At 35.2% G+C, this 72,089-nt stretch overlaps 3 protein-coding genes, 2 long non-coding RNA genes and 2 pseudogenes across 5 annotated transcripts; 1 reads left to right on the top strand and 6 right to left on the bottom strand.

Annotated features, from left to right (window-relative positions):
- Nucleotides 1-10,293: 10,293 nt before the first annotated feature.
- On the top strand, nucleotides 10,294-11,797 carry LOC143564142 (zeatin O-xylosyltransferase-like; annotated as a pseudogene).
- A 3,718-nt stretch (nucleotides 11,798-15,515) lies between these two features.
- On the bottom strand, nucleotides 15,516-17,326 carry LOC143564143 (zeatin O-glucosyltransferase-like). Its single transcript, XM_077051508.1, has one exon. It carries the CDS (start codon nucleotides 17,119-17,121, stop codon nucleotides 15,724-15,726), a length of 1,398 nt encoding a protein of 465 aa, XP_076907623.1. The 5' UTR covers nucleotides 17,122-17,326; the 3' UTR covers nucleotides 15,516-15,723.
- Nucleotides 17,327-29,519: 12,193 nt separating this feature from the next.
- LOC143564146 (zeatin O-glucosyltransferase-like) lies at nucleotides 29,520-30,953 on the bottom strand (annotated as a pseudogene).
- Nucleotides 30,954-34,783: 3,830 nt separating this feature from the next.
- Nucleotides 34,784-36,263, bottom strand: LOC143564138 (uncharacterized). Its single transcript, XR_013140798.1, has 4 exons — nucleotides 36,085-36,263; nucleotides 35,543-35,990; nucleotides 35,385-35,452; nucleotides 34,784-34,926 (listed from the first exon to the last, which is right to left on the bottom strand). It is a non-coding gene; the product is annotated as an uncharacterized LOC143564138 (long non-coding RNA).
- A 573-nt stretch (nucleotides 36,264-36,836) lies between these two features.
- Nucleotides 36,837-38,236, bottom strand: LOC143564136 (uncharacterized). Its single transcript, XR_013140796.1, has 3 exons — nucleotides 38,147-38,236; nucleotides 37,383-37,912; nucleotides 36,837-37,296 (listed from the first exon to the last, which is right to left on the bottom strand). It is a non-coding gene; the product is annotated as an uncharacterized LOC143564136 (long non-coding RNA).
- Nucleotides 38,237-39,352: 1,116 nt separating this feature from the next.
- LOC143564137 (uncharacterized) lies at nucleotides 39,353-41,273 on the bottom strand. Its single transcript, XM_077051504.1, has 2 exons — nucleotides 40,820-41,273; nucleotides 39,353-40,780 (listed from the first exon to the last, which is right to left on the bottom strand). The coding sequence occupies exons 1-2, from the start codon at nucleotides 41,217-41,219 to the stop codon at nucleotides 39,888-39,890; spliced, it is 1,293 nt and encodes a 430-aa protein (XP_076907619.1). The 5' UTR covers nucleotides 41,220-41,273; the 3' UTR covers nucleotides 39,353-39,887.
- Nucleotides 41,274-64,465: 23,192 nt separating this feature from the next.
- LOC143564139 (zeatin O-xylosyltransferase-like) lies at nucleotides 64,466-65,912 on the bottom strand. The gene has a single exon (XM_077051505.1). The coding sequence runs from the start codon at nucleotides 65,875-65,877 to the stop codon at nucleotides 64,483-64,485; it is 1,395 nt and encodes a 464-aa protein (XP_076907620.1). The 5' UTR covers nucleotides 65,878-65,912; the 3' UTR covers nucleotides 64,466-64,482.
- Nucleotides 65,913-72,089: the final 6,177 nt, after the last annotated feature.

Below are 72,089 nucleotides of genomic sequence, written 5' to 3' on the forward strand. Positions count from 1 at the left end.
CAAGAAAGTTGAGATTCACTTTAAATTTGAACATAGCAGACGAGGTTATAATCTTTTTGAATCTCATCGCTCCAGTCCAAAGTCCTTGGTCCATTTTGGGAATATTGATGATTAGTGGGTCATTTCAATTTTCTCTCTTCAAATGGTCCATTTAGGGAATTTTCTCATTAAATAATACTTTTATATAATTTTATCATTATAATTTATCTCCTCTCTACTCACAACCATTTAAAAACATATTAAAAAATTTATAGGGTACTGTAAGAACTTTTTAAATATACAAAAAAATCAAAACAATTTTATATTAAAAAACTTATCCCCCCCCCTACTCACAACCATTTATCTCCACTCTACTCACAACACCCTAAACCACTCCATATATTATAAAAACTTACATCACATTTGATGGATTGGTTGAGAATGCTCTAGGGATTAAAGTCGGGATAAAAGAAAAGGGGCCCGCGAATTACTTATCAAGTTGGACCCTATGTAAATTTAGAAAAAAAATACATAGACAAACAACACAAAACCCAAAAGCCTTTAACTAGGGGTTAAAATAAAATTAGTACACCCGGAATAGTATTTGAGAATAGTTAACTTATGATAAAAAAAATATTTAAAATGAACCGTAACTAGTTAATAAATCCATGAAATTATTGTACAAATACATGAAATGATGGTATAATATAGGCCTATTGGTTTTTAATACTCTTAACTTTCTCTCATTGTAGATAACACTCCCAACTTTCATTTTGTCTCCCACCACTCCCAACTTGTAACCTATTTGTTTTTATCACTCTCTCGTTAACTTAAGGCTAACGTCGTTAGTGGAGACGCTGACGTGGCTTTCTATATAATATTTACTTTGTTTACTCAGCTTATGTGTCTTACCTACATGGAAATTGTTTTTTTTTTTTTTATCAAAAATCAATTAAACACATACTCTCTCTCTCTCTCTCTTCCTTCTCAAACCACACATCATTATTTCTTTCTCTCTCATCCAACACCACCAACACCTGCCATCACCTCCCACCACCATCTAACTCCGGCAACCCACCGTATGACCACCATCTAACCTCCGGTAACCCATCGTGTGACCACCATCTAACCTCCGACAACCCACTGTGTGAGCACCACCAACACCGTCTATCACCACTGCCACACCTATCACCACCAAATCTGGCAATAAAAAAACTTCCTTCCGGTAAAACACTACTATAAATCCGGCCATCCTCAACATCACCGTTAAGTCCCCAAACCATAACCACAACCATAGATTACGACCTAGATCTAGCCGAGGACAGTGTGGGGTAGTTAGTGGCGGCCATTCGGCGGTGGCAGAAGATTTCTAATCAGCTGATTTCTCGCCAATTTCTAGCGAACCATTGTACCAAAGTTTTACAGAAATTTCTTCCATCCTACCAAAACCTAAATCGAAACTTACCTCAATCGATTGGGGATAGAGAATTAGGGCTTGAATCTAGCTTGAATAGATGTGTGTTAGAGAATTTATGGTTCAATTGATATGTGTGTTAGAGAATTTAGGGATTTGAAGTGTTTGAAGTGTTAGAGAATCCAGATGATTTGTTTATATTTTGTTTTAATGTTTGAGATAATACAATAAGTGTTTAATTGATGGTTGATAAAAAGAAAGAAAAACACATCAGCTGAGAAAACTAAGTAAAATTATAAAGAAAGCCACGTCAGCATCTCCACTAACGTCGTTAGCCTTAAGTTAACGGGGGAGTGATAAAAACAAATAGGTTAAAAGTTGGAAGTGGTAGGAGACAAAGTGAAAGTTGAGAGTATTATCTACCAACGAGAGAAAGCTGAGAGTATTAAAAACCAATAGGCCCATAATATATGAACTAAATGTATAAAAGTTAGATACATGTGTAATCTACTTATTCTAATAAATTAAAATAATTGTAGACACATGTCAGTTTTTTGTTAATCCTCACAATTTTTTCCCTCCAATACTAATATATATCATAGATCAATAGTTATTCACTTTCCTTTTACACTCATTTTATATTATATCTATAATATGATTAATTATTCACTTTTTTTTAAACTCTATTTATATTATATATATATATACACTTATATAAAAATAAATTTTTTACATATTATACTACTATAGATTGTTAGAATATATTTCACAACATACTTTGTGAAATTAAAAAAATCAACAACAAACAGTGTTTGTAAAATATTGAAAAGAATATAATTTTAAATGTTATTATTAACATATTATACCATGTATATTGTTGAAGATTGTAAATAAAAAAAACTCTAATATGCTTTCAATTTACGAAGTAGTTTTTTTAATCATTAAATTATAAATATATGATTAAAAGTTGATATATTTTTTAAAAATAAATCCATTTATCTATTGGTTTTATGTACATTGTCATATAAATTTATAAATTATAAATATACGATTTAAATATATCTATTTATTTTTAGGTTAATTTAGTAAACTATATGTGTTAAATTGTAAGGATAACAATCATTTCAAATATAATAAAGTTTATCATATTTAGTTTCTTGGGTTTTCTTTATCAAGTATTGCTTCGGGTTTTTTGTAGAACTTAAATGTGATTGTTACGGGTTAAAAATTGGTAAATATATCGTTTAATACAAATTAACTACATTCGGCTCAAACTTGTTACGGGTAAAAATGGGGTAATATGAATATTTTTAAAATTTTGAGAATGCAAATAGATTTATCGTCAAAGTTGTTACGGGTTCAAAGTTTGTACTTGAAAATGTAAAACAAATTAAAGTTATAATTTCAAATATGATTTGGTTTCGAATTTATTTTTAATAACATTTTTGGAAATAGTTAATAGATTCAGAATTTTGCACATTGAGTATTTTCCATGACTATTAAAATTTAAGAAAAAACGATAAACACTTCCGACATGCCATATCCAGGCCAATAAACTTTTATCAAATTAGAAACATTTGTGTTAGCATTAACTTTTTCTTAAATAATGATCAAAATGTTGTATGTGAAGCATGTCGTACAAATTATGCTCAAATAAAGCAAAACATTCACAAATTTGAACGGGTTAACATGTTATTTTTTTATCAATTGACAAAGTCGAGAAGCCCCTCAAACTTATCAAAAACAAATTTAAAGGTGTAGCTCAAAACTATTATTATATGTGAAGAATTCTCCGAAATTGGTTCATAACTAAATTTCTTTCGATTATACATATATGATACTGAGAATAAATTTTCAATAGATGGAGTGTTCTTAGGTATGTTTTTACACGTGCATTATTTTTTTATTAAGTTCATATTTTTTTTTTGGATAAAACCATTTTGTGATATAAATAAAATCAATTTATTTATAATGATACAAACATAGATGTAATATATTTTCTATATATATACATTATGTATTGCTTTATTTGTAACTTAATTATTTAGATCATCCCGTATATTACACGGGCTCTAAATCTGGTATATGAAATATATGTGTTAATTTAAACTCAAATAATCTTATATATTTTATTAATTTATACCTTTTGGCTTATTGTGTTAATATAAAAGTTTAAGTCTTATATATTTTCTTAATTTTTACCTTTATTTTAGAAATATATGTGTTAGTTTAAACTCAAATAATCAATTTGTTATTTAATTCAAAGCGTTAAAATTCATATTTATTTTGTTAATTTCATATTTTTATAATAAATGCAAGAACAATTTTACAACTTTTGTATTTTTTTAAATGTCAAGTGTAACATTTATTAAAAATCCATAAAAAAAATCATTTAACTACGTTATTTTTTATATAATTATTAAAAATCCATATTTGTTAAAGTAATTGTTAGGTTCGTAACGTTAATCTCAATAAACCCAAAAAAGTAAGCACACAAAATATTATTGACACTCATATAGTTATGATAAAAAAACATATACAAAACCATATAAATGAGCTTTACAATTTGTAATAATGCAATGTTTTATTATTAACGTAAATTGACATACTTAATTTTAACATACTATATATGTGACACATCAGCTTTAGCCGGGATGGGGTATTACCTTCCTAAAGAAACTAAGAGGGTGTTTGGGATTCTTTTTCGAAGCCTTCTTTTGTAGGTCCCAAAACGACCATACGAACGATTTTGCACTTGATAATGTTTCGAGACGGGTGCGGTAAATCAAACGATCGAACACAAATATAAAGATAAGATATAAAGATAAGATATAAATGAACGGTCTGGTTGTTGATTAAAAGATAACATATGTTAATCAAAGAACCGACCCACCCAAGGTGAGCTTCCCTTGGGTGGATGATTTGCACCATGGGAAACACACACATATAAAAAACTACAAGTGACATGCATATAACCTAATACATATTCTATAAACTTTATCCCCATTGAAGCTAAACGCGCGTATCGAATCTCTTGTTTCGTGTCCGGTCTTCTCGTCGGTTTTAATTATTAACTTGACCATTAATATATAACGCGTTTCATAATTTGATATCGCAAGTCACAAATATCGGCCTTACAATCACCCCTTGACTTATGATATCAAAAACTTTGTTGAGACGTGTCACGCATATTCACAAATTAACTCGATAAAGCCGAACCTCTTCATTGACCTCGTAAAGGTATGATCCAACTAATTCATTCATGAAGGAGTTATAGATTCTTTATCCATCTCGGATTTTCAAGCAGTATAGGTTCAGAAGAAATATCGGGACAACGATCAAAAGACAGTTTATTATTTCCCTTTTAAGCGTCTTTAAAAAATAATATAGAAATAATACTCTTTGAACACGGTTCAACTACGATGAAAACCTGAGCAGATTTAACTTTCATCAGTTGGTCACCCCGAATAATAATTCTTTCATGGCCCCAAATTATCTAGCAAACAAATAGCTTGAATGTCCAACAACTAGAAGTCCAAGCCCCATATGAATGCCCATTGTTTAACTGAACCTATGTTAGCCCAAACAGTCCATAGGTGGCCCAAGCCCAAATCCAAGCCCAACACACTTAATAGGCCATATTAGGGCACAAAAAAAATAACTTGATGTATCATATATGGGCGGCAGCCATCACCAAAATCATCAGCGCCACCCTCGCCGGAAACGCAATTCCGGTGGTCGGCTAGCCGCCGAAAAACCTCACCGGAGTGTTCTACACCACCACCAGCAGATTGTGATGGCCGACCACCCATATTCACCATTAACGAACTTCCCTTGGGTGAATGATTTACACCATAAAAAACACACATATAAAAAACTACAAGTGACATGTATCTATATTACATTATAAGGCAACTTTTCACGTTACACTTTCTCTTAAGACGCCCGAATATTTATGACTTGTTTATGAATTCAGGCCAACTTTATTACATTTCTGCTGAGGCGACTTTCTTCAACTGTTGTCCGTTTCATGTTCAGTTCAGCCATGCCTTTAAACCCTATATATTAACTTACCCCTTCAATTGAACGCTCCCAACCCTATATTAAATTAACCATTCTCACCTTGCAACTAGAACTTCATATGTAGCAAATTTCATCTCTGATGTTCAGGTTCTAATTTCATTCTCTATTCAGGTTTCATTTTCATCTCTGATTATCGTTCTTTTTATTATGTTTTTCAAGGGTTCTTGTTTTTTTTTTTCATATTTGGGTCCGATTGGGGAAGAACTTTGTAGATTATTCAGGTATCAAGTTTCATCTCAATTAAGGTTATAATTTTTGTTCTTTAATTACAATATGACGATTGGTTAGTAATCTTGTAAGGCTAAGCACACCAGCCTTTGACTGGTAACACTTTTATGTGTCATTTGTGCATTAATTTTTGATATGTGGTTTAGGCTCAATATATTTGTTGGAGACTTATTAAAGTTCCCTCTTTATTGGCAAACAATGGGATTGCTTCAGTTTGCAAGGTTCAAAAGATGAAAGAATTAAGTACCCTATGTATGAGATATGAAATGCATAACTTTATATGTACATGTTGGTTGAATTAACAACATGATTTCTGCTTGTCTGACCTACATTTCATTCAGATAATCCAATTATAAAATGTAACAATTTGTCTGATCTGCTTGTTGAATTAACATCTTGCAATAGGAGTTACTTCAATTCTTAGTTTCATACGCCTTTTATGCATCTCTAACGAAAGGGTAATAAGGTAAAACAAGCCAACCGTTTCGTGAACCGTTCAGCGGGAAGTTTGCTCATTTATTAAACAAACGAACATGAAAACTACAAACTAATAAAACGTGTTTTATTGCTTTATTGACATTCGTGAAAGTTCGTTTATTTTCATGCATTTACGTTCAGTCATATATTTGTTCGTTTCATCCATTCATTTATGTTTGTTTGTTTCAATATTAGTTCAAGTATATTTATTGCTACTATTAATTTAAAATCAATTTAAATACTGTATTTGAACAGATCTTCAAACCTTCAGGTGTACCTGTCTGCATGGTGATCACTCAAGAATGAGATACAAATCTCAAGAACATACAACACCATCTAAAGAATTGGTGAGTTTATTATTTATTTTAAATTAAACAAAATGGACAAAGTGTATTTCCATGTCAAACCTAACCTAGACGCCAACCTGTTTTGATCATTACCACTCTCAATGCATGAAACAGAAAAAAACGACTTCTAACGGAAAAACCGAACCCTAGCAAAAATCGATGGGTGTTTGGTTTTATGTTTTTCTAAATGCCGAATTTTTGGTTCGGCCTGTAGTTAAAAATATGCAGAACCAAGTGTTTGAATTTTCATATATATTTATTGTAAGAGTTTAATGATTAGTGTAGCCCAAATTTTATTATCTTATAAATCAATAATAATCAATAAACAATTTGCTAAAAGGATTTAAGCCCAAGTTCATAATATTATGTCATTTTTTTTATATTTCTGAACAATTCCGAGTCAAAATCGTAACCGAAACCAAACAGGACCCAACCAAAAACGAACGGTTTAAAAGAAATTAAAAAACCGAATTTACGGGTTTATACCTCAAAAGAGAACCACGCGCATGCTGAAACTCCTGGCTTATTATATCCCGAAGCCTGAATAAACAACTCCGGAACGCCTTACAACCCGACGCGTGAAACCAAAACACAAAAACAAAAGTGAGTTTGTTTTTTCTTTTTCTATTCTAACTCGGGTGTCATTTTTTTAACCGTAATTGATTTCTTAAAGCACACCGAAACAACGTTACGAAACCCGATCTGAACCCACCAGAAACCTGAGTCTTGACTTATTTCAACCTGAAACCCAAGTAAGTAACATCTAAAACCCAAACAACCCTACTCGAAAACCAAAACACAGAATACAAAAATGATTTTTTTTATTTATTTTAACACTGTCAGGTAAAGACTAGTCTTTACAATAAAACCTCCGATTAGGTTGTCAAAATGGGTTTGAATTGTTGATAAATAAATAGGAAACTGTTGATATATATGTGGCTCATTTGATTACAGGGAACAGAACCAGCTGCAGGACCACATAAGTTCACTACAAAGTTAGTAGGGGACGTACAACAATTGTTTTATTTTATTTAGTAACATCTATTCTAATTTACATAGATAAAACTTTTTAAAGTAGTTTTGGTAACATCACTACACCTTGCATTCATATATTTAAGGGGTGGTAATTTCAACCCATTTACTTTTAAACGAGTAGAATCATATAACAAAAACATCACTACAACTTGCGGTCATATATTTTAGGGGTCGATTGGCTTATAATTCATCTCTTCGTTCAAATGAGTAGAATTATACAATGATAACATAAGTTGTCTTCCTTTGAAACAACTAACAAATGTCACGTGTGACTTATTATTATTATTATTAATATTATTTTTATTTAATATTATAATAATAATAGTAATAATCAAGAAAATAAGCACATTGATAAATTTAGTAATTTACCTCATGATTGCTTATTGGGTAACGAATGAATCCATAAATATGAATCTTTCTTTGAATTTTGTTAAGAATGTCATATGATAAGTTCACCTTATGAGTGCTTCTTTGGTGAGGGAATGTGCACTGAACTACAGTGTTTGTCTAGGACAAGAAAAGGAGGCATATCCAAGTGCTCCATATCTCACACTAATTTTTTTGGTCAAAGTTGGTTTCAGGCAACAGTTGACTTTTATGGTAGAAATAGACCAAATAGACATAACCTGATGGTGTAGCCCAAGCTTTTACAAACAGTTGGCGTTTATAGTTTTAGTATTAACATTTGTTGTTTATTTTTTATTTATATCTGTATGCATAAAGCCATAAATTTAAACAAGTTATAGTTCACTTTGTTTATTGTTTTGGTAATAGTTCCCACACCTGTCAAGAAGCGCGGACTATTTCCCGTTGCTTTCCCCGCCGTTCTTATACATACATACATACATACATACATACATACATACATGTATTGCAGATAAAGCCTCTTTAACTGTTAAAAGATTTGCATGGATATTCAAGAGGACTGTCTCATTATGTTGAGAAGGGGTACATTAAAGACATGCTTACACCTCATTGCTCCTTCCTCTGTCTGTGGTAAGTGTTTGCATTCTGCTTAATTATGTAATTAAATTATTATTGTTTTTTTTGTCCTTTCCTTGTTGGCTTTAATTTTATATGATACGAAATTAATTAAGCACATCAGGTTATGCCTGATTCTGGGCACCTGAAAACTTTTAAACTGTTACTTTTCTGCCATGTAGAAATTCAGCTGATGGACATATTAACTATGGTACACAGATCATCAATTGGCTGTAAGTTTTATCTCATGAAGTTTTTACAAATCCAAAAAACGTCCATACATATACCAAATTACCAATTATACGCTAAGGAGTGTAATGAGTGGTAATTTGGTTCATTACCAGTATTTGCTATAGGAAAATTTATATTTGGTACTTAGGCTTTATTTTGTTCACGTCTAACATGTGCTCAGTTATGTTCGTTTATCTTTGTTTAGTTATGTTTATATATGTTCGTTTATGTTTGTGAATTGTTTGTTTATGCTTTAAATGAACGAACATAAACAAACACGAACATGTTCATTTTTAAAACATACGAATGTAAACAATCGAATCTCCTTATCCAGCTCTTGAAAATAGTTTGGCTAATTCAAATGAACTAGCATTACATCGTCAGTGGATTCAATTAGGGTCACGTTCTCAACTGACCACACGGTAATCGAGTTAATAAGAAGCGATAGACCCAGAGTTAATAGGAAGCGATTGAACTGGGCTACTTTCTGAATTATTTGCGGTTCTCACATACTTAATAATAATGTATTCAATTGTGTGCTTTGGACCCACAACACGCGGCCCCACATCTGTGATGCAAGTGATCGATGAGTAATCTGTTTGGTGGGCTTTTCAAATCCTACATGATAGAATACTTTTAAGTTTTAGTTTATTAATTTACTAATATATATTTATATTTACATTTTTATATATTTTCAATCATAGGGTATTTTCGGTACACTCTCAAAACATGCCAAAATTTCGTGATTCGAATTTAAGTTAATGGTTTTACAAGCACCACATCATGAAAAACTAGGTTTCTATAATAACCGGACAAAAGCGAACGGAGCATGTTCATGTTCGCTCATGTAACTCAAACGACGAACAAACAATCGAAGACGTAAAACTAAATGAACAACAGTTTCTTGTTCGTGTTTGTTCGTTAAGAAGATGAATTAAATAATTCTCTTTTTGGCTGATATTTTTGTCTATAATTTCAATTCTTGGTATCGTAAACTATACGAAATCCAAATTCTACTATCACAAATGTCGGTAACAAAATGAGCCACCACTAACTGAATCACAATTGTGTTCCCGCCGCAACGCGCGGGCACTCTTACCAGTATAGCCTAATACATATTCTAGAAACTTTATCCCCATTGAAGCTAAACGCGTGTCCCGAAGCTCTTGTTTCGTGTCTAGTCTTCTCGTCGACTTTAATTATTAACTTAACCATTAATATATAACGGGTTTTGTAATTTGATATCGCAAATCACAAAAATTGGCCTTACACCTTTTACTTTTGGCAATTTTCACTATCAAAATCTTATTTTCCCCGCCAAAGTAGACTTAAAAGAAATCCAAAACACCCCGTGATATTTGTTTATCATAGCCCAACCCGTCTAATATTACCGTAGATGAAAAAAAATATATGAACCAAAAAATATCACATAATTTGGAACAAGACGATAAGATACAACCAAAGTAACGTTAGTTATTGGTCATCCCTATATTGATTGATCTACACACTCAAAACAATCCTATTCACTTAGACAAACTTTACAATGACATCCAATGTAGTTGTCGTGATGGTGCCCTTTGTCGCCCAAGGCCATCTAAACCGGCTACTCCACCTCTCTCGCCTCATCTCCGCCTACAACATCCCCATCCACTTCATTTCCACCACCACTCACAGCCGCCAAGCCCGCCTTCACCTTCACGGCTGGAACTCGAATAATATTATCCAATTTCACGACCTCCCCGATCCTATTCAAACAATCAACACACCAACAGTCCCAGACGCCAACAACCACTTCCCTACTCATCTCCAGTCGTTGTTTAACTCATCCCTTCTTCTTCGCCGTCCGGTTGCAGACCTAATCCGTTTGCTCTCACAAGCTGCTGCCCAAGTCGTTGTCATTCATGATGCACTCATGTCTTACGTTGTGCTTGATGTGGATTCGATACCCAACGTTGAGAAATACAGATTTCAACCTCTTATCTGTTTTCTACTACTTTTGTTTTAGTTGTGACAAGTTACCATTTGAGCAAGACAAGTTACGCCAGCTGCCGGCTTTGGGTGAAGGTATAAGCCAAGAATTTAAAGAGTTCATACAACTTCAGAACTCCCATCAAACAAATCACGTTGGTGAGATTTACGATTCATCGAGAATCATAGAAGGGACGTTTATTGAATACATCGAGAGCAAAGAGGACAAAGGAAAGCGACATTGGGCGTTGGGACCGTTTAATCTGGTAGAGATCGGTTATGATATTAATCATAACAACCGTCACACATGTTTGCAATGGCTAGACAAGCAACCTCCAAGTTCTGTCATTTATGTTTCTTTTGGCACCACGACTACGTTTACCTGTGATCAAATCACGGAGCTCGCCATTGGATTGGAGAAAAGCGAGCAAAGGTTTTTGTGGGTGTTGCGGGAAGCTGATAAGGGAGACAATTTGTCACACAAAAAGGTTGAAACATTGCCGGAAGGGTTTGAAGAGAGGGTAGCGGGGAGAGTGTTGGTTGTGAGAGAGTGGGCCCCACAGGTAGAGATTTTGGGTCATATGTCAACGGGTGGGTTTGTGAGTCATTGTGGATGGAACTCATGTATGGAAGCTATGACAGCAGGAGTTGCAGTTGCTTCGTGGCCGATACACACTGATCAACCATACAATGCTTTTTTATTGTCGAATGTTATAGGGGTTGCGGTGGTGATGAGGGATTGGGAGCGTAGAGATGAGTTGTTAACGTCGCTAATGGTTGAGAAGGTTGTAAAGAAGCTAATGGATACATACGAAGGGGCGGCTATAAGAAAGAGAGCGAGGGAATTGAGTGGCGAGCTGCAGAGATCGATGGCAAATGGTGGTGTTACTCGTGAAGAACTGAACTCGTTCATTTCAACTATCCGTAGCTAGAAAAATATTTGTAGAAGTGTGGTTTTTTTGTTTGTCCCAATTGTAACCGCGCCACAAACCCCGTCTATTTAAGGTAGTATTATGTCAAGTTGATTAATAATGAATTAAACAAGGTAACAAAACATGTACCACTGCTATGGCAACACACCGACACAAATTTGGTCGTTATTGGTTTGGTTTGTTACGGTAATGAAAATTGACCCAAAAAATAAAATTAATAAACGCCCACAATAGTATTCACAATTGTATAACGTATGATAAAACAAATATTTAAAATGATATGTAATTTGTTAATATAACCTGTGTAATGTGTATGCGAGTCGACGCTAATTCAGTTGGTATCAGTTTACTACACCTGTAACATCCGAAGTTATGAAATAATAATAAAAGATTATTATTATATTGGTGAAGTTGTTATTTATTCTTGTAGATAAACATTTAATTATAAGAATACTTAGTATAGGAGGAAGATCATGGACCTTGAGTGGGTTTAGAATGGTCGAGGGTATAAATACCCTAAACCCCACAATAAAACATAAGAACCCGCCCTATACCTTACACCTCAAGAAACAAACACATGCTCCTCTCCTTTGCTTATCCTGAAACTAAAGAAAAGAAAGTGGATCTTGTCTAGTGATTTCTATGTCAAAATGTAAAGAATAATCAAGACCTTAACCTCGTTCAAGGATCTAAGAACAAACTGAATTCTCTAGGTACGCTTAGTGTAAAAAAGGTTGTTCAAATTATCCTGCTTTGCTTTTAAACTTAATACTATTATAGATCAAACCCCAAGGATTGGTAACTCGGTTAGTGTAGTTAACTCAGTTAGTTCAATGTTAGTTGTTTAAGCTTAGTTAATTGACGATTAAATGTTCAACAGTTACTTGTGCCCAATTAAATAAAGGAATAACTATCAACTCAAAATGCAACATAATCCATGTGAGTTTCTAACCCCCCTGCTTCCTTTAATGTTTTGGGGTTATGCGCATACTCGTAAACGAAGAATATGATATACATGTCTTTAATTAGAATTGTTTGTTATGTGAATGTGTTTATATATTTATTTTATGTATTTGAATGTTAGAATGGTAAGAACTAGAGAGCAAGCCCTTATTATAATTGCGAAGAACTAGGGAGCAAACCCTTATGATACTTGCGAAGAACTAAGGAGTAGGCCATTAGAATATACTTATGAAGAACTTGGGCGCATGCCCTTCTAATGCATGCAAAGAATAGTGTAGAATAAGAAGTAATAGGGTGCAACTCTCTATAATACTTGTGTAGAATAAGGGGGCAAGCCCTTTTAGTACATGCGAAGAATTAGGGTGCAAGCCCTTATAATACTTGCGAAGAATGAAGAATGTAGAACGTGAGCAAGAGCGTAAGAATGTAAGGGGGTGTTTGGTACAGAGAAAAAGAATGGGAAGAAATGGAAATAGAAATGGGAGAGAAATGGAATTGGAGAGAAATAGAAATGGGTGGAGAATTGACAATCATTTCCTTTGTTTGGTACAATAGAGAAATGGGTGGAGAAACGGGAGCAGAGACGTGATTAGGGTTCCGCCTCGGCATCATCATGGTGGAGAAATGGTAGCTCAGAGACGCGTCGCAACACCGCGAACGGAGTAGAGCGTCATCATCATCGCCGCGCAACATCAACACCGCGATTTAGGGTTCCGCCTCGCAACACCGCCTCGCGATTTAGGGTTTCGTTTTGGCTCAGAGACGCGAACGGACGTGGCTGCGGCGTCGGCCGCCGTGCCGGACGTCGGCATCATCATCACCATCGCCGGTCGGAGCATCATCATCATCATACGCGAACGGAGTAGAGCAGAGACGCGATTTAGAAGCAGAGAGAATTCCATTTCTCTTCCAAATGGAGAGAATTGGATTTCTCTACTTTTTGCCTACACCCAATTCTCAGAGAAAACCAATTCTCCGCCCAATTCTCCGCCTAATTCTCCCAAACAAGAGAAACCTAATTCTCCACCCTCAAATCTCTCTACCAAACACCCCCTAAGTGCATATTATGTGCAGAATGGTATCTTCGGATATAAATGTACGTGTATATATGTGTATGCGTAACATGTGACTTGTTAAACTAGAATTCACTCAGCTTGTATGCACAGGTAAACAAGTATATACAGATGGTAGGAGAAGCACAAGTGGCTATAGAAGACTGGTGCAGAAGAAAGTTTAAGTTATGTTTAAATGTTAAATTAAGACCATATTTCATGTTTTGTTTAAATCATGAATTTATGTTGAAGATTTAAGTATGGTTATCTGAATATTTCGCAAAAGTTTTTTGTATCTCATATGTTTAGAACTGTGTTTATAAGTAAATCCGACCTTATGTAAGATGCGTTGTTTCGGAGCCTTACAACACCATATGCGCATATTACAAGTCAGCTTCAATAAGTAATATCTAGTTTTTGAAAAACTTTAGCAATTATTTTATAGCATCACAACACATAGCCTTTCATCATCCCAATACGTAAAGCGTGAAAACATGATTCATATCTACGTGTGTCAGTTATAGAACGCATTCCAATCATATATTATAATTCCGTTGATTACAAGGTCGGGGCATTGTACACCCCATTATACCATTCACATACCATGAGATAAACAAAATAAAATAAAACCCGGTGGGTGATGACTCCTCATCACTAATACTAAGATCGTCATCAATACATAAGTAATTGACTTGCAGTCACACCAAAACATGCCAACTTGTACAGCTGGTGGTAATCCACAAAGGCATTGCACATACCATATGATTTATTACTATTGGCTGCTTCTATCAAATCGGATTATCACCTAACATAATCATACACATATGGCAAGACTACAAAAAAAAAACTTTTATTTTGTAAAGTCATTCAATGTTTTGAAAAACATGTATTATATTCAAAACATTACGAAGTATACACAACACCCCAAAGCATACAAAAAGGGATATAGAAATCACCTTGAATTGTCTCATGAATCCTTAATCACTGGGTGATTCCTTCCTATATCGAACACTTGGACAAATGTACAATATTTATAAAAGAAACAGGTAATTACAATATTTGCAAGTACCCACAATTCTGCCAATAGTCCAAGTATTCGCACACGCTCTCCATTTTCATACACTACAACTTCCCACAATTCCCATTTTTAACTATGCACAGAGTACTTATGCTTTGCGAGAAATGGCATTTGCGCACACGAACCATGCGAGTACTCAAATTATACGCGAAGCACATGTGCGAATTAATACCGACAAAGAAATCTTCTAAATATATCAAGTTTCGAGTTTTATGAATCCTGATACCTTGAAATGGACGTGCACCATGCTACCATGTGCAAACACAAATAAAACATGATCTTTAACTTGGAAGCGTACCTTAAACCGAACCCGAACTCTTAGATCGATAATGGAGATGAATTAAAATTGTTGCTTGAAGTTAAAGGAATGTATGAGGTTTAGATAATTTAAATTTATAATCACATAATATAAAAATTTTATATAATCGGACAAAGAAAATAAACCAGGCATAGCTGCAAATGTAATGGTTGTAATATGAAATAAACATGTGTACGTTCCTTTCACATAAACAACCTGATTTCCACGCCAAAATACAAATTATCCAAATGTTGATCCAACCACGTAGGACAATTCAAGCGCATCATCAAAGCCATTTAGTTAGACCATAGATAGTTGTAAAAGTCCCAAACAGCCAGATAAAACCTCGACCTCGAACCGTAGCGAACCAAATTTTATAACAATTTTGTTCCATTAATCAGTAGGCCATTCAAGAATTACATCTGTTTACAATTTTGTTAAGAATTAATCAGTTGGAATAGAAGTAACAACACAACATTTTCAACTTTCCCACGCACAATCAAACACTCATTTTCCCAATTTTCACACATTGAATCATATCATGGAAGGGCATAATGAAATGAAGTATTTTCTTAGGTACTGTTAATTTCAAAAGTAAAAAACCCAATAATAATGAAGCAAAAGTGTTGGATTAAAACCACATAACATTATTACAAATCATTCTCTGTTAATGTAGGAGATAAATGAATGAGCCTCCTTACAACATTCACCACCCTCTCTCACTGATCTCCTCACAGCCTCGCCCAATTCGCTAGCCCTCTTCCGCACCTCTCCTCCCTCCCTCGAATCAATTAGCATCCTAATAACATCTTCCACCGCTACCGACAATACCAACTCGTCTCTATGTTCCCAGTCATTCACCACCACTCCGATTCCAAGAACATCACTGATCAAAAACGCATTTCGTGGTTGATCAGAATGCATAGGCCAAGTGGCCATTGGCACGCCCATTGATATACTCTCCGTAGTCGAGTTCCAACCACAGTGACTCATAAACCCACCTGTCGCAAAATGTCCTAATATCTCTAATTGCGGGGCCCACCCCCGCACCACCATCCCCCGGCCTTCCACCCGTTCTTCAAATCCCATCGGCAAATCCGTCATTTTAGCCTCATCTCCAGAAACATCGCCCATGTCCGCCGCTCGTACCACCAAAATAAACCGTTGTTGGCTTCTCTCTAGCCCAATAGCCAGCTCCTTAAACTGTCGGTCACTAAAGGTGGTGGTCGTCCCGAAAGACACATAAATGACTGAATTCGACGGCTGCAAGTCCAGCCACTGCAAACACTTGTGACGGTTTGTTGAAACCGTCACAACTGATTTGTCAACATGGCTGAACGGCCCCATTGCCCAAATTTTCTTTTTATCATTAAGTTCTTCCCTTTCTAAATATTTAATATATTCACCTTCAATAACTCTTGAAGAATCAAACAACTCTCCGACGTGGAAACCCACATGCGGGTACTGCAACTTCTCTAATTTGGCAAACTCCGGGTGGAAAGTATCGTCTTCCGACGGCAACCGGTTTAGAACGTCCGGGTCGACCGGGAAGGGCCGGCCGAATCTCTCCCACTTTCTCCAGAAGCTGTCGCATGCGGAGAGGGGGTTAAAGAGGTAAGTCTCGGCGTTTGGTATCGTTCTCACGTCTTGGGCGGCATACGACATCATAAAGTCATGAATAACAGCGACTCTCCGGGCAGTGGTGGAAAGAGAGGCTACGAGGTTGCCCACTGGATGGCGGAGATGAATGGATGATTTGAAAGCGGGTAGTAAGTGGGACGGGAAGTGGTTGGAAGGGTTTGGTGGTGGAGAGGTGAAGGGTGGAGTTGGGAACCCGTGGAAGTGGACGTTGTTGGAGTATTGGCAGTGGCGGGAACGAAGTTGGCGGAGGTGAGTGGTGGTGGTGACGAAGTGGACGGGGATGTTGTAAGCGGAGATGAGGCGGGAGAGGCGGAGGAGCTGGTTCAGATGGCCGTGAGCGACGAACGGTAACATGACCACCGTTACTTCGGTCGTCAAAGGGAGAGACTTGTTATTTCTGGTTTGGCTGCCCATGATTGGAGTTTCAAGGTTAAGAAGTGTACTGATTCAAATTGGTGTGCTGATTGACTTATATAATGCTTACAAACAATCAAACATGATTGATTTTGACTAGTATAATATTATTTTGATCAACTTAACTTTTCAAACGTGTTAAAAATTCCAAACTTTGGGTTGTTTGGTCAACGAAACGTTGCCCTCAAGGACAAGTCAAAGTTAGCTTTTAGCTTTTATCCAAAATATTTTAGAAAATATCTAATCAATACAAAGTTGAAATTTGAAGTGATTAGAAATTTCTTCATTAATAATTTCTTATAATCCTATTCAATCCCTCTTTAGTGCTGATCTTTCATCTTAGCATCTTTCCTTTCTAGATCCATCATTGTTTACCTTTCGTGTCTATAACCTCCGTTACAACATCTTTATCCGACCTACAGTAGAAACTCGATAAATTAATACTCGATTATTTAATAAACTTTCTAAGATAATATTTTTTGCCGGTCCCGACTCTGAGATAAGGTGCTAAATTAATAATTCGCTAAAACTATAATACAATACATTTTTGATAATTTCTTTAGACCCCATATAAAATATAAATTAATAATTCCTTATATATAGCATATTACATGAATGATTTATGAAGGTTTTTTGAAAAATGACTCAATTGTCTTTTGTTTTTTTTTAAATCAATTTCCCCTTGAATCTCGTCTCTAATTTTCCTTAGCATGGTAAGAACTTCTGGTGTTGTTTTCTCATAGCTCAACAAGAAATTGTTCAATGTAATTGCCGCTTTAATAGCTTCAAATTGGGTAAGAACACAAGAAGCATAATAAGGTAGGAGATTGAAGGTTTCTTTCAAATTGGGCCGTTCATTTGATATACATGCATTGTATACAATAATTAAGTGGAAGCTTGAAAGGTGTTTGTAAACTAAGTATTCTACAATAAATTAATAAAATATTAATTAATACATAAATTAATAATTATTAATTTATCGATTAATTAATAACTCTTTTAATTAATAAATTTTGGTGATCTCAAGTGTATTATTTTATAGAGTTTCTACTGTATATTAACGTTCTAGTCAACCTTCAAGCTATTGAGGTTGTAATTTGAAATTAATATTTTATTAAAGTATAACCCTGATTCGTTCAAATGTTCAATGAAAAACACAAAATATCCAACTTGACAAGACAAATCCGGGCCAAACACATTTGTTATGCCTACATGCCAAAGATAATACAACATGAGAAAATTTTTTTTTCATCCTCTCAAAAGAATTTGAGACGTCACTTTTAAATCGGTTATACTCAGGGGCGTAGTCAGTCTTAGGGGAATGGGTTCGGCCGAACCCGTACAAATTTTTTTTAATGTTATATATTAGTGTATTTTGACATCGAACCCGTAGAAATTTCAACATCGAACCCGTAGAAAACCCAAATATAAGTGGTAAACAGTCGGTCTTTTGTCCCTCAAAAATTTTCGAACCCGTAGGAAAAAATTTCTGGCTACGCCACTGGTTATACTTGAATAGGGACCATCCCATGCGAGGGTGACGCTAAACCCTAATTTTTTCTTATGCAAGTACATAGTGAAGGAGCCAAAAGTTTTTCGTATATGTTGCGGATTTAATGTTGCATCAATTTTTTCTGACATCAAAGTTTACAGTTTCGGTCAGATCAGACTTGATTTGTTCAAGCCAAATAATTAAGTGGCAAAGCCAGCAATCTTTTCATTTGGTTGAAAACTTTTTTACCAATTAAGGTTTTAAAAATGAAGGTACTTTTTATCGGGTCAGATCAATGAAGTGCTTTTTTTGTTGTGTCCGGACGGGGTCAATGAAAAAACTCACTTCATGTGACATGATTTGGTTTGTATTGGTTATGAAGATGAGTTCATGTGATTTAAATTTCAAAATGATCGATTCTCTAAAAAATGGATATTTGTCGGTATATAAATTATATGATTGTGTAATATAGCGCAATAGATTCTATAGTAAACCCCTAGCACTACAACAAACGGGGATTTAGCGAAGACAAATGTTGTCGAGATATGCCATGTTTGTCCTCGATATAGCCTTTCTCGACGACTTGTCGTCGATATATCTGTTGTCGCTACATAATTGTCGTAATAGCTGAAAATTGTCGCCGAGATATAATCGTCGATATAAAGTCACCTTTATCGACAACATGTCCTCAATTTAGGGTGATTAAAAAATGATTAATTGTTTGTTTAATTACCCTATTTTGAGGGCAATTCGTCGAGATACGGTTTAATTATTTTTTTTAATAAATCCTATCTCAATGACATGACCTCGAGATACGGTGACCAAAATTAAAAAAAAAAATAAAAAATTATTTACCGGGGTTTTCAACCAAATTATCAAAATTATTAAAACTAATAAAAGTAGAATAAGTATTAAAATAATAAAAAGACAAAAAGAGTATACATCTTATACAAACGTTCTCAAGATAATCAAAAGTATAGAGTTTTATACATACAAGAAGCTGACCACAATCCTCTCTTGATCACGAGTATCGACCTTCCATCTAATACAATAAAATAAATAAAGCCATATATGGTATGAACAAGCATATATACCTAATCATAAATATATAATGGTTTACAGGGTAAAACACTTACTTGATTTTTGATGGCGAGAAATTTAACGAATTGACCCTAGTTTAGACATAGAGATGATTAGAACATAAGTCTATATATAAAGTAAATTATGTACGTTAACGAGTCTAACACATACAAAGACATACATATAAATCAATGCCTAAATCCAAAAAATTAAGTACTAAAATCTTGATTTTAGTTTAAGCTTGCAATGATATAGGCGTTCATGTAAATTATTAATGAGGATGAGTTGATTATCTATCATGATCCACATAATGCATCAAAAAAGTTAGGTGTACGTTTCATCAACAATTAAAACAAAGAAAAATGTATGAAACCAAATTGATTTCTAACCAAGAATAAAGCTCAAAGAAAAGGTTACAATACAGAAGGATAGAATGTGACAATTACCTGCTAATGATTTGGCCATGCTTCCATTGTCATTAGCCATAGAAGACCAAGTATATGTATAATAAGATGATAAATTACAATAAAACTAAATGAGATGAAGTCAAACTAAAATGTTCAACAAAAAGTAAAATGTTCAGCAACTAGCAGGCTGAAGTAGGACCAAAACCAACCAAAAACCCAACTTGTTTAAACCCGACTCGCTTCACCCGAAACCCGAACAATCCATTCATAAACGGGTCGGTCTTTAGGTCAGATTTCTTGAAGCGCTAACTAGATTAACCCGACCCAAACATTTTACCCAGACAACCCCTAATACACATACCAATATAAGTAATTGAATAATATAAAAAATAATAAACGAGCCAAGCCCAATTTTATAAAGTTTAATGACATTTTCAGCCATATCTTAAATTTTTTACGAACATACCCTTGTGTTTATCCTCGGTGCACAGCTGCATAGCGCCAACCCCATTTCCTCTTTTTCAGCTGCTTGACATCTCCATAAGCAAATTGCCACCTCTAGAAAATGAGTATTAAGTTGTTATTAATGGCAATGTTAAGTTGTTTAATCTCTCATGTTGTTCATCACTTATAGCCTACGCCAACTAAAGTGACATTAAAACTTGTTAAAAACCGGTTGAAATGTAACAAACAATCAATTTGACCTCTAAATCAAATTTGCATCTTCTATTTCTTTACATTAAAATGTAGATTTGGAAGAATATGTACTGTAACAATCGTTACTTTTCAAATCCGAAACCCGACCCGTTTATTTTATTTTTCTTTCTTTTGCCTCATATATTATACGGACGCTCGTATTAATTCCCGCCTTCGTTTAAGTTTATATATATATATATATTATGTTTATTTATTTATTTATTTATTGATAATTACTATAATTTCTATGCAATAATACCCCCCCCCCCTAACTAACTTGATACCACTTTGAATCCACGACTAGAGATTAGGGACCAATTATGTCAAACTTACCAAACCTCTTTCCCTCATTCTCCCTTTTCCCGTCGACATGAGCAGCCACCCCCCCTTTGTTTTTGCTTCATGATCCATGGATTAAGGCGTAAATCACGGGATTTGGTCATATACATACACGTCAATCGTTAATTTACGCGTCCAAATAATACTTTAATTGTGTTAATTGACAACTAACTGACATCTATTCACACCCTAACGAACCGTGACCTAGACTCGTCCCTAATCTCTATATATACTTGTCTAAAATGCAATTAAATGGACACATACCATCCTCACTGTTAATTGGGTAATCGTGACCTGCAAGTTCCTCATCTAGATCCCGTTTTGGCCGCTAGTTGTGAAGCCGATTCGCACTCGTTTAATAATCAATTGAGGTAACTAATTATATGGTTCTTGTTGTCATGATCTGCTGCAAATTAACCCTATGGTTAATTGAGCGATTATCAACGGGTTTAATCAATTTGATTTATTAGGGTTCTTAGTTCATATGGTAGTGTTGTTCGTGTGTATAAAATATCTGGTTCTCATGGATTAAACAAGTTACTGAGTAGCTCAGTTGGTTCGTGCAGCTTGTTTAAGACTCGAGATGAGTTGGGGCGCAGGTTCAAGCCTCCCCATCCCGTTTTTAGTTTTATTTTTTTAAGTAATTAACCTTTTAAGCAAATTCATTTAATGTAATAATAATAATAATTAAATAAATTATTTTATTAAGAATCGATTATTTGAACTTGTGTTCTCTCGAGTCACTCGTCCGTATATGTACGTGTATGTGTAGTTAGTTATTCATATATGTATATGTACGTATATATAATATCATGTAAACTAATGTTAATGGTTTTATATATATATAAGGTAAACTTTATATATATTTAACAAACTTATAATTTTTTTAAGATATATAATATTTTTATACAATAAAGTATTATAGTGTACTTTTAAGCGAATTAATAAACTAACAATATTGTTAAAGATGTGTTTTGCTTATATAATATATCTATATTATAAGTTAATGATTTATGTTTTAATCAAGTAAAATTACAACTAATATTTATTGAGTTATGTTTTTCATAAATTAAAATATTTGTTTTATATAATGAAAATCCTTAAATATATATTATTATATTATATTGATATTCTTTAACTAGTGAATCTTGACTTAAGCGTACTCGTTACTCTCGTTTCTCTTAGGCTTTAACATTCGCGCGTGACTTCTCTCATCTTCTCATTATCTAAATCATTGTTGTTCGTCTATCGAGGTGAGTTTACATATCCCCCTTTTTCATCTTTTAAATTTTAGGGGTGACATGTATACCCTATTTAAATTACACATGTTTATTTCCACATCTACTCAAAACACAATTCAATATATGTTTATGTGTGATTATTGCATGCTCTATGATAATGCTCTATGTACTTAATTGTTTATTTTATGTTTGGTGGTTGGTATTCCATCCTCATCTAGTATGATTATACATTTACCCAAGTACATTGATTTCGTATCAATAAGAACGGGTCCACATCTATTTAGTTGCTTACATTTTCATTAGAATTGTTGTATTCATCATTTACATATGAATTGTGATTTATCTATATATATATATATATATATATATATATATATATATATATATATATATATATCTCAACTAAAACTTATGTACTCTCACCAACATTCGTGTTGACAAACTTTATTTTTATACATGCTACAGGTACAAGTAATTTACATTGATCAAGATTGAAGATATTAGTTTTTACCTTAGGATATTTATCCAAACAATAAATATGATGTAATTGTTCTGTTTATTGAATTTGTGTACTTGTTTTGATATTAATGAATTAAATAATTATTGTCACTTTAATTAGTGTCTTTTGAGCTACTGTCCAATCGATACGTTACGCCCCAGCATGTTCCGCCTTTGGTCGGGGTATCAACGACGAAGGAGATGGGACGACAGATGGTGAAAGTTACCGTCGGTTGCGGTGGCAGTGGCACTGGAGGAGTGGAGTTGAGACTATGAGAAATAAATGAGAAAGAAAATAGAATATAAAGTTGGAACACCCTATAGCGAGGACTTTTTGCCGTTATAGGCCAACTATTAAGAGTTTGAAATTTTCAATGACGCGGCAAAAATTTCCCTCCACGCCGCCAAACTTAGTACCGCGGACATGTCATTGCTATAGGTCAATTTCGTTTATTTATTTATTATTTATTTATCACTCAATATTATAAATTAAATGATAAGTGGTTTATTTTACCTTTAGTGAAGACACGCCGTCACTATGAGCTTTTTTTAATATTTTTTTCTTTATATACATTAATTAAATTAGTGATAATGACAATTATATTAATAATACTCGTTCTTATATTAATAATAAAATAAAAATTATGTGTATAAATATACATATACACATACATACACATATAAATACACTTACAAATACATACAGTGATACACATACATTCATAGACACATACATGCATGCACATACATACATACATAATGCATACATGCATGCATGCATGCATGCATACATACATACATGGGCGGATCTCTGCATTTAAGTACGGGTTCACAGGAACCCATTGAGTTTCGTATTTTATATAGAAGCTAATAAAAAAATATGAAAGTGAACCCTATGCATATAAATGATAAGTGAACCCATATCCAAAATAGAAACATGGTCCAGTGGTATTGATCTTGCTTCCTATAATAAATGCCCATATTAAATTCACATTCCCAGTGGATTTCTAAAATTTTTATCTATCATTTTCTTTTATTACTCTGCCGTCTAGTTTTTCAACTTAGATTATTAAGGATGTGACTATAATATAAAAAGCAGGGACTAAAATTGTTATAATAATGAAGGGAAAAAAGAAACAACGCTTTACCATCATTCATTTGAATACTTGATATAAGTTTCCATATCTGAGTGGCTGTATTTTTTCTTTATAAGTTGCTATATCGAGTAACGACAAGACGAAGACTCAATTTCCGCTGCAACGTTGGGTTAATTTTGCTAGTATGTTGAAATTAGTTAATTAAATTAGACAGTTAACATTGTTTAAATTTGAGAAAACCATCGTATTTTTATCATGTATTTTTTAGTTTCTAATGGCGACATTTGTCTTTTGTAATTGTATCGTATTTTTATTATGTGAAAAATATTGTCGAAATGATCTGAACCATCAAATGAAACCGAACATTGGGAAAAAAGTTCATGGATCGGTCACTACATACATACATAGGTAGACATACATACGACACACAGACACATACATACACAGACACGTAGACAAATATATGCATATATACATAGACACATACATACCTACATACATACATAGATGCATACATACATACGTACATACATACATACATACATACATACATACATACATACATACAGATACATACATACATACATACATACATACATACAAAGACACATGGACATATAAATACATACGTACGTACCTACCTACAGACACAAACATACGACACGTATACAATACCATAAGAAAATTATTAGTAATGAAAATTAATACATGCACATATAACAAAAGTAGAAAGTAAAAATGATTAAGTTTTTTTAAGTAGTCTACTTTTTGTTATTTTTCCAATATTAATAAAAAAAATCTTAAAATACTATTAAAGCAATACAATTGTATGCATGACACTCAACTAGGGCATCCACATAAGATGCTATCTAGATGACATGTGGACAATTACCATTTTTACAATTACCACATAATAAACTCTTTTATTTTAATAACAAATCTTAAAAAATTCAGGAAAGACAAGGACCCGGATTTGTGGTTTATAACCCTATGACCCGTTTGCCAATTTCTCATTAGATTATAACATTCATATTTAAACCTCTCAAAATCAAACCACCATCCTCTGCTACCAGTTTCTTGACGAACACTTCCAAACAACATCAAATCTTCTTCACGATTAATCTGTTCAAATCAATCGCGGATCTAAGAAGCCATCTGACTAGATTCGAATTCATCTTCACATCTTTCCGTCGTCGCTCCAAGATATACCCTAAAAATCATCTCTTCACAATCGGATTTCTTTTCGTTGAGGATCTCAAGATAATCAATAGGTTTGATTCATAATTCCTCCACGAAAAACCCTAATCTTATGTTCTCAATCGAATTTTGATTTCAAGAATTATGTTGTGATTTAATTTTTAATATTGTTTCCCTAATCCTAAGAAGCAATTGACCAAACGAAGCCGCTCTATGAAGATTTCAAAATGGGAGGAAGGTATTCTTTTTGCATGAATTGGCTACAATACTTCGTTCTCCAAAATCATTCTAAGTATGTTTTGAGTTTTGTTTATTGAATTTTATGTTGTTTATTTTTCATATTTGATTTACCTCCATGTGTTACACATCATTTTGTTCGAATATAATAAAACGATTGTTTTGTTTACTAAATATTAAGAAGTGAATTTTCGTCCAATTTCTGAATTTTTTTCCGTCCAATTTGTTATTGTTTTCTTTACTAAATATTAACAAACATAATTTCCGTCCAATTTTTGATTTTTTTTCCGGCCAATTTTGATTCAATTTTATCAAAAGTCAGAAACTTCGATTTAATAATACAATTGTTTTGAATGTTTAATAAATTTGTTTATAAATTTTTTGTTTCATATATAATATTAATCTTTAATATTCCAGAAATTTAATTATAAATTTACTAATTTTTTATTAATATTTACTAAATTATAAATTTACTAAATTATAATATTGATCTTAAAAATACATATTAAAGTATAATATTGATCTTCAAAATATAACTTATTCTAGAATTTTCTAAAAATATAAATGTACATTAACTTAATTCGTTATTAGTTGACATGTTTACTATAATTTGAAATTCAAATTATATTTAAAGCTTTGACTATAAAACGATAATTAAGGAAATAATTTATGTTTTTATTATTGTTATTATTTGATTCCTAAGTTATTCAATGTATTATTATTAAATATTAATTGATTTTCAAAAAACCTTAAACATGGAAATATTAAATATTAGAATGTAATACATTCTATTAATACTTTTTTTATAATCAATTGGTTATTTTTGGACATGATTATTTGAATATAATTTATTTTTTAATTTGTAATATTCAATGCATAATTATTCTAATAATAGTATTTTTTATAATCAATATGTTATTTTTGGAGATAATTATTTACAATAAACCGGTTTATTATATTCAAACTTATGTTCAGAAATTTTCTATACATAATACGTTTAACAAAATTAATATTGTCTAATCCTACTATGTTTTAATTTGTGGTCAAAATTTTGAATTTCAAAAAGAACAAATTAAATTCTTGATTGTTTGTACAAACTATTTTTGTTAAGCAGTCAATAAATTAGTTTAAAACGGATTTGACATTTCCATAATAACAAATTATATTTCAAAACTTTTTAGAGTTAAATACATATTTTTTTAATGGGTCAGCTCGGGTTTGATTTTCCTTTTAACACACACACACACATATATATACATATATATATATATACTTATTTAACAACCGATTTTATGATAAAGTTAATCTTTCCAAAGTCAACAGAAATTTAAACAATCTTTTCAAAGTTATTTGAAAATTCATTTATTGTAAAACGTTTTTAAGTTTTGCAAATTTAACAAAATATTAATGTTAGTAATTATAAATTTACTAATGTTTTATTAATATTTATTAAATTATAAATTTACTAAATTTACTATATTATAATATTGATCTTTAAAATACATATTAAAGTATAATATTGATCTTCCAAATATAATTTATTATAGAAATTTCTAAAAATATAAATGTACATTAACTTAATCCGTTATTAGCTGACTTGTTTACTATAATTTGAAATTCAAATTATATTTAAAGCTTTGACTATAAAAACGATAACTAAGGAAATAAATTATGTTTTTATTATTGTTATTATTTGATTCCTAAATTACTCAATGTATTATTATTAAATATTAACTGATTTTCGAAAAACCTTAAACATGGAAATATTTAATATTAGAATATAATACATTTTAATAATACTTTTTTATAATCAATCGGTTATTTTTGACATGATTATTTGAATATAATTTATTTTTTTAATTTATAATATTCAGTGTATGATTATTCTAATAATAGTATTTTTTATAATCAATATGTTATTTTTGGAGATAATTATTTACAATAAACCGGTTGATTATATTCAAACTTATGTTTAGAAAGTTTCTATACATAATATGTTAAAAAAAATTAATATTATCTAATCATATTATGTTTTAATTTGTGGTCAAAATTTTGAATTTCAAATAAGAAAAAATTAAATTCTTAATTGTACTTACAAACTATTTTTGTTAAGCAGTTAATAAATTAGTTTAAATCGGGGTTGACATTTCCATAATAACAAATTATATTTCAAAACTTTTTAGAGTTAAATACATATTTTTTAATGGGTCCGCTCGGGTTTGATATTCATTTTAACACACACACAAACACACACATACATATATATACTTATTTAGCAACCGATTTTATGATAAAGTTAATCATTCCAAAGTCAATATAAATTTAAACAATCTTTCCAAAGTTATTTGAAAATTCATTTATTGTAAAACGTTTTTAAGTTTTGCAAGTTTAACAAAATATTAATGTTAGTGATTTAAAATTTTGTTGCAAGATTGGTCAAAAATAAAAAATAAGTGTTCAAGATGAGTTTCTTTTGGTAGAATATTAGAAGAAGTTTAACAGTTTATTCTAATAATAATATTATTTATTATAATATATTTAATTTGGATGCTATTGTTCTATTATATTTTCAGCTGGTGAAGCAAAATGACTTTCTTTTGGTAGAATGTTTGAAGAAGTTGACGGTGGTTTAATATGAAAGAACATGTTTATGTCTTTTGTTGATGTTTTTTATTTGTTCGGTGTACATTAACTTATTGTAACTTTTAACTTTTAATATCTAGACAATGTAAATGGTTAACGTTTTGGTCCGAAAGTTTGAAGAAGTTTTGTGTTGCTTGAATTTGTTGTTTGAATTTATTATGTTTGTTGACATGTTTTTCCACCCGTGTGTAACACGGGCTATACCCTAGTATACATTAATTTAATTTAACCTATAGCGAGGAGATATCATCACAATAGTGTGTTTATTTATTTTGTTTATTTCTTTTTATATATTTATCTACCGGTAATAATAAAAATAAAAGCTAATTCAGGCTATCGCGACGAGATATCGTTGAAATAGGGTTCCAACTTGGTGCATATATTTTGGGATTCCCTCTAAATGTTTGCTACAACATATCTCGACGACATGTCGTCGAGATAGAGTCCAAAAGTGAAAAAAGTATGACCAACCCAATATCGACGAAAAGTCATCAAGAAAACTCTGGTAATAACGACAACTTTTGCCCTCGATATAACCTTGGCTGCTATAGGGTTAATTTTATCAAACAACTTGTAGGCATGATTTCTAAGATATACATTTAGTTAATGTTTATAACTTTCTACTACTTCATTTAATCCTAATTTCATTCAATTTTCACAAACAATCAATTTATATGTAAAAGCCAATTCAACAAGCTAATACACTACATATTGTTCATGAAATTGGGGCTCTTCATCTCAAGGTTAAAACCCACTTCATAGTAGACTTAAACACTAACAAACAAGTAATTTGTGCCAAGTGCTTCACAATTGCTACATTTACGATGAATTTAAGCATTCATGTACTATCAATTTAATCATATGATCATAATCCATTTACTAATTATTACAAGTATTTTTCTTGTCAACTTTCACTACTATCATCAGATATGATTTTAAGACGTACCTTATGATCACCAAGTTGAGCTGATCACTAATTCACCCACATGCAATGTTTTTATCACTAGTTAGCCTTTCAATTTTTGGGAAGTTGGATGAGAAAGAGGTTTTTCCCTCTTTTTCTCTTCCCGATGTCGAACACCACATACACATGTGTGTTCTCTGAATTTTTATGTTTTATCAAGCCTATTTTGCTTTTGTACATGTCCAGCTCTTATACCTTAGTTAGTTATTTAAAAGATCACCTTTACCCTTTTTTTACAACCTTACATTTTAGTCTAGTTAACTAACTTAAATTTCATAAATTTTTTAGTTATCACCATTTTTTATTGCCATATTACACAAAACACGAGTAAACGCTTATGTTTGATAGCGTGAGATATTTTGGGGTGTTACACTTTTCACCCTTCTAGTACTCCGTTAGCAATACATTATTTAATTAATCAAACGTACATTATACGGACGTATCCAGCACACTAAACAAGGAGCTCAAATTAAACGTTTAAAAATACCTTACACAGAACTATTGCCATCAATCTATGTTAATGTAGGAAACAAACGAATCAACCTCCTTACGGCATTCACCACCCTCTGCCACCGATTTCTTTACGGCCTCCGCCAATTTAATCGCCCTCTTCCGCACCTCTCCTCCCTCCCTCGAATCAATTAGCATCCTAATAACATCTTCCACCACTACCGACGATACCAACTCGTCTCTATGTTTCCAATCATTCACCACCACTCCAATTCCAAGAACATCAGTGATCAAAAACGCATTTCGGGGTTGATCAGAATGCATAGGCCAAGTGGCTATTGGCACGCCCATTGATATACTCTCAATGGTTGAGTTCCACCCACAATGACTCATAAACCCACCAGTCGCAAAATGTGGGGCCCACCCCCACACCACCATCCCCCGGCCTTCCACCCGTTCTTCAAATCCCATCGGCAAATCCAACATTTTAGCCTCATCTCTGGAAACATCGCCTATGTCTGCCGCTCGTACCACCAAAATAAACCGCTTCTCTCAAGCCCAATAGCCAACTCTTTGAACTGTCTGTCACTAAAGGTGGTTGTCGTCCCAAAAGACACATACATAACCGAATTTGACGGCTGCAAGTCCAACCATTGCAAGCACTTGTGACGGTTTGTTGAAACCGTCACAACTGATTTGTCAACAAGGCTGAACGGCCCCATTGCCCAAATTTTCCTTTTATCATTAAGTTCTTCTCTCTCTAAATATTTAATATATTCACCTTCGATGACTCTTGATGTATTATATATCTCTCCGACGTGGAAACCCACATGCGGGTACTGCAGCTTCACTAATTGGACAAACTCTGGGTCGAAAATACCGTCTTCCGACGGCAACCGGTTTAGCACCTCCGGGTTCATGGGAAACGGCCGGCCGAATCTCTCCCATTTCCTCCAGAAGACGTCGAATGTAGAGAGGGGATTAAAGATGTAAGTCTCGGCGGTTGGGTATCGTTTTCACATCTTGGGCGGCATACGACATCATAAAGTCATGAATAACAGCCACTCTCCGGGCAGTGGTGGAGAGAGAGGCTACAAGTTCAGCCACCGGGTGGCGGAGATGAATGGTTGATTCAAAAGCGGGTATTAAGTGGGACGAGAAGCGGTTGGAAGGGTTTGGTGGTGGAGAGGTGAAGGGTGGAGTTGGGAACCCGTGGAAGTGGACGTTGTTGGAGTATTGGTGGTGGCGGGAGCGGAGATGCTGGAGGTGGGTGGTGGTGGTGACGAAGTGGACGGGGATGTTGTAGGTGGAGATGAGGCGGGAGAGTTGCAGGAGCGGGTTGAGATGGCCGTGAGCGACGAACGGCAGCATCACGACCGCTACTTCGGTCGCAGAAGGGAGCGGCTTGCTATTTTCGGTTTGGCTGCCCATGATCGGAGTTTTCAGGTTAAGAAGTGTACTGAATACTGATTCAAATTGGTGTGTTGATTGACTTATATAATGCTTACAAACATGGTATTGATTTTTACTAGTACATCATTATTATTAGTTGCCCTCAATTAGGAGCAGTCAAAGTTAGCGTTTATGTTGAAAAATCAAAGTTGAAATTTGAAGTGATTAGAAATATCTCAACTAAAATAGTTATGAGGTAACTTTTTTTTTTTTTGGAAGATAATCAATGTCATTCAGAAATAGTTATGAGCTATTAACTTTTTTTTTTGGAAGATAAATCAATGTCATTCAGAAATAGTTATGAACTATTAACTTTTTTTTGGGGAAGATAATCAATTTCATTCAGATAATAAAAAGATCCAATTACAATAAATAGACATGTAAATGGGCAACAAGCTGCGTCGTCACCCATTTTGAATGACAAAACTAATCCTACTGAAAACAAAATTATAATTCTTCGACGCCGTTGAGTTACTATGCACGATCCGCTGAACTCTTTTTAGAAACGTAATTTCATCAGGGGCAAGAGACCCAAATGTATTAAAAGCAAACGGAATGAAGGCGTGTTGATTCTCCACACACGTCTTCTCGTGCTTAGCAATCTTTCCCGCTTCTGCCTTTAGCACGACCTGCCTAGCAACAAACCCGGTGTCCCTAAGCGCGACAAGAGGGGACACCCTAGTAATGTCCACATAAGCATGCTTCCCCCGCCCATCCAAACACAAGAATGTCCACTGGTCGGAGAGTAGACATTCCTTCACGCGGATCCGACAATAAATTCACACGAGCCTCTTTTCTTGCCGAGATTCCCGCCCATTTTAACACATCACAAAGGACTTCATTGACCAAATCATGTGTATATTTAAACCCAGGAGTTCTTTGCAATGAACCGCGTGTTCACCAAAATTATATAAACAAACCTTACGACAGACCGAGCAGGGCTCATTAACTGAGAACAGGGGGATCATTAAACGATATTTAAGAATGGCTCGGTACTCCACTGCTGACATTTGCTGGCCTAACCCTTCGATGGGGTGACAGTCAAAAAGTCTTGAGCATGAGGAGCCTGAAGACATTCTAATACCGCTCTCTGACGAGAGGAAACGCCAAACTTTCCTCCCAAACTTTGGACGGTTTTACTATAAAGGGCACTCGCCAAAGCATTTTGGACTTAACTTTGTAAATAGCATTACTATACACCATCATCTTCTTCATTATTTTTTTTCTATTGCTCTTCAATCCCTCTTTGGTGTTAATATTTCATCGTAGCATAAGATCCATCATTGCTCTTCATCCAACCTTTATTAACGTTCTAGTCAACCTTCAAGCCATTGAGGTTGTCTAACCAGAAATATTTTACGGTTTTGAAATTTAAAATTTCATCGAATTATAACCCTTATTCGTTCAATGAAACCAACAAGATATCCAACTTAACTTGACAGACCGGGCCAAACACATTTGTTAGGTACTTTATTATGCCTACATGCCAAAGAAAATACAACATAACAAAATGAATTTTTTCATCCCTCCAAGAGAAATAGAGACATCACTATCAAATTGTTTATACTTGAATGTGGATCACCCCATGCGATGATGAAGCTAATGAAACCCCGATAAATGTAACATTATGCCTTGAAAAAGTTCCATTAGACCTAAGGAAACTTTTTATCGAGGATTGCATTCCAAGCAGTTGCCACTAGTACAAAAAAAATGAGCAAATATGACGTTTTTCAATCAAATATGGCGGCAAATCGACCGCCTTAAAAGACATCGCAATATTTGATCAATGACCGCCTTTTATAGTACTAAAATCTTTTATGACGGTTCCATATAGTCGCCTTAAAAGCCTTACTAAAATCATATAAGTGACCACTATATTTAATGTAGCTTAATAAGACAGTTTGAAGTGTGGTCTAATAAAGCGGTTATGTGGGGTGCATATTAAGGCCTAATAAGGTAGTTTTGGTGTGGCTTATTAAACGGTTCTGTGTTGCTGCATGCACGCATTCTAATATATATTTCATACACATTTTCAATGCATAATGCAACTTTTTTTTTAAAGTGTTGCACTTAATATTCAAATGCAACATTCTTATTGTGCAGCTTTTTTATATTCTAATGCAACATTTTTATTCTTCAAAAGAAAAAGGAGATGATACGTTTGATATCTTAGGTTGGTGAAACTTTCGTTCTGTCTAAACTTGCTAGATATGTTATGGAGATGCTAATTTTAATCTTGCATCCATGTTAGCTTCTAGCATCGGCCGGTGGTAGGGTTATAGATATTTGAATAAAGAAACACATAAAATTATGTTAAGTCATTAGTTTTTTTACAAGATTGGCTACGAACTACATTAACGTATTCACAAGATTTTCATGTTTATTGAGTACAATTAGAAGACTTAGTTGATAGTTTGGAGTAATAGAAGAAAGGGATAATGCTCTTATTTTTTAATATATGGTTTACTTTTACAAAAATATTAATGCATGTATCTTTTTTTCTTTGTAGAAATGAAAACATATAAGACTTTTTCACTGAAAATGAATATCAGAATTAAATTTTCATCAAACCTATTTTATTGTCAAATTAAATCATTTTGAACTTTTCACCACTTTAATTGAAGTTTTTGGTTAAACATTTGTTATATCGTTAACTCGTATTTAATTGATGGATAACTTGGATTATATCATCTCATTTTGTTAGAGTTTATTTTTATCTAAATGAGGAAGAGAGAGAAACTATTTATCAAAATAGATGAAAATTCTAAAAGTATTTACTAAAATAGATAAATCAACAAACTTGGAACTACTAGTATTATTTTTCTTGTTCAACTAATAAACTCATTATACTTTTTTTAACCAACTTATTATGAATTGTTTCCTCTTATTTTGTAATCAGATCACATTAAAAAGAACCCAACAATTTTTTTTAAATAAACTTTAAAAATAAAACTAGAAACATAAAACAAAGCTAAACAAAATTAACAGTCTCAATATTAAATGCAAACAAACTAAAAATGTCATATATAGTCGAATCGATGATAGTCTTAATATCAAAGTTTAAAGAAACTTGTTAAAACAACTTGGCCCGCTTTCATTAATTTTAGATTTAGATGGACATCTAGCTACGTGTTACGTATTCCACAATGATAAGTATTTTTCCTTTAAAGTCCATTCCATTTCATCTCTGGCCTCATCTTCTTTCAACATGCCATCTTCCTCTCCAATTCATTTTTACTTTAACACATCATCCGTATCATATCATTATTTACATCTGCAAATTGAGACGTTGCCCTAGATTCCTAGTTTTGAATCAATTTTGATATTATGTTAATATAATGTATTGATAAAAAGATGGAAGCCATAATAACCCTTGTCTAAAAGTTTAAAAAAACAAGTCTTGGAAAATTTCTTTCGCGCAAATTCTTCAAATATGTTATACAGTGAGTAAATTTAATCTGTAAATAACGAAAAAACAAGGGGAGGGGGGGTTTGAAAATATCACTAGTACAGAAGAGGCCTGAAGATGCGGTTAATTTCCCTAGAAGGTGCGGGTCAAGGACCGCACTTTATACCATCGCACCATCTGTTAAAATACAACCGCATCTTCTTCAAACCGCATCTTCTGCTTATATAAAGGAGAGCCGCACCTTCTGCTGCATCCAAATATGAACTGCACCTCTTAATATGAACCCTCTTAATATGAACCAATCCAAAAGATGGTGTTTTTGTGACCGCACCATTTGATTCTTTTTTATTTTTTTTTAGTTTCCAGAAAACAAATAATATTATAAATAACATAATATGAAGTATGAATTTCCTGAAAAACCAAAGATGATAATATACAAAAAGTTTCATTGTGTCACAAATATATATATATAGGTTAAAAGTAAAAGTAATACATAATAACTTTCAAAAACGACATCTTCATTCTAACTACTTGAACCGATGTCTTCAATCTTGCAACTTGAACCGACGTCTTTATTATCACAAGTCAAACCATAGAAATCACCTAACAAAACATATTACATTAGTAAAATGAAGCTTAAAAATATGTAAGTGTTTTCGACAAGAAAATGTAAGTGTTCGTTTATGTTCGTTCGCTAACAAAATAAACAAACGGTTCACTAGCATTAATTAATGAACATAAACGAATAAATATGTCAGCTTCAAATTAAAGTTGATTTCCAAACAAATCGGTTGTTTGCTTATCAAGGGTATTTCTGGTATTAGGCAATTTTGGGTCACAAGCTTCAAGGTTATTGCAAACTGAGCACATAACATATATTTTATGATCTGACTTCTCACAAGTCAAACTGCAGGTTTTAGCACACAATATCATTTCAGGATAGTTTGTTAATGGGTCATTAAGTCAGCAAATTATGACAATTTTAGTCAACAGCAAGTTATCTTTTAGGTTTGAGCCGTTGGATATAAGCAAACATTAAAAATGGTAGAATTTGCGCTAACCTTGAGATGCCTCAGCAGTCCAGCCCTCAAGCATTTGTACCAATTTGTTGTTGGTCCATAGATATTAACTATATACGATTATCAAAACATTAGTACTTGCGTAAAAATATGTGTGTGTACATACATATTGTTATATAAACCAGTTTTTGAAAACTAACCGCATTTAAATAACCATCTTCAAAGAGATTTGATTTTACCACTTCAGGCTCGTAATTGTCTTCATCAACCTAAATTAACAAAAAAACTGTTATAACACTAACAAATCAAACTAAATGAACAAAAAATATGAGAGTAAATGGGCCGGCTACCAGTTGATAAAATGAACTGCTCGTGAAGTTCTCATTGTGAAATTGTGGGGAGACACGACCCACTTGATTAGTCTAAAATAGCAAACAAATTGTTATAATATAAACAAATCAAACTAAATTAAAAAATATATATTAGAGTAAATCGGTTGACCTTTTGTGAACATAAAGTTAAAGTGTTCGCGGTGTCATTGTCATTGTCATTTATTTGTGGCGAGTTGCTTGTATGACTCGGTGAAGAAGAACTCAACTCCACTCTCGGGGAACTTGGTGACTTGCTTGGTGCCCTTTGGTTCACAAGCTACAATTTAACAAAAATATATTCTAGTAAATACTGATGCACTAAAATATATTTTAACACTAAAATAAATTTAAACATATAAACAAAAATATACCCTTATCGATTTTCTTGGCCACTGAATGATTTGACCAACCAACGTCTCAACCGTATTAACTTCTGTTGTTTTTGTTACATTGTAGACTTCAAAATCTTTATATGAATCAACAATGCCATCCACGGAAACCTTGACACAATCTACCATTATTGGCTTACCATGTAAAACCGCACCGATGGTCGGCCACACCTTACCTTCAGCCACCTTCACTAGTGAGTCACCCACGTTTATTAGCAACTCACGTCGGGTTTCGCTTTGCAAGACCATTCAACATTTTTAATATACATATACATATATATAGCAAACAATTAAAATATATTACCATGATAGGTGGATAGTTGACATGTCCATCAGTACACGTGTCCACTTGTCGTATCGAGTTTCTACCATAGTTCACATTTTTAAAAAACCCTCCATGAACTTTAGTGTAGCCTATAAACTCATTATAACAATATCAATTTCATCAATTTATATATATATAAAAGGGGAGGATTATGTGCAAAATTTGGTTAACAAAAAAATCATGGCCACATTATTATAACAAGAAGCAGCATACCAACTTTTTGTTTCCAACAAAAATATAGCAACATTATTATAACAAAATATAACAGCAAGCATCATAACAACAAAAATATATATCTTTATTTATTTTTTATTTTTTTGGAATAACAGATGAACAATTAACAACTCTAGAATGTGCGTACAAAAGATTTTTTGCAACAAATATATGTATATATGTATAGTCATTACCTATGATCTGGGACACCGTTCTTGATCGCCCGCCGTGCTCGGGTCCAACAACTCGAACAAGCGGGTCTTCTTTATTTTCATTATAGCTTCCATCAGCTATCATAACTTGCTCGACTCGATACTACAAAAAACATTTGTTAAAACATCTAACTATAACATTAATAAATCAAACTGAATTCATTTTCATATAACTAAATAGCATAATCATTTACCAAAGCATCAGCTTTCTCAATCCCATCATCATCAAGTGAATACAGCTTGGTTTTTTTGTTTTTTTTTTGCATGACCCATTATAAACAACCTAGAACGTGAGTTTTGTATTCCTTTAAGTCCCGGGTAGCTTTCCTCAAGCTGGGGCCATATGATACTTTGCTTTCGTTTCAAACCTCTATAGCCTTCTCGTCCTACCTTAGGCGTGTTTTTTCTCTTTGAATTACTAGCTTTTGCTTTTTCTCTTTTTTCCTTCACATAAATCAACAAATTGTCATTAATTACATGCAAACATATACATGTAATATTATTAATATTAATAAACAATTCAAATATACCATAGCCTCCTCACTAGTCTTTTGTATAACGAACAACTTCCAATCTTCTTCATCAATAAATGGAAATTTTTCATAAGCTTTCGGGGCATCAGGACTAGGGTCTGGATTATATATATAATTTGTAGCAGTCCTAGATCGAAAGTTTGTGCCAAGTCTCACAGCCCACCTCCTCATATATTCTTTAGGCGCATCAGTCTCAATCTTCCAAAATTGCTATAGAATAAAAACACCAAGTTAAAATAATAACCAATAATTTATAGGTATTTCATATTAAGTTAAAAATATAATACGTGCCTTCGTTGCTGACCACACGTAATCAAAATCTTTGTCTTCGAATTGGCACATTTGAATATGAATTGGAAAGCAATGTTGAACCGTCATCCCATAGAATGAACTAAATTTGCCAAGTATTTCTGGATCATCATGTAGCGGCATATTATTTTTATCAAATCTCATAGGTAACTTATCCTCGGGAATTTTAGTTAAAAAAGCAGCAATCCCGCGTGAGGTTTTCTTTATGTTACTCATACCTATGGTGAGTGAAAGTCAAATTAATACACTTGCAATTAAATATAATCTAACAAACTACTACACGTGCAATTAATACACTTTAATATCAGGCCAGGACCACCTACAACCCTTTATTTATTCACAACCACATCAACCCAAACATATAAATAATGAAATTGAAACACAACAATAACTTTGGTTCATGTTCCCCACTGCTTAAACAATTAACAAAAATAACTGAAGATGTGACTTACTGTGTTTGTTGAAGAGGCAAAGAGGGCTGACGAGCAGTACAATTTCAGTCAACAGTTCGTCGTGGGTGAGGCTTATTTCAGTGGGTGGTCCGATTGGGGTTGAATGAGTTACTGATAAGTTAGGGTTTGCAATTAGGGGTGGTGTGTGAATAGATTGGCGGTGTACTGAATAGTTTGGCGCCTAATTGAATGGATATAGATCACTGGAGGGAATGTCAAATACTTTTGACTTTTGGGGGTGGAATTTGGTGGTGACTTGGAATTTGGCGGTGTGACTGTGGTGTACAGCATAATATAAAGCCAAATATAATTTGTTTATGTAAATGATAACATTTTTATTAAATGGCTATTAAAACAACATTAGTGGTGTTTAAGTTACGTAAATAATTTGTTTAATTTATGTAAATTATAAACAAACAATAAAATACGGTTGATGGAAAAAAAAAGTTTGGTTTCGGTTTTTTCGGTGCGATGGGTTTGTGACTAAAACCGAACCGAAAACCAAACTTTCGGTTTTATGATTTTCTAAAACCGTTTGGTTCGGTTCGGTTCTTAACAATATACAATATATAACACTCATAATAAAACAAACAAATAAAACACATATTTTTTAAAAGTTTTAAATGAAATCACACAAACAATCGACAATGTCTCCTTAACACTCATAATCAAACACGTCTATTTATCTTCATCATTCTTGTTTATTCTGCATAAAACAAAATTATTAATAAACTGGTTATTAAAATTTAAAAAAAAATAAAGATAAATTATATTAATAAACTGACTATATCAAACCTTCATCAACATAAATCTCATCAATGTCATCACGTAAGTATGTGGTGTGCCTCATATTCTCGTAATCACTTGGTTCAATATCGAAAACCGAAAACGGTGGTAGATCATCAAAGTGGTCATCTTCCTCTTCGTTAATGACATTATCGACACCAAGAATATGCCGTTTACCTTGCAAGACAATGTGGTATCTTGGTTTGCTCGGGTCCTTGACAAAAAAAACTTGTGTGACATGTTTTGCCATAACGAATGGTTCAGATCTATAGCCGTCGGTTGCAAGGTCAACAAGTGTAAACCCATATTTGTCAACTTGAACACCTGTACGGTTGTTCACCCACTTACATCTGAACAAAGGAATCTTAAAATCATGATAGTCCAATTCCCAAATTTCCTGTATAACTCCGTAGTAATAATCCTTGGCGATTTTTATCATTGTTTCACGACGTTGACCGTAGAGCTCGGTCGTTGATGCTATTAATGTAACTCCACTATTTTGAACGGCACTCTTTTTATCTCGATCACTGGTGTAAAACGTATAACCATTAATGTCGTACCCTTGATATGATTTAACTCTACAATCTGGACCATCTCCTAATCTTTTCACGGTTTCATCAACATCAATTTCTTTTACCTTATTTCTCATCCACCTCGATAACTCTTTGTTTTGAGTTTTTATGTACCATATATCATCCTTATTCGGGTTTGTTGACCGTAACATCTCCATGTGTTCATTAACATACGGAGCAAGACACGCCATGTGTTTTAGGACCACTAAATGTGCTATTTGTACATCTTCACGATTTGGGATGATTGCTTTAAGACCAACTACCGCGTGACCCTCAAGTCGACCCGAATGACGAGTTTTAGGAACACCAACACTGTCGACACCCTCCATATAGCCTGTGAAAAAAAAAACAATTATAATATTGTAAATTAATACTAATATATATCATATGTTAAGGATAACATTACCTTTGCAGAACTCAATCACCTCTTCAGAAGTATACCCTTCAATAATACTACCCTCTGGTCGATTACGGTTTCTTACATGACCTTTTAAGACACCCATATATCTTTCAAAAGGGTACATGTACCGTAAGTATACCGGACCACAAGCCTTAATTTCTTGAACGATGTGAGCTATTAGGTGAACCATTATATCAAAAAATGATGGTGGAAAGTACATCTCCAGTTCACAAAGGGTAACATAAATGTCTTTTTCCCATTTATCAAGTTGTTCAACATCAATAACCTTTGAGTGAATGTTGTTAAAAAACAAACACAGTTTTGTGATTGTATTTCGGACGTCATCAGGTAACAATCCACGAATTGCTATAGGAATCATATGTGCCATCAAAACATGACAATCGTGAGACTTCATTCCAAGCAATTTACGGTCTTTCAACGACACCAATCTTTTAATGTTTGAAGAATAGGTTGATGGAACCTTAATATCATGTAAACATTGACAAAATTGTCTTCTTTCTTCTAGTGTTGTATTATAACAAGCAAGTGGCAGAAGAACACGGTCACCTATCTGTTGCGGGGCAAGATTTCTACGTTTATATAAAAGTACCATGTCTTTTCGGACCTTTTCACCATCTTTAGTTTTACCCTGAATATTTAATAATAAGCCTAACAAGCTATCACATACATTTTTTTCTATGTGCATAACATCTAGACAATGGCCTACCTTTAAATCTTTCCAGTAAGGTAAATCCCAAAAGATTGACTTTTTTTTCCAGATGGCTCCTTTCTTATCACGAGATCTTTTCCCCAACACAGTATTTTTAACTCGTAAATATGGATTGGACCGTGTTTGCATCGTTCGGTGCTCAACCTCTCCGTTAAACTCAACTTTTTTATTCCTAAAAATGTGACCCCTCGGAAGGAATCTTCGATGGTCCATGTATACAAGTTTTTTGCAATTTTTTAAATATATTGAACTTGTTTCATTCTCACAAACAGGACAAGCTTTCTTACCCTTCACCTTGTATCCCGACAAGTTACCATATGCTGGAAAATCATTTATTGTATAGAAAATCATGGCACGCAATTGAAAGTGTTCTTTCTTATAAGCATCATATACCTTTACCCCTGAATCCCAAAGGGTTCTTACGTCATCAATCAAAGGAGACAAGTACACATCAATATTATTACCAGGCTGTCTCGGACCCTGAATCAACAACGACATCATAATGTATTTTCGTTTCATGCATAACCATTGTGGAAGATTGTAGATGCATAAAAGAACCGGCCACGTACTATGGCGACTACTCATGGTCCCAAATGGACTGATCCCATCTGAACTAAGCCCAAACCATATGTTTCTAGCCTCCTTCCCGAATTCACGATACTTGTTATCAATGGTTTTCCATTGAGGTGAATCCGCCACATGTCTTAGTTTTCCGTCAATTACACGTTCTTCTGAATGCCAACGTAATAATTTGGCTTCTTTTTCGTTTGAAAATAACCTTTTCAGTCTCGGTATAATAGGGAGATACCACAATACTTTAGCAGGCGGTCGTTTTTTTTGTCATCTCATCGTCAACGTCACCAGAATCGTTTATCTGTTTATACCTTGATGCACCGCACATAACACATTTATGGTTATTTTCGTACTGATTTCTATACAATATACAGTTATTTGGGCATGCATGAATTCTTTCAACCTCTAATCCCATCGGACACATTAAATTTTTTGCTTGGTATGTTGAAATTGGTAATTTATTATCTCTTGGAAGCCTGTCATGCCAAAACACTAACAACTCTGTGAAACTTTTATCACTCCATCCATTTTTTAACTTCAAGTTAAGCAAGTTTAACACTGTATCAAGTTTCTTAAAATTAGAACCAGGATATAATGGTTTTTCTGCATCTTCAAACAGGTGTTGTAAATTTTCAATTTCAGCATCACCCATGTCAGTCTCCATGTCATGTAACATTTCATTTACGTTTTCATTGGGATCATTTGAATGGTTATCATCGTCTATGGGGTCATTTGATTTTTCATCATCACCGTTAAGGTTTAATGAGTCATTGTTATATGTGTTATCAATAGTGGTCGATGACATGCTAAAATCAGCTAGTGATTCTCCATGCCTTGACCAACAATGGTATCTAGGCTTAAAACCATTTTCGAACAAATGTGCCTCTATTTCATTGGTATCATTACAATACTTAAAGTTTTGACATTTGGAACAAGGACAACAAATCGACCGACTTCCTTTATTAGCGCGATGTGCTTCGGCAACCCTAAGAAAACTTTTAACACATTCCGTGTAAATTTCGGACTGTCGCAAAGCTTTGTACATCCAATCATCACGATCCATCTGAAAATTAAAATAAACAAACAAGTGATGTAAATGTATGTAAACCGGCACTCTAAGGTAGTGGATCCTAACCCACTTTTTGGATATTCTATCTCATATGTATACATTTTAACGTGCTAGCTATTTAAGAAAAAATCGGCAGCATTTCTCCTTAACTCCTCAAGTATGCGTATAAAACGCAAACCCGATGGAGTAGGAGTAAAAGCTACCGTTTTTTCTTACTTAGCCAACACGTTAAAATGTATACACGTCCTAATGAGATAGAATATTCAAAAAACAGTCCCAAATGGGACAATCCAAAATTTATCTCTATTAGATAAATTTTAGACAGGTATTTCTATAAGGTTATCTTAAATTCATATTATGACAACTATATCATATATAAAATATCTCTTAAAACTAAAACGTACCTTCAATTAAGTAACAAAATTTAAGATGTGAAATTTTAAGCTTTTAATTGCTTGAAGTGAGGAAGAAGGAAGAAGCTAGAGAGTGAACCGTGGGAGGGAAAGATGATACTATATATTTTGAAATATAGCCGTTCACAAAATAAGAACAATAATGGAACCTATTGCATTTGAACTGCACCTTTTGCATTTGATAATATACATTTTTGAACTGCACCATCTGCTATTTCTCTTATTTAGAATTACAAAAAATTTAAAATAGGCTCCCAACCGCATCATCAGCTCTCACTTATATTTAAAATTAAAACATTTTCAAGAGGTGCGGTTAATGACATGAGCCGCATCTTCTGGCTTTCACCCATCGCACCTTCTGCTCCCTTCTGTACTAGTGTATGAAAGAAACAATTTTTTAACGCGCGTATTTCAGATAAGAAAAATTTGACATAATCAAATTTGTGATTGAATCCACAACTTACAACAAGAATTTCAAACATAGAAACATGCAATTGACCTTGAAGGATCGATTCAAAGTTGCAATTAATTTAATCGAATTGTTAAGCAATTTTGAAACCTTCAATCAAACTTAATTAATCGAATCCTGACATAAACCTGCAATTAATCATTAAAGATATAAATATTTGGTTATACTGACATAAACACCCACATATTTTTAATTCTTATAATTTAAATAATTAGTTATTTGATTAAAGGATGGATTGATACAAGGGCGAAGCTTCATTGAGGCACGGGGTGGCCCCGGCCCCCTGTTTTTTTTTTGCACAATAGTGTAAAGTTACCTGTTTTCGGTCGAAAATTTTTATACGTAGTGTAAGTTTAGCCTTTTCCGGCCGAAAATTTGAGCTCGGCCCCCATTGTTTGTGAAAATTATATACATTTTGAGTCCCCCCTCCCCCCGTGCTTCTGTTCAAGCTTCGCCATTGGATTGAAATGTTTCAATTACCTTGGTATAAATATGTTTTCAATAAAAATAGAATAATAATTTGAGCATGGAAATTAAATTATTAATTAACCTCTAAATGGCATGCGCCCCTAGTTATTTTCTTTTATTATAATAGGTCGATAGATTACACATAATTATTAATAATAAATATAAGCAATCAAGAAAAACTAATCAAAGAATGATGGTTATTGATTATTTAGGAATGACATAGGGACTATGGAGGGCTGAAAATTAAACAAATTGGAGAAACCTTTTATCGGGGGTTGCATTTCAAGCAGTTGTATTAGGCCTAATGTAGCATTTTCAAAACATAATGCAACTTTTTTTTGAAAGTGTTGCACTTAATATTCAAATGCAATATTTTTAGTGTGCAACTTTTTTTATATTCTAATGCAACATTTTTATTCTGAAAATGAAAAAGGAGATGATATGTTTAATATGGTGATGCTCGACAGTTGAAGGAGGCATCACTATTGTTATTATTACTATTATTGTTGCTAATATTATTATCATTATTAAGTCAAACATATATTTCTGTTTAGGCATTTTAGATTTATCTTTATAATTTTTAGGTATGTGAATTCAAACGTATATTTCTGTTTAGGCATTTTAGGTTTGTGTTTATTTTTTTAGATTTTTTTAGGTATGTGAATTATTTTTGTTTACTTTAAAGATCAAATGAACATGATCTCAATGTGTAATTGGTAAAGTGTAGGTTTGAGTCGTACCTATTTTAGTCATTTGGTACTTGTTTATGTTTATCTTAGGTAAGGCATTTTTGGTAAATTGTAGCGTAAATTGTGACACCATTGTTGATCATATGTTGTTTAAAATTAACTGCGGTGACATTGTATCTTTTTCAACAATACCAAATTCACATGTAGATTATTGTGTTTAGTTGTACTTTTATAATTATTTTGTTTATGTTCATCTTTATTTTTTATTTATGTAAAGCTAAATAAATAATTTAAAAAGAACAGTAGAAATTCCGTTTAATAGTATTTACACTTTAGATGTCTATTCTAAGGCATATTAATTTGCATCAATTAGCGTTTGAACTTTGGGAAACTTGATTAGAAAGCACAATAGGTTGACTTTCATCTTTCCTTGAAGTAGTTAATGCCTAAATGTCCAAATTAGTTGATTTTGCTAACATTTGATTAGCATGATAGTATGATCATGTTTTAAAATGGCTCGTTAGCATTTTGATTAACACTATTGTTTGTAAACTAATATATATTATGTGTTAATTATATATCTTTTAACGAACTATAGGTCAAATATGTTAAAGCCAAGTTCGGAAAGGCAGAAGAGGCTCGACAAAACTAGGAAAACCGCTGGGAACAAATGGATAGTGACGCGGAAAAAGAGCGAGCCGTACGCGAGAAGCTACAAAGTCAAATGGAAAGAGATTTAGAAATAGAGTGGGCCGAATGTGAAAAGGAGCTGGCTGAAAGCGAAAAACTACAAAAACAACTTGAAAAAAATTATGAAAAAATTTGCCGATAAGTAGTTTGTTGATTGTTTGGTATTTTAACTTGTTAAACATATGCTATTTTGTTTGGTATTGTGACATGATAAACGATTTTATTTTGTAAGTCGTTGTAAAAAAAAGCGCTTATTTTAAATTATGTTTCTGTCTAATTTTTGGAATTTTAGTTTTTTTACTACATTTTTTTAAAAATTTATGTCTGTTAGATTTTTGTGAGGAAAAAAATAATATTATTTTTTTCGGAAATTCACCGGTAAAAACAAATTAAAAAAATAGTAAAAAATTAGTTTGTTTGTCGGAAGGTTCTCTGTACATTTAAAATTATGTTTTATTTATTTAAAACAATTTGTCGTAAGATTGTCGGATATAATTTCAAGTTAATTATCATTATTACTTAATTTTTATGATTAGTAAATAAAGAAACATGTTAATGAAATTATGCTTTATGACTAGTTTCTCGCTAAATAGTCGGAATAAAATAAAATTCTTGTCCTCGGTATTTAGTTGGAAAGATAGCGACAAACCACGGTTGTCACTATTTTGTGAGAAGATTTGTGGGAATCTATACGGAAAAATATTTCCTAGGGCATTTTTACCGATAAATGCTATTTGTCTGTGTTTTGTTGCTAATCCACATTTCCGACAATTTACTTAGGATTTTTATGTCGGAAAAGCTTAAATTTTTTAGTGGTGATATATCTTAGGTTGGTGAAACTTCTGTTCTGTCTCAACTTGCTAGATATGTTCCGGAGATGCTGATAATTTTAAGAAGAAAATTCTCAAAGTGGCCCTTTTTAAGAGAGGGAAAATCTAAATAACCCATTTTTTTTCTTAAAATCCGAAATTGCCCTTCAAATCTCGTCTGGGGCTACACATTTGGAATCGATCCTACGAGATTCAAAATGATTTGAATCTCGTCGGCTCCGTTCAAATTTTAAGTAACTTTGTCTTTCGAGGTCAAATTTTAGAAAATCTCGTCTGCTTCGTCTATTTTTCAAGATTTTTTTTTGTCATTTTCTTTAACATCTCTCTCTCTCTCTCTTCTCACACTCTCTTTCCATTTTCTCTCCATCATCTTCGCCATCTTCTTTAAAAATAAACCTACAATCATGTAAACTGGATTAGACTCCGGTGAGGTTTGAACCGTTTTTGATGAGCACAAATCGAAGCCAAAGGATGGATTTAGCGGGCTTTGATTTGTGCTCGTCGGAAATGGTTCAAACGTCACCCGAGTCCAAACCGGTTTAGATGGTTGAAGGTTTTTGAAGGAAGATAATGGAGAAAGATGATAATGATGATGGAGAGAAATGGGAAGAGAGAGAAAGATAGTTTTAAAGAAAAAAGGACAAAAAAAACTTTCTCAAAAAATGGATGAAGGGCTATTTCCGAATTTTAAGAAAAAAAAATTTGGTCATTTTAATTTTCTCTATCTAAAAATGGGTCATTTTAAGATTTTTCCCTAATTTTAATCTTGCATCCATGTTAGCTTTTAGCATCGACTAGTCACTAGTGGTAGGGTTATAGATTATAAATACAGAAGTTCACTTACACATAAAATTATGTTAAGTCATTAGTTTTTGTACAAGACTGGCTGCGAACTACGTTAACGTATTCACAAGATTTTTAAGTTTATTGGGTACAATTGAAGACTTAGTTGAAAGTTAATTTGGAGTAATAGAAGAAAGTAATAATGCTCTTATTTTTTAATATATGGTTTACTTTTACGGAAATATTAATGCATGTATCTTTGTTTCTTCGTAGAGATGAAATAGAAATGTAAACAGAAAAGACTTTTTTCACTTAAATTGAATATTAGAATTAAAGGGTAAAGTTAAAATACAAAGGACAACAAAAATGAAAAGTGTGAGAAGGAATCCAGTCCATCGATCTTATATTTGAATGACTGAGATTAATTTAATAAATAAAAATTGATGGAAAGGGCATGAATGTAATAACCCACCTTTGTTGACTTTCTCTCTCTACATACAAGACACATGTCAATTCCCCCATCATTTTAAAATTTCCATAACTGTTTTTTATCTTTAATATGAGTTCCATATTGTTATATAAAAATAAAAAAAAATTAATGGGTTTTTAATTGTGTTTTTTGTTGTTCATTGTGTAATATGTTATTTCCATTGTGTTATATATATTCACCATTGTGTCTTACGTTTTAGGTCATTGTGTTATACGTATTTACTATTGTGTCTTACGTTTTAGGTCATTGTGTTATACATATTCACCATTGTGTTTTACGTTTCAAGTTATTTTGTAACATGTATTAATCATTGTGTTTTATGTATTAGATAATTTGTTGTTATTTTATCGTTATTTTACATATTATTATTATACAACGGTGTTATTAGTATTTAAAAAACATAATGATGAGTTGAAAGACACAATGACGAAAAAACACAATGACAAAAAAAGACACAATGATAAGCGAAAAGACACAATGACGAAAAAAGACACAATGCTGTGAGAAAAGACACAATGACGAAAGAAGACACAATGATAAGCGAGAAGACACAATGGTGTGCGAAAAGACACAATGACAAAAAAAGACACAATGACGAAAAAATACACAATGGTGTGAGAAAAGACACAATGACGAAAAAAAACACAATGATAAACGAAAAGACACAATGACGAAAGAAGACACAATGATAAGCGAAAAGACACAATGGTGTGCGAAAAGACACAATGACGAAAAAAGACAGAATGATAAACGAAAAGACACAATGGTGTGCGAAAAGACACAATGACTAAAAAAGACACAATGATAAGCGAAAAGACACAATGGTGTGCGAAAAGACACAATGATAAGCGAAAAGACACAATGGTGTGCGAAAAGACACAATGGTGTGCGAAAAGACACAATGATGAAAAAAGACACAATGATAAGCGAAAAGACACAATGATAAGCGAAAAGACACAATGACGAAAAAAGACACAATGGTGTGCGAAAAGACACAATGACGAAAAAAGACACAATGATAAGCGAAAAGACACAATGGTATGCGAAAAGACACAATGATAAGCGAAAAGACACAATGACGTAATTTTTGTTTTAAATTTTATATAACAAAATCATACTCATATTAAAGATAAAAAACGCTTGTTATTATAATGGTTTTTTAAAAAAAAATATCATACGAAAAAGTTATAGACGTTCTAAAATGATGGAGGTATTAACATGTGCTTTGCATGTGGAGAGAAAATGTGTACAATTACCTCTATACCCTTTTCCTTTTGGTTCACACTTGACACATGTCAATTATTTATGGCTTCTCACATTTCTCATTTTTATAACTATTTATAGAATAACTTGACCCTAGAATTAAATTTTATCAAACCTATTTTATTGTCAAATTAAATCATTTTGAACTTTTCATCACTTTAATTGAAGTTTTTGGTTAAACATTTGTTATACCATTAACTCGTATTTAATTGACGGATAACTTGGATTATAACATCTCATTCTAATTAAAGTATTTACTAAAATATATTTTCCTTTTTTTCTCTCTAAATATTTCATAACTCATTTCTTGTTATTTTTTATTCAACGAACCTAGAACTACTACTATTATTTTTCCTCTTCAATTAATAAACTCAATATATTTTTTTAACCAACTTATTATGAATTGTTTCCTCTTATTTTGTAACAAATCATATTAAAAAGAACCCAAAAAATTTATCTATGTGAACTTTAAAATTAAAAATGAAACTAGAAACATAAAACAAAGCTAAACAAAATTAACAGTCTCAATATTAAATGCAAACAAAAGTAAAAATGTCATATAAAGTCGGTTTAAATGGTAATTAATACCAAATACAAGTTAACAGAAACTTGTTAAAACAACTTGGCTCGCTTTCATTATTTTAGACTTAGATGGACATTGAAGAAACACGGATCCAATCCCTGGGTATGGGTCCAGGATCCAATGAGTCCACAGGGGAAGATACGATAATTGCAACCAAGATATGAGTACAACTTCCCAAAGTTCAAAGACCGGAACCTGCAAAACAGACACCGTGAGTCTCGTTACAGGAAGGACAAGAGGGGGGTCTTCCTGTAACCACCCTCCGGCGTGAGAATCAGTAACGTTCGTTAATGGAGAAAGTACTGAAGTAAACAGACTAAGTATAGTCAGAATGCAAGTGAGTGAATGAATACCTCATACCGTTTGACAAGGTATTTATAGCCGAAGGATGTAGGAAGGTGATTGGGCCAGCTGTCCTCTTCTAGAGGATCTTCAATAACCGCCTGGACGCGTGTCCTTTTATGATAGGTTGAGCTATACGTCCCATGTGCATAGGTATAACAACCCGGACACGTGTTGCCCAATGATAGGACGGGTCGCACCCAGACCATGTGCACGGTTATAACAACCTGGCTAGGTGTCCTTTGTTCATTGGCTGGTAGGTCACGTATTCCTCACGTAACAATCGTGGATATTCTTCTAGAAGGTAATTGGTTGGTGACAGTTGTTTCGCTGGCAATTCCTCTCGATCGTTTGGGCGGACTGATGTCCCATCCTGCGGACGACTTTCGAGGGTGGGAGGATGCTTCCGCGCGTGACATGAGGACATTCCTCGTCTATCGTGATATGCGGGTGATTCGTATGCCCCGCGGGTGGCTTATTAGAGGTTCTTCTGTGACCCGCGGGTGGTACATAAGGGTATTTGGGTCTTTTTGGTACCTTACCTCTATAAGTCCCCCAGTCCAGTGTTTCTTCCGCGTGAGGTCTTTATGCAGGTGAAATTTTGGACTCTAATGAGTTTTGGGGATTTTTGAATTTTGAAGTTTAGGTAAAAATATCTTCTGTTGGTATGGATAATCATGAAAAAGGGACAAGTTGACCACTCGCAGGCGCGTGAACAGATGATGGGACGTTTTTGACGGCTGTCACTGTACCCGACTGTGCAGCTTTTTCTCTTTTTCGAATTTCCCGCGTGACGTGGCGTTTATTGATTGGGCGATGATTTTTTCTCTCTACTGTTCATATCCCATCAAATTAATTGCAATGGGTATAAAAGGAAGAGAAAACTTCCTATTGAAGCTTTATCGCCTTTTTTTTTCCTTCTTTGTTCTCCTTTTGATCTATAGCTTTGGAATTTCTCCATAACCCTTTTGTCAAGATCGCCTGCAATGTCTAATGTTTAAACCGAAGTTGATGAGATAGAGATCTCTTGGGACCATTCAGAATATGAGAAGCTACTGGAGACGTATGGCATTCCACCGGAATGGGAACCAGAGTTTCCTTCACCGGGTTCGATAGCCAGTCTATCTCCTCCTGGGAAAATGGCTGTCTATGCCGATTACTTTACATGTGGGAATTTTCGTCTTCCTTTGACGAAATTCCTTATGAACTTGTTAACCGCTTATGTGATTCATTTGTCTCAACTACATCCACGTGCTATGATGCGAATCCGACACTATGAATTTGTCTGTATAGCACGAGACCTGGTGCCACATGTTGATAGATTCCCAGTTTTCTATCGTCTTGCCATCCGCAATGGTTGGTATTCCTGCCATGGATTTTCCGACCGAAGTATTGGATATGAGGTCGAGAAGGTGCCTTCCGATTGGCGTTGTAAGTTTTTTTGGATTTCTGAGGACGTGGTATCCGTTGCCATGGTCCGTCATCCGGTCAACTCTCGTCTTCCGGACGTTGCTACAGCTGCTCACGAAGGTCGTGACTGGTTCCGTAATCTAACAATGGAACCAACACCAATGCGGGCACTGCCAGAAGAAGCCTAGTGTGGGCAGACATGAGTCGCTTATGGGCCTCAGAATTTATGGAGCCTATTTTTGTTGACTTATATGAACGTTAGTTATTCTTACTGTTTTTCCTTCTTTTGCGATGTATTATATAATTAAATTTTTTATCTCCTCAGGTCGAGTTTCGATGTTCAATGCCCTTTTTGAAGATAGGGGTTGTGTCCGACATGACATCCGGGATGCCGGTGACATGCCTATTCTTGAGAAGACTAAGTCCCGCTTCCTTTTTCCAAAGAAGGTGCGGGCTGAGCCTATTGTCTCGAACGCCACCTTTGAAATAGGTGCGTATGTTCTGAACCCTCATCCGCTTTTTGCTATTACTTCTGACGGGACGACCGCCACTTTATTGTCGAGTGATGATGACGGCGATAGTTCTAACTTCTCAATCTCCCAAGGAGAGAGGGAATCTGATGACGATACACCTGAACCTTCTTCTGTCTCCCATTTATTGGAAGAATTAGAGAAAAAGAGAGCTTTTATGGCTTTTCAAGTAGGACAAGCGGACGGCAAGACTGCGGATGCTGAGGCGGGACCTTCAAAGAAGAAACGAAAAACCCATCGTCCTAAGAAGCCACAGTACAGTCTTGCCGATCGTATTGACACAGTGGAAGGTATATATTAATCCTTTTAAGTATTATACTTTCATAAAATGTGTATCTAAAAATAGCTTTTGCTTTTGTAGATCCACTGATCTTCGGGGAAGATGTCTCTGAGAAGTTGCCTACACCAACTCCTCAAACCGAACATCAACCACCTCCCTTTCCAGAGACGAATGTGGAGGATAAACCTCTGACTCCGCCTAGCAATATTAACACGGAAGATCAACCATCTTCACCTTTAGTTGAGGTTGACGTAGAAGAAAGAGTGCCGACTCCTCCGATCGATACTGCCACTGTAGAGGGAGCTAACGTCCAGTCTGAGACTGATAATCGTTTTAACTATCTTTTTGAGGCTGGGGGTGGTACTGGTGGTCAGCAGGATAATCCTGCTGTTAATGAGGAGGGTTACAGGACTGAGGAGTCTCTTCCTCAGCCTCATCCCCAACAACCTTTTTCAACCCCAACTCGCCTTAAGCCTTCGGGTTCTCGTTACTATGGGGATACGGGCCTGGGTGATACACATGAATTGTTTGTCCCTCCATGGGGGATTACTAACGGGTCACGGTTCTCCCATCCTAGAACGTGCATGGATTTTGTTGAACACTGTACACCACCTACTGAAATGGCGTATCAACGCGATCTTTCCCGCCATGACCTACATACCAATGTGGCCTACCACCTAGCTAATGCTTTAGCCGGTAGCCAAGAAGTCCTAAGTGAGTGGCGTACCTTAGGCGGGAAAGTGGGTGAGGCCCGGCGGGCCGCTGAGGCTGCCAAGAAAGAGGCTGAGGAGCATCGCATTGCTGCCCAAACTGCTAAGTGGAAGCAGATCGATGCGGAGAATGCCCTCAAAAGTGAACAAGATCGTAATGCTGCTGCTGCTCGCCGATGGAAGGAAGCTTGTGAGAAGTAAAATTCCCTTCTTGAAGCTGCTCGGGCGAAAACCCAAAAGGAAAAAGATGACTTAGCCCGCGCTCAAGAAGCCAATTCTACATTGGAAGATCAAGTGGCCCTTCAAGGTGCACGAATCCATGATCTCGAGGCGGAGCTAAAATTGTAGATGGAGCGAGTCGAACTCAAAGATCAGAGTGCTGCTGAAATTCAAACTGCCTATAACTCTCTCCTTCAAGCTCATGAGGAAGCTATTGCAGAATCAAGGGGGTTCCGGGTGCGGGCGGAACGTGCGGAGCAAGACCGTCAATGGTTCATTATTCGAGGCGTTGATGCTGTAAGTTATTCTTTATTACTTGTTATTTTATTCTCACTTTTTGATATTTGGGAACTTATGTTTTTGTCCTAACAGGTCGTCCGCCATATCAAAGGAAGTAAGGAGCTGAATGATAGTTTTGCCAACGTGATGGCTGCCTCCTCTTCACTTGGGCGTGTGGCAGGCTTTCATGAAGGGATGAATTATGCCCAGAGAAATCGTACATTCTGAGATCATCCGATTCATGGTGTAAATGTCAAACAGGATCGTGCCAATCGGGTTAGAGAGCATGATGCTTTGGTCTTCCCATTACAAAATATGCTCCCGGAATTTGCTTCCGCGGATGATGGCTTGCAACTTTTAAAGATCTATCTTGGTGAAGAATTTGAGGACGATTCTTCGGAAGATACTTCGTTAAAGGGTCCGGAAGACCCATCAACCTCGAATCTTTTGGATAGGCTTAGATGTTTGATACTTGTAATTTTCCTTTTCTCTTTTTGTAATTATGTTTTGAATAATTAATGAGAAAAAGATTTTTGAGTTTTGTGGACATTCAACTGTTTGAAGAAAATATCTCTAAAAGATATTTTTGAAATTTACAACTTTTTGAAATGTTTAAACGTTTTGATAACTATGATGACGTGACGGAGAGAAATTTTTTGAGGACAACTGACAAGACGTGGAGAACGCTGGTGACAACCTGTTTGCATTATCTTGAAATTCCCGCCTGACGTGCTAACCATCTGGCGGTCCGCGATTTCTCTCTCCTCTGTCACTTTATGGGTCGCATTAATTGCGATGGGTATAAATATAACCCTTGTGATTTCCATCTAATCTTTATCACTTTCAGATTTCTCTCAAACGCTCTAGACTTTCCAACCTTCTCTGAGATTTCTTTATCCTTCTATTATTCAAATGGCTAAAGAAAAGAAAAGTACTCCTGCTATCAACGAGGTTGAAGCCTGCCTTAAAGAAGAAGATTATAATGATGTTGTCAACGTATACAGATTGACAACGGAGTGGGAACCGGAACGCCTTAGTAGTGGTTCTATTGCCACTAGTCCTCATCCGAGGAAAATGGCTGTCTACGTAGACCATTTTACTATGGGGAACTTCCGGATTCCGATTACCAAATTTGTCGGATCAATCTTAACAATTTATGGGATTCATCTTTCCCAGATCCATCCCTTCGGGATGTTGAGGATTCGACACTTCGAATTCTGTTGCCAAACTCGCAATCTTGAACCGAGTGTTGGTATGTTTGCTTCCTTTTATAAAATGACCTTTCGTGACGGGTGGTACAGCTTTGCATCTATCGAGAAGCGGATTATAGGCACGGAGTGGCTCCGTAGCCTTTATGGCTGGAAGCCCAAGTTTTTCTGGATTCGCGAGGACGTCATTCCGTTCAAGATGAGGAGACGTAAGGTGGAAACTCCCATGCCTGTGGTTCCGGCCGCCGCTCATGAGAGCCAGGCGTGGTATAAAACGCTAATATCCACGCCCACTCCCATGCGCCCAATTCATGAGGGAGCTATGGTGAGTGCGAAGATGAGCCGATTGTGGCCATTTCCAACTTTGGAACCTTACTACGAGAGGACTGATAAGAGTAAGTTTGGGAATATTTGTGTTTTGCTAATATCCCTTAGATTTCTAACTGTTATAATCTCTTTGTGTAGGTGAAGGTTCCGCATTCAGCACTCTGTTGGACCAAGAAGGGGGCATGATGGTGCGACGTCCTATTGATCCAAAAGATGGTCCCCTTTTAGTTCGGACGAGCAACAACTTTTTGTTCCCTGCTGCCAAAATTCGTCCGGAACCATTGGTCTCCGAACCAATGTATGCTAAAGGTGAGAAGTATGTTGAAGAAACCATACTCAAAGGTGAGGGCATTCTACAACCTAGGCATGTAACTGCCATTACTTCTAGCGGGGTGATTGTACTCTTTCAACTAGCGAGGAGTCATCACTTTGTGAGGAAGTTTATTCAACTGATGCTAACCAAGCTGTGGGCTCAAGTGCAGGTCTTACCCGTCAACGGGCCGCGATTACTCAGGCAGCAGGACAAGATGACGCTGACGGCACTGCGGAGGTTGAGGGTCCAGGACCCGATAATGTTACTGCTGAGGGCAAACGTATGGTCATTGACGCGGGAACCTCCAAAGTGGCAGGTAAGCGGAAGGTTAATCTGGTAAAGATTGTCTTAAAGAAGAAAAAATCCAAATAGACAAATACTGCCGCGTTGGAAGCGCGTTTGGAGCAGCTTGATGCTGAAGACCCTTCGTTAGGTATGCAAAACCTTTCTTTACTTTGTTATCTTATTTAGATTGGAGTATTCCTAACCCTCCATTAATGGTTTTCAGTGAACCTGGATAACCTTTCCGAAGGTATTTCTGGTTTGAAGGACTCACCTCTTCGTCCGCCACCACCACCTCCTAACACTGCCAAGGACCTGGTCATTGTGGCGGATGATTCTCCCATGAAGGATAAGGGGGTCGATACGACTGATCATGCCAAGGTGTCGCCCTCTTATAATGTTTACTGTTTCAGAGATCAGGGGGTGTGAGCACGTTTCCTTATGCTTCCCAAAATTCTCCTACTGCTGAAGAGGAGACCCTACCCTGCATCAACCTAATTGGTCCTTACGTCGGGATTCGACATTCCGTGACGTGGACGCCTGTTATGAATTTCTGCGGGAAGGTCTTCAGCACGGTGAAAAGGAAAGACGTCGCCTCAGTGTCCGCCAGGAATTGCTGAACTCCCACTCTTACTATGTGGCAAATTATATTTCCACTACCCATGAAATAACCAGAGACTGGTTGGCGATGAATGAGGAATGGGACGAACTGGCGACTTCTGCTTCCGATGCCAAAGAATAAGCCCTTAGGGCTATCAACGAAGTTAGGGAAGCCAATCAGGCCCTGGAGGCGGAGAGGGTAGCTCAATCCGCTGCTGAGGAATCGAGGGATGTTCTTCAGAAACAATTGGACGAACAAGCCAGATTGATAAATGAACAATCCAAGTCGATGGAGACCCTTCAAGCTGAATCAGCTTCTAAGGACAAGCGTCTACTTGATCTTAATGCCAAGAACCGTGCGCAGGCCTTGGAATGCGCTGGCGATAAGCTGGAACTTGTCCAAGCTAAAGCGGATCAAAAATGGCTACTGTCTGAAGCCATCCCCAAGGTATACATTTTATTCTTATCAAATAATCTAAGTGTTTTAGAGTTACTCATGTATGATTGTTTCAACAGGTCATCGCTGATGTTCGGGCTAGTGATGAGCTCGGGAACTACGTTGCTATCCTTCTGAAGGCCTCTAAACAAGCTGGTCGCCAATTAGGTTTCCAAGAAGGTTACCAATTTGGTTCAACTTCTAAGCTTCCTGAAGAATACATCCTAGCTGGTTAGGACACTGTTGGCATCCTCAAGCAGAAATCGAAGGATTTTGATTCGTTGAAGTTTTCTTTGACGAATCAGATATCCGATCTCGCTGATAAGGAAGACAACATCCAGCAGCTAAAAGCTCTTCTTGAACTTGATGAGGAAGAAGAAGATGCGGAAGATGCGGGAAGCAAGGATGCTGAGCATGATGATGCTGCCACATAAATTTTTCTGTTCTTGTAATTGATTCTCTTTTTATCTATGTTGTAATCCCTTTTAAGTAAATAAAGAAAGTTTTAGTTCTGCGTCCGGTACACTTTGTTTATTTATCATAATATAAGTGTTCATAGGACCTTCGTTATGTGTCAATAAAGGATTACAAGTCATAAGTGACTGAAAATAAAATTTCCATTAGAAAGGCATAAGCCGAATTACAAGAAGCAAAAATACATAAGTTGTAAACATTCAATTGGGCTCGCAGGCCAGAACAACAAACTACATATAACACTTCTTTAGTTGTGCTCCATTCCAAGTCCTAGGGATCTCAGTCCCATCCAACTTTTCCAACTTGTAAGTCACTTTAGATAAAACTTTCTGAATTTTATAGGGTCCTTCACAAGTTGTGGCCAACTTGCCCAGAGGCTCTTGCCCGGAGGCTTCATTATTGCGGAAGACAAAGTCTACCGCATCGAATTCACATCTTTGAACCCGCGAGTTATAATATTTTTGCAACTGTCGTTTGTAATTATGCTTGCGGATTGATGATAGTTCTCTCCTTTCCTCGAGGAGGTCAAGGTTCATCCGGAGTTCATGATCATTACCCTCAATCATGAGAACTCTGGCAGATGGGATATCAATCTCAGCGGGAATCATGGCTTCTGTGCCATATGTTAAACTGAAGGGGGTTTCGGAATTACTGGAATTCTTTTAAGTGCAGAAGGCCCATAATACATGGGGCAATTCGTCCACCCATCCCATTCCTTTCGTCCCTAATCTCGTCTTGATTCCCTTTTTGATTGTCAGATTGGTTCTTTCGACTTGACCATTCGCTTGCGGGTGGGCTACAGAGGTGAAGATTTGAGAAATGTGAAATTCTTTTAACCATTCTTGTAACCCATTGTCGGCAAACTGTCCCGTTGTCACTAACGAGCTCTAGGGGGAGGCCGAAACGGCATATGATGAATTCCCACAAGAATTTTTTAACACTCGCTGCTGTTATAGAAGCAACTGGCTTGGCCTCCACCCATTTTGTAAAGTAGTCGATGGCTACTATTAAGAATTTGACCCGTCCAGGGGCTTCAGAGAAAGGTCCCATGATATCAATAGCCCATTTTTGGAATGGCCAAGCTGAAGTGACTGGAACTAACTCGTTCTTTAGCCGTAGCGTGTTAGGGGCATGCCGTTGACAAGAATCGCACTTTCTGATTTCATTCACAGCATCCAAGTGCATCCCCGACCAATAATATCCAGCATTCATTAACTTCGCCACGACCATGCGTGGGCCAGCGTGAAGACCACAAATGCCTTCATGAACCTCTCTGATTAGGTAGTTCGTGTCCTCGGCGTCCACACATCGTAGTAATGGTCCGAGGAAGGAACATCGGTACAAAACACCGTCAAGTATCTGATAGTTCAAGGCTTTGTGCTTTATCTTCCGATCCACTGCCTTTCCTTTCGGGAGTGCTCCGGATGACAAATATGCTATAATGGGTGTCATCCAAGATTCTACTCCCGTTTGGATCACTAAAACTTGATGCTGCGGAACAGACGGGCGGTCTAATATTTCGATGCGGATGTCTTTGGCAAAATGTTCAAAGTTTGTTGAAGCCAATTTACTGAGAGCATCCGCTGATTTATTCTCGCTTCTCTTTATATGAATGACTTTGCAAGAAGAGAATTGTAGCATCAGATCTTTCGCCTGTGACACATATGAAGCCATGATATCATTTTTTTCTTCGTATGTGCCATTGATCTGTCCCGAGATCAACATGGAATCCACTCGAGCTTCCAAATGCTTAACCCCAAGCTTTTTGGCTATCCGTAAGCCCGCCAAGAAAGATTCATATTCTGCCTCATTGTTGGTACTTTTGAAGTCCAATTTTATAGCATATGTAAACTCATGGCCTTCGGGATTGACTAGCCTGAGGCCTGCGCCACATCCCTCACTGCTTGAAGCTCCATCCGTAAATAAGGATCACATATGTCCTGATTCCGGAGGTGCTTGGGGTTGTTGCTCGATCAAACATTCTTTTTATTTTTGACGCGGGACCTCTGTCACGAAGTCCGCCAACACTTGCCCTTTGATTGCTGGTCTAGGTTTGTATTCTATTGCGTGTTCACCTAGCTCGATGGCCCATTTGGCCAATCGCCCTGAAAATTCTGGCTTGCTGAGAACGTTTTTGAGCTTGTATCCAGTTAAGACATTGATGGGGTGCCTTTAAAGTACCTGCGGAGGCGTCGTGCAGCATAGACCAGTGCCAAAACAAGTTTTTTCTAGCATGGAATATCTTGTTTCTGGATCCGATAGTGTTCTGCTGACGTAGTAGATTGGTGTCTGAACATTCTTGCGATCTGTCAGAAGGACGGCCCCAATAGCAATGTCTGAAGCTGATAGGTATAACGTCAAAGGTTCTCCCGCGTGAGGTGCGCTTAACATTGGGAGTTCCATCAAACATTTTTTAACCTCCAAGAAAGCTTGTTCCGCTTCCGCGGTCCATTTAATTGTGCTTTCTTTAGACAATTCCTTAGAGTTGAGATGAAAGGATGAGACTTGGCTGCATGATTTGCTAAAAAACAATTCAAGGCCACCAGTCGGCCATTGAGTGTCTGAACTTCCTTGAGGGATGATGGAGAAGGCATGCGGGCTATAGCTTGAACTTTGTCTGGGTTAGCTTTGAAGCCCGCGTCCATGACAATCACTCCCAGAAACTTTCCTTCTTCCATTCCAGATGAGCACTTGGCCGGATTCAGCTTCATGTTAATACCTTTCAAGGTTTCAAACGTCTCTTCAATATCTCTTAAGATCTGGTCTTCCTCAACACTTTTTATTACGAGATCATCCATATACACTTCTAAATTCCGGCCAATTTGATCTTTGAACGCTATGTCCATTAATCGTTGATATGTGGCTCCCGCATTCTTTAGTCCGAAAGGCATCATTTTGTAGCAAAAGGTGCATTGATCAGTGCGAAATGCTGTTTTGTCCCCATCGCCCGCTGCCATGCTGATCTGATGGTAGCCTTTGTAGGCATCCAGGAAGCATTTGAATTTGAATGGTGCCACAGCATCAACCTTGAGATCTATTTCGGGTAAGGGATAACAATCTTTGGGACATGCTTTATTTAGATCTTTGAAATCGATACACATCCGCCATGACCCATTGCTTTTGGGAAAAATAACTGGATTAGCAACCCAGGTTTGGTAACGAATTGGGCGGATGATTCCAGCTTGTAAGAGATCCTGGACTTGCTCATTCATTACTTTTGTTTGTTCCGGACCCATCTTACGTTGTTTCTGAACGATTGGCGTAAACAACGGGTTTACCCTTAATTTGTGTTCCGCAATGTTCCTCGGGTCACCGGTCATATCCACGGGTTGCCATGCGAAAACATCAATATTCTTTGATAATAACTGTTTCAAGAAGGTTCGTACTATCTCGGAAATAGCAGGTCCTATTGTTACAGTTTGATCAGGAAATTTTTTGTTCAAAACCCATTTCTCTGGTTCAGTCTTCACAGTTTGTTTTGGAATCTTGCTAGGTTTTGAGCTCTCGGTTGCAAAGCAGTGCCGATTAACATGAATTATTGCTATGCCAGTGCAAGTTGGAACTCCTACTGCACCGTGTGCTGTGGACGGATAAGCATTGAAGTCACCAATCGCTTCTCGTCCAAGAATAATGTCATGTTTTGATGTTGCTGGGAAAACCAGAAATTCGACCTCCTCGGACCTAGAATGAATTCCGTCGCTTAGGGTGACTGGGAATGAAATTACCCCTCGCGGATGCATTATCTCCCCTACGAACCCCGATACTGGAGCGTGGATGGGTTTTAGTCTTTCCTTATCTTCTTCGTCAAGTTGTTCAAAACATTGTTCATACATAATGTCCGAAGTACTACCAGTATCGAAGAAGACGTACTGGGAACGGTAGTGTTCGAATTGGGCAGTGATGATCAAGGGGTTTTTGTTATTTGGGCCTCCCTTGATTCGAGGAAATATCACTGGCTCATTCTTCCATTCCTCATCATCAGACTCTTTCCTCTTTTTCCCTGTATCGTATCCGCCTTGTATCATATGGACGTTTAAATCTCTGACTTGCTTTTTACTCGGACCCTGGATATCCCGTGTGGGAGCTTTACCATTGTCAGGTTTCCCACCTTTTACCAAGTGTCCAAGTTTTCCAGACTTTACAGCCGCTTCAATTTCATTTTTTAATGTTCTGCATTCATTCGTATTATGACCAACGTAATCATGATACGAACAACGCTTTTTCGGGTCAAGGAATAACCTTCTTGTCAGTGGCTGGTGTTTTCTAAAATTCACATTCTCCGTGGTGAGAATTTCGGCGGGAGTCTTTGAAAGAGGAGTCCAATTATTGGGACCTCGATTCGAGGGTCCCGCTTTGTTCTTGTTGCGTATGAGGGATCGTGCATCAAATGGTTTTGGTGCTTCCGTACTTGGCTGAAGTCTTGACCAGATAGGGCCTTTTGCCTGTCTATTTTGTCTCGGAGTTTGAAATTCGACTTTAAATTTTTTCTTTGAGTTACCACTTCTCAATGTTTTCTCAGTGTTCGCATATACCTTTGCTGTAGTCATGAGATCGTCCCACTCTTTTGGCATTCCATCTCTGCCAGTAAGTGTGCGGACTAAATCATCACATTTGACGTTTTTGCGGAAGGCACCACGAAGCATGTCTTTACTAATTCCACCGATGTTCAGGCTCTCATCGTTGAACCTGGTGATAAAATCTTCTATAGACTCGTTATCGCGCCGAACGACATCTAAAATTTCTGATTGGTCCCGCGTATGTTTCTTCTGCTGACTGAATTGCTGAGAAAATTTTTTCACCAAATCGTCCCAGCTAGAAATTTCACCGTCAGGTAACTTTTCAAACCACTCTCTTGCTGCCCCTGTTAGTGTCAATGCGAACATGTGACACCAATAGGGAAGCGTCCAACCACTAACACCACCTACCGCCACAAAGTTCTGGAGATGATCGCTTGGATCAGTCATACCATTGTATTTACCTACCGATGTAGGTATTTTAGCATTAACAGGGAAGGGTGCTGTGGCAATGCTCGCTATGAATTTTGATTTTTCGGCGAAAGCCGCGGGGCAGTATGGTTTGGTAAAGTCTCGTTCAGCATTTCTATGGTACTCGGTGTGGCGGACTATGTCTTGCAGACGACTGTTCTCGCCTGTGAGCTCATCCTACTATCCCCGGTATACATACTGTAATCTCCCAGGTGATAAGATGAATCGTAACTATCAAACTCGTCCAAATAGGATGGTATCTGCATGTCTATGCGAGGACGAGGGCGTAGCCTCGGTAATTCGCCAAACTCTGGCTCCGCCTGTTGGCTGTAACGAATCTGAATTCCTCTCACTATTGGTGGAGGAGAAGGAGATCCCCTAGGAGATTCCTCATAATCCATAGTGCGAGCTTGAAGTCGTTCATTAGGCTTTTTTCGCTTGTATTCAGCCTTCAAACTTTGTTGTTGCACGTGGAGCCACTCTTCAGGAGTTAATGCTCCTCTGGATCTAGAATTACGTTGATGAGATCTCGCTATGTCAGAATCGCCTGAATCATTTTCCAAATCCAATTTTGGCCGTTTCCGGCGAGTCTCTTCCGTAATTCGTTTTTGACCCAAATTAGAATCTTCCGGTGCTAAGGCACGTCCCATGTTTGTGGGAGTGGGATCGGTTGGTGCTGTAACATTTTCTAGGGTAAAACCCCCAGGTGTTACCTCAGTGATTCGTGACCCCGGAGCAGTGATACGCTCAAGAGCACAGCCACCCGGAGTTGTGTTACGTGTAAAAACACTAAGACTCGGAGGTGCTTCTGTGTTAGTTACACGCGAATTGGGTGCAGAAGTTCCCGTCGGCCCTTCAGGAAGTTTACTCATATCAAACGAACCAAAAAACCAACAGAGACAAAATTATGCAGTTCTAACACCAACACGGATGGCACTAATGAAGAAACACGGATCCGATCCCCGAGTATGGGTCCTGGATCCAATGAGTCCATAGGGTAAGATACGATAATTGCAACCAAGATATGAGTACAACTTCCCAAAGTCCAATGACCGGAACCTGCAAAACAGACACCGTGAGTCTCATTACAGGAAGGACAAGAGGGGGGGTCTTCCTGTAACCACCCTCCGGCTTGAGAATCAGTAACTTTCGTTAATGGAGAAAGTACTGAAGTAAACAGACTAAGTATAGTCAGAATGCAAGTGAGTGAATGAATACCTCATACCGTTTGACAAGGTATTTATAGCCGAAGGATGTAGGAAGGTGATTGGGCCAGCTGTCCTCTTCTAGAGGATCTTCAATAACCGCCTGGACGCGTGTCCTTTTATGATAGGTTGAGCTATACGTCCCATGTGCATAGGTATAACAACCCGGACACGTGTTTCCCAATGATATGACGGGTCGCACCCTGACCATGTGCACGGTTATAACAACCTGGTCATGTGTCCTTTGTTCATTAGCTGGTAGGTCACGTATTCCTCACGTAACAATCGTGGATATTCTTCTAGAAGGTAATTGGTTGGTGACAGCTGTTCCGCTGGCAATTCCTCTCGATCGTTTGGGCGGACTGATGTCCTATCCTGCGGACGACTTTCGAGGGTGGGAGGGTGGTTCCGCGCGTGACATGAGGACATTCCTCCTCTATCGTGATATGCGGGTGATCCGTATGCTCCGCGGGTGGCTTATTAGAGGTTCTTCTGTGACCCGCGGGTGATACTTAAGGGTATTTGAGTCTTTTTGGTACCCTACCTCTATAGACATCTTGCTGTGTTGTCTACATATTCCACAATGATAAGTATTTTTTTTTTCCTTTAAAGTCCATTTCATATTTCATACATGCATGGCCTCATCTTCTTTTAACATGTCCTCTTCATCTCCAATTCCTTTTATTCTAACATGTCATCCGTATCATATTATTATTTGCATCCGCAAATTGAGACGTTACGCTAATCCTAATTTTGAATCAATTTTGATATTGTAATATAATGCATGATAAAAGGAAGATGGAAGCTTGATGGAAACCATAATAACCCTTGGCTAAAAGTATGAAAAAACAAGTCTTAGAAATTTTCTTTCACGCTATTTCTTCAAATATGCTATACAACGAGTAGCCAGATTTAATCTGCAGATGGTGAAGAAACATAAAAAAAGCCCTGAAAATATGAAAGAAACAATTTTTAAAACTTTCTTATAATAAAAAGAATTTGACAGAATCGAATTTACGATTGAATCCACAACTTGCAACAAGAATTTCAAACACTGAAACATGCAATTCGCCTTGAAGAATCAATCCAAAGCTGCAATTAATTTAATCGAATCGTTAATTAATTTTGAGACCTGCAGTTGAACTTAATAAATTAAATCCTGTGATTGAACGTGAAGAGTAGATCACGACCTGGAGAATCGAAACATGCAATTTAAAGTGAAGAATGGATATTGTCGAATGGATTGACTCGAGTGGTTCAAGCGTGAAGAATCGCTTGAACTGATTTGGAAACCTACATGTGAAAGAGGCATTTTTTTTTAATTTAGAAAAAAAGAAAATAAAAAAAAACCTAGTTTGGTACATACTTTTATAATAACCTATTTTGATAAATAATCAACCCCCCTGGTAAAAACTCTCATTTTGCTTGAATATTTACTTTTAGTATTACAAATTATATATTTTTGAATTTTATGTGTTATAATATATACGTACAATTGTCAAACAATAAAGCTTAAAATATTCAAGCACAAATGTCTGATAACATTTTATTGAGTGGTATATATAAGCCTAAACTTTCATGCTCAAATTCTTCGTTTCAGGGTATTTTAAACGGGCACAAACATTTCATGTCTAATTCTATTACCAATCTAAATCACCATGTAATACTGATTAACTGAGTGACAGTCAAACTTGATGTTTTTTTAAAAAAAAAATGGGTTCATGTTTGGGTTCAAAACATTCAACCTGTCAAAACAACAACCCGACACAATGGACGCATTGATTTCTAGTACTTCCCTATAAATCACATTATCCAATTTCCAATTAATCAAACAAATTAACATACACTATACTGACGCATCCATCACACTAAACATATATAGAATTCAAATTAAACATTTAAAAAATAACTGAAACAATACTATTGCATCACTCTCTGTTAATGTAGGAAACAAACGAATCAGCCTCCTTACGACATTCACCACCCTCTGAAACCGATCTCCTTACGGCCTCCGCCAATTCAACCGCCTTCTTCCGCACCCTCTCCCCTTCACTAGAGTCAATTAGCCTCCTAATAACATCTTCCACCACCAACGACGACACCAAGTCGTCCCTATGTTCCCAATCACTCACAACCAGCCCAACTCTAAGAACATCAGTGATCAAAAACGCGTTACGTGGCTGATCAGAATGCATGGGCCAAGTGGCTATTGGCACACCTGCTAATATACTCTCCATAGTCGAGTTCCATCCACAATGACTCATAAACCCACCAGTTCCAACATGTTCTAAAATCTCCACTTGCGGGGCCCACCCCCGCACCACCAGCCCACGCCCTTCCACCCGTTCTTCGAATCCCACCGGCAAATCCGACATTTTAGCCTCATCTCCCGAAACATCACCCATGTCCGATGAACGTACCACCCAAATAAACCGTTGTTGGCTTCTCTCTAGCCCTGCAGCCAGCTCTTTAAACTGTCGGTCGCTAAAGGTGGTGGTCGTCCCAAAAGACACATAAATGACCGAATTCGGAGGCTGCAAGTCCAGCCACTGCAAACAGTTGTGACGGTTTCCTAAAACCGTCACAACTAATTTGTCAGCAAGGCTGAACGGCCCCATTGCCCAAATTTTCTTTTTATCGTTAAATTCTTCCCTCTCTAAATATTTAATATATTCACCTTCAATAACTCTTGACGAATCAAATAACTCCCCGACGTGAAAACCGACATGCGGGTACTGAAAAATCATAAACTCTGTAAACTCGGGCGACAAAGTTCCATCTTCGGACGGCAGCAGGTTTAGCACATCCGGGTCCATTGGGAACGGCCTGCCCTTTAACTCCCATTTCCTCCAGAAGGCGTCGCATGCAGAGAGGGGATTAAAGATGTAAGTCTCGGCGTTGGGTATCGTTTTCACGTCTTGGACAGTGTACGACATGAGAACGTCATGAATAACAGCAACTCTTCGGGCGGTGGTGGATATAGAAGCTACGAGATCAGCGATCGGGTGGCGGAGATGGATGGTTGATTCGAAAGCGGGTTGTAAGTGGGTCGGGAAGCGGTTAGAAGGGTTAGGAGGTGGTGAGGTGAATGTAGGAGTCGGGAGTTGATGGAAATTAATATTATTATTATTAGGGAGTGCGGCATTGGAGTATTGGTGGAGGCGGGAACGGAGTTGGTGGAGGTGAGTGGTGGTGGTGATGAAGTGGACAGGGATGTTGTAGGCGGAGATGAGGCGGGAGAGGTGGAGGAGCTGGTTCAGATGGCCGTGGGCGACGAAGGGAATCATGACGACTACGACATCGGCCGGCGGCTGGTTGCTCATGTTTTGTAATATTGTTGAGTGGTGACTGGTGAGTGCAGTAGGGCTGACTGGTGACTGCTGAAACCTTTATATTGTATTCGTGTGTCATGGTTATGTGATTATTTGTTATTTTTAGAAAAAAAAGTTGACTTTTAATATTGTTTTTAGTTGATTATTTTTCTTATTATATGACTTCATTAGTACTCATGTTTTAATTAAACAATTGCAAACTGTCATGTCTCTTTTAATAGATCCATATATTAGAGCATTAAAACAATAAACTCATATGGTCATACAAACCATCATATCATCATCACACTATATTTCAAACTTATCTCAAAAACATTATTTTTTTTCACAACAAATCTTTACAACCAGAAAAAAGTTTGGCTGATAAATCTCAACTATTATCTTTTGGTTGTCTTCGGTCCAAACTAATGAATTGGCTGATAAATGATCCCACATTTTATCATATTTGTTCTCAATGGTCTACGACTAACAGAATTCTAACGTCATTAGTTGCAGACTTGCAAGTCGCCAGAAAAAAGTTTTTTCCGAAATATTAATATTTTGTTTTCAAAAAATTCAACATTTTCGTCTCGAACATCTTTGTAACCTTGGATCGCACCTTTAGAAACCTTTTTTTCTAGTAAAAGCCCCAATTATTGAGGTCGCTGGAACCTAGATCCATCGTCAGAATATGTTGATGGTGCTCAAGTGGTGGTGGTTGGTTGGTGGTGTCAACCGGTGGTGGTGGCGATGTTAAATGTTGAGTTTTCCGGCAAAAAAATGTGACTTTTAATGCCAAAAGCGTTTTTTATGCGACCCACAAGTAATGACGTTAGGATTATATTAGTCGCGAGCCATTGAGAACAAATGAGTTAAAGGATGAGACCTTCGGCAACCAATTCATTAGTTAGGATCGACAACAACCAAATATGATAGTTGAGATTAATAAAAACTAATATACCTATTTTATGTTAGTCGCCGTTTAATCCATTCAATCCTTTTCTTTCAAATATATTTAAGTATTAAGGTTTTTTAAAAGTATTTTCTTATTCTTTTTCGAATATTATTTAAAGATTAATTAAAGAACTACTAACCTAGAAGATGGAAGTGCTTTGGTAAATCTTTAATGACTCTGAGTTTTTCTCAACATTCACATGTAGCTTTTATTGAATAAAGCAGTTATTTTGGTATTGTAAACTATACCAATTGTATCATAAAGAAACGAACACCAAACAGTTACGTAACATGGGGATCCCTTCTAATTATGTTATAATTTAATGAGAAACATAAAATTCACTAAATAATACCATTTATTAAAATAAATATATGAATTATAAATTAAGTTACAATGTCTTTTTGCACTTGAATGTTTAACTAACAACGATGTGAATTGAATTTTGGTATTTATATTAAAACATATATGATATACGCCTTTAACTCTTATTTTTTACTAGTTTAATTTTATCTGATAACTTTTGTTCATAAACTTAAAAAAAGACAAAAACTTATTAAAACTAAATATGTGATTGTGATTATTATTTTTTTTCTTCACGTTCGGGTAAAAGTTTTATTAAAAATCTAGTTATGTTATAAATAAAACGGGTTTTTAATATCATAAACTCTGCCGACTGTTAGAACCGTACCAGTACCGTGACAAACTAAACCAATACCGTTAAAACACTTTATTTGATAACTTTTGTTTGATAATTTTCAAAAAAATATATATGCGATTGTGATTAATGTTAATAATGTAAACCATAGTTATTGTCGGTACTGTAATGATACCATAACAAACCTAAGAAATATTGCGATTGAACAACAATGTAACACAAGGGATCCTACCCCTCCTATAACAATTAGAATTAGAGGAGAATAAAATGTGACATGAAACACACTTAATAAATGTTCATTAATATATCATCATTTTTCAAAAATATAATTAAAATAAATTAAATGCTACATGAAGTACATTTAATAAATGTTCATTAATATATCATATGGTTTAATGAACATTTATAATTAAGTACATGAAATGCATTAAATAAATGTTTATAACAGATAAACTATTTATATATTAAAATAAAATTGAATTGCATATTATCTTAATTACAATGTCGCTTTGCTATTGAATGCATAACTAACAATGAGAATTAAATGTTGCATATTATATATATATATATATATATATATAGAAAAGAGTTCAAATAAAAAACAATTGTTATGTGAGAAGTGTGAGAAGACTTTGAAAATGAGGAAAACCACCTAAATAGGACACTATACCATGTAAACAAGAAACTATACAACTTTTATAAACTACCAATCTCAATCACTAGATCCAAGATCTAAGGGTCTACATCTATTCTTATGCCTCTCACAAACTATGGTTTTTTACGATAACCATACCCTATAATCATACCCAATATATATAGGGTATGATTATCGTAAAAAACAATAGTTTGTGAGAGGCATAAGAATAGATGTAGACCCTTAGATCTTGGATCTAGTGGTTGAGATTGGTAGTTTCTAAAAGTTGTATAGTTTCTTATTTACGTGGTATAGTGTCCTATTTAGGTGGTTTACCTTTATTTTAAAGTCTTCTCACACTTCTTACAAAACAATTGTTTTTTATTTGAACCCTTTTCTATATATAAAAGGGTTAAAATAAAAAGACATAGTTTTGTAGGAAAAATAAGATTAACATAAAATTTAGAGTTAGGAAACTATGTAGCCTAAAACCTAGATCTTAGGAAACTATTTGGTAGTTTAAAAACTACCAATCTCAACTACTATATCATGGATTCAAGGGCTTAGATTTATTTTTACTCTTTTTAGGAAACTATTTTTTTTTATTATAACTCACCCCTATATATATATATATATATTTGTGTATTGTATTTGTACGTGCAGTAGTGTTGTATTGTATGCAAACAATATAAAAGAAAGCCGATTTAGTGCACATGTGCATTAGTGTTGGAATACATATATGTACTAGTGTGTATTCGATGTTTACATAAGTGCTATATTGCATATATATACAACAGTGTGTATTAGATGTGTGCAATAGTGTTGTATTCTATGCAATACAACACTCTTGCATATATGCCATACACACTATTGCACATATGCACTAAACCGACGAGGTTACCGACAACCGTTGGTTTTTTAATAATATATACATATAAGAAAAATGAAAAAAAGAACTACAAAAATTTTAAGAAATAATAATAATACTTTTTTATAAGTTTTAAAGTTTTATTTTTAAGGAAAGTTTTCATTTGATATCACCTATATATATGTGTGTGTGTGTGTGTGTGTGTGTGTGTGTGTGATGAGGATCTTAAAAGAACTTTGCGAACCATTTTAGGCCACAAAAAAAACATCTTAAAAAAGTATTTATAAATTATAAAAATGAAAAAAAAAACAAAAAATTTTAAAAAATAAAAAACCAAAATTTTTTATTTTTCATCTCAGTTTCATAAAAAAAACTGAATAATACACATATGTATATATTTTTAATCTCAATATACATAATTTACACATATGTACATTATTATTTATCTTAATTGTATATGTTTATAAATATTAACATGTATAAAATTCAAAATAAACACTAGTGCACATATGCATTAAGAAAAAATCGGCGTATTGCATATATGCATTACAACGAGTTTTTTTCTTTAATTTTTTTATATTTTTTTGTTGTGAAGAATAACAACATATAAGAAAGATGAAAGAATTTTTTTTTTAATTAAATTAAAAATACTTTATTGTTAGTTCTTTAGTTCTTTCTCTAAGAAGGGGTTTTCTCTTGATCCTATATATATATATATATATATATATCATTTGATCTCACCCCTATATATATATATGTATATTATATATTAGTAAAGAAGCAGAAGATATATGCAAAAGGCAATCTTCCTTATGTTTTTGATCTTTAGTTCAGGTATTTAACACCACCTCATTGTTATACATATACATGTGTTCTTCTGGTGTATTTCGTAGAACAATTTTCATTTCTTTTAGTTATTCCAGGTTTGATGAACTTCCCTAACAAAGCAAGTGCCAATTGTGAGTGTATGGTCGACAAAGAATGTGCATGGCTAAAATGCCCGGGGAATAAGCCAGCTTTTTGCGAGTTTTGTGGTTGTTATTGTGAAGATGCGAAAACATTATCAGTTGGTACCAATAAAAACACATACAGTGGTGGCACAATTCAAGAACAAGCACAACACCTCCGAGTCCAACCTTTGTAGACATGTTAAGTTTTGTACATGAGATCCATCAGTAATGTATGCATGAAAAAATAAACAAGAACCTAGATTATAATAACATTTTCATAGTGTTCTTTTTTTGACAAAGACAATGCTTAGTTGACAATCAGTGGAGTGGTTCATGCACATATTGTGTGGACTTGTTTATAAACGGACTTGAGTTAGAACTTATAAATAACAAAATTTGGGGTAACTTAAACAAGTAAAACGAAAGAGGTTAAGTGGGCTCGTTTACAAACCAAGCCATCTCGGTATTTTAAGGTACCTCTTTTTCACATGAAACACAAGTTCTTTTTGTCAAATTCACATGACATGGTATTGTCATGTCACATTATTATATATATAAACAACAATTTCACCTAAAGTAACGTTGTTACATCCCATTAACCTATTAATTATAATAATATTTCTATAAAAATATTGCCGTAGTGAATAAAATAGTTTATTATTTTCCGAAGCATGCATCTGTCTACACATTTCAAAGCATAACGGCAGAATAGTGTAGGCTCTCACATTTTTAGCATATAAGATAATATACGGGTTGAACTAATTTATTTTTTTGCTGGTTTGATTTTTTCCCTATAACCTTCATTCGTGAACATAAAAAAAATTTTAAAAAACAAAATATGCGGTTGTTGGTATTGTACCGGCATCGTGATGAAGCAAACCAATACCTACAGAACATGGTATCCGATAACTTTTGTTCGTTAGTGCTTAAAAACTATGATTGTGATTAATGTTTTCTCAAAGTTCCAATATAAGTTTTAAAATTAAATAAAGAGGTTTTTTGAATATCGTAAATTATATCGAGTGTCGGTACCGTACCTGTACCACGACAAACCTAACTGATCATGGCCGAACACCTATGTAACACAAGAAATCCTCCTAGTTGTGTAACTATTAAAGTAGAATTAAATGCTACATAATCAAATAGACTTAATAGGGCATTTATTTAATAAAAAAATGTGAATTAAGTTAATTACAATGTCCTTTTACACTTAAATGTATAACTAACAACGATGAGAATGAAGTGTTGGCATTTCATATTATACTAGTCATGTGTTCGCGCGATGCAATGGAAAACAATATGTAAAGATTGTTAGCAAGCCAAGTCTAGCTCGAGCTTGACTCGAGCTTCATACGGAGCTAGACTCAAGTTCTTCTTGAATATTTTGATATTTACATAAGTTGAGTACTTTCAATCATATTTTTATAAAACATATAAGAAGTAAAAAAATTTAAAGTTGAGTAATATTTGAATAACATGAGAGGTGAAAGTTGTAAGTATTCCTTCAATTTTGAATGGACAAATACCATAAAAAACCAACATACTTTATACTTTCTGTTTTTTCTCACAAAAATCCTCAATAATTTTTTGCACGTAAAAGTCCCTGTACATGTTAAATTTGAACAAAGAAGTGACGTAGCTTTTAAAAACAATAAAATTGATTTTTTTTCTTATGTATTTGATTTTTCCTCATGTTTGTGTGAATATATAATTTCTTCCGACGCTATAGATTGTAAAAAGTTTGTTTATGCTTTTTATCTAAAAGATAAAGAACTAGATATGTAATTTAATGAAAACATGAGGTTATAAATATTTATCATTTAAGAAACTTGTACATTCATGCAATAATGATTTGTACATTTTAAACTCTCCATCGGTTTTGTAAAAAAATTATACTGAAACATCGACAAAAATAAGCCTGTGTATGCTCTGATAATTTGTAATCATATTTTTATAAAACGTATATGAAGAAAACCAAAAAAAAAAAAAGTTTGACTAAAAAGTAGATAATCATGAGAGTTCAAAATTGTAACTATTTCTTAAACTATCAAAACTTAAGTAAAGCTAAGGTACCATACTTGTAATTATTTTGATAAAAATCAAACGAACATGGGCTTTTTATGTGTGTTAAAGACAAGTGTACCCCTACTTAAACATGTATC

Source organism: Bidens hawaiensis, unplaced genomic scaffold (genome assembly GCF_021521415.1).
Source record: "Bidens hawaiensis isolate Kalapana, Puna unplaced genomic scaffold, B.hawaiensis_p1.1 tig00021821_1, whole genome shotgun sequence".
NCBI lineage: Eukaryota > Viridiplantae > Streptophyta > Magnoliopsida > Asterales > Asteraceae > Bidens > Bidens hawaiensis.

Excerpts from the sequence above, each read along its gene's own strand:
- LOC143564137 (XM_077051504.1), bottom strand. The coding sequence starts at position 41,219 with ATGAGTAGTCGCCATAGTACGTGGCCGGTTCTTTTATGCATCTACAAT. Across the intron at positions 40,781-40,819 it reads TCGAAGATTCCTTCCGAGGG|AGGTTGAGCACCGAACGATG; the intron begins GTCACATTTTTA and ends AGTTTAACGGAG.
- LOC143564139 (XM_077051505.1), bottom strand. The coding sequence starts at position 65,877 with ATGAGCAACCAGCCGCCGGCCGATGTCGTAGTCGTCATGATTCCCTTC.
- LOC143564143 (XM_077051508.1), bottom strand. The coding sequence starts at position 17,121 with ATGGGCAGCCAAACCAGAAATAACAAGTCTCTCCCTTTGACGACCGAA.